Source organism: Solanum dulcamara, chromosome 10 (assembly GCF_947179165.1).
Source record: "Solanum dulcamara chromosome 10, daSolDulc1.2, whole genome shotgun sequence".
NCBI lineage: Eukaryota > Viridiplantae > Streptophyta > Magnoliopsida > Solanales > Solanaceae > Solanum > Solanum dulcamara.
Window position 1 is genome coordinate 70,430,740 of NC_077246.1, and position 72,089 is coordinate 70,502,828.

Here is a 72,089-nt window from a genome sequence, read left to right on the forward strand (position 1 = left end):
TGAACATGACCGGTTATTTATGACTTTTACCCTTTAAGCTTGCTTCGCATAGAATTTATTTATATAAAAAAAGCTTTCTACCCAAAAAAGAAACCATTTCCAGAACTCAACCCTCACAGTATATAGCTTTCTCAATATCTTTCAATTATCGCGTAATATAAGATGAGTCAATATAAATTTTGTTCTTTTATTCAATAAATTTTACAAATGACCGAATAATTCAAGAAAAAAGGTACCGCAATAAAAGATAATTACTTTATAACAAAGTTTTATTTTATACTGAATGTCTATGTCACAGAAACAAATTTGTAGATGAGAAAAGTAATAGAGTATTTAACAGATGGACCATGCTAGATGGTCAATTACTGGGTGGATAAATTAAATTCGTTGACAATGACATTATAATTAACTTAAAAGAAATTATGACAAAGTCAATATATGTTTTTGGTCTTGTAGCAAATATGTTATATTTTGATAAATTTTAACAGTATATATATGGAGAGAACGTGTAACAATATAATAAATTTAACATAATACATGAAGAATCAATGTAATGAAACAATTAACAATTTTGAAAATTGGTGAATATATGTATGCAAAAGGATTAAAAGTACAAATTAAAGATAATTGAAGATTAAATATATTTAATCAGATATGTATGGAACGGATTGTAATCATTTATAATTTATTGAATATAAATTTGTAGAATGGTTCAATTTATATTAAATTCAAGATATATTAGTCCAAATAAATATTTTGGATTAATAAAATTGGGTCGATTATTTAAGCCCAATAAATGTGGATTTAATTAAAAAACCTAAATCCATTGATTTGGGCTATAAAGATGACTCCACTTTGTTAAGCCCAATATCATCTCATCCTAGAGGCCCAAAATCATGCCACATGCCAAGGTTAGGTGGCAATCCAAGTCAAATTAAATAAGCCACTAGAATTATGCCATGTGTCAAAGTTAGGTGGCAATCCAAGTCAAATTAAATAAGCCACTAAAATCATGCTACATGTCAAAGTTAGGTGGCAATCCAGGTCAAATTAAATAAGCCACTAAAATCATGCCACATGTCAGAGTTATGTGGCAATCTAAGTCAAATTAAATAAGCCACTAAAATAATGCCACGTGTCCATGTGACATGTTCTGACCAATCAAATTAAAACTCTTCAACAAAGAAATCTGATTGGTCAGTTCAAACCAACCAATCAAATCACACCCTCATACCACTCCCTACAACTATAAATAGGGGTCCTCATTATTCTGAAAAAGGGGGTTTTGGGAAAGAACAAGAAGCAAGAAGAGAGCTCGTGGATCAAAGACCGCAAATTCTCTACAAAGCTACAAAGTTCAAGCAATCAAATTCAAGTTCAAGATTAAGAACGAAGAAGAAGATCAAGATCAAGTTACTTGTTCATCTTTACTGTTCGTCATAACCATACAAGTGTTCGTGACGAATATTTCAAATCCAAATTCGAAGACGAAGATTCAAGATCAAGCTATTCAAGCCCTTGACTCTAAATCAAAATCAAATTCAAGTTCAACGTGTTTCATATTATTTGAAGAATCAGAGGATTATTATAGAGATTGTAACCGCATTACATTTTGAAATCAAATATTACACCTTGTTACTCCAATTTTCCGGTCTTGATTATTTATTTTTCTCGGCTCGAAAATTTGTTGTTTACAAATTTTGGCACGCCCAGTGGGACCATCTCTACCTCTCATCTCTTCACATCGATCATCAAACTTCAAGAACACTTAAATGGCATCTAAGAAGTTTGACTCCAGGACTATTATTGCTAAGGCTACTGATTCCAAGTTTTCCTCTGAGGTGGAGAACATACTGGATGCTACTATGGGAAGTTTGGGACCCATCACTAGGAACAGAGCAAACTTGCTAGGACAACAAGCACTTCAAGTGCCGTCCGCATCAGTTCCTATTTTTGATCTTCCATCTTCAAAGGGGGCAAGATTCTTTCCGAATGAATTGGAAGAAGGAGAGAATATAGCTGATATTGTTGAAAAGACGTTGGCTCGACTTAGTCCTTTTAACACGAGGAATTGCACTATTCAAGATGAAGATGATGTCTTGATCACTAGATCTGCCTCAGTCACTCCACGTAACTTGTTTCAGACAGATTTCAGTTTGAGGGAAAATCCATGCTTTGCTCCATCATCCATAACAGCCATCCAAGCGATGATGACTAACACCTCAACTGTTGAAGAACAACTGGCGAGTTTGACGAAGGCAATTGAAGGTCTAACAAAATATGTGCAAGATCAGGATAATCGAATTGTCAAGTTGACGGACAGAGTTGAGAATGTCATGGAGGGGGACTCAAGTCATGCACCTGGAAAACGTCCGATGATACAAGAAAAGGGAGATTCAGTTACAAAGCAAATAAATTTGGGGGATGAGCTGCAAGTATCTCCTGAAGGAGGAATTCCCATTCATCAACTGAAGGACTTTATTATGGGAACTATCAAAGATAAGTATGACGTGTCTTCAAAGTCATCATTCACATATGCAAAGCCATACACTTCAAGAATCGATGTTTTGAAGATGCCTGCAGGTTATCAACCTCCAAAATTTCAACAATTTGATGGAAAGGGAAATCCAAAACAACACATTGCCCATTTTGTTGAAACCTGCAATAACGCTGGAACATATGGAGATTACCTGGTCAAGCAGTTTGTGCGCTCCTTACAAGGAAATGCTTTTGACTGGTATACGGATCTCGAGGCACGCTCTATTGATAGTTGGGAACAACTTGAGCATGAATTTCTTAATCGCTTCTATAGCACAAGGCGTACTGTGAGCATGGTTGAACTCACAAATACACGTCAATGGGAAGATGAACCCGTCATTGAGTTCATCAACCGATGGAGAAATGCAAGCCTCAATTGTAAGGATAGGCTTAGTGAAACTTCCGGAATAGAAATGTGTATTCAAGGAATGCGTTGGGGACTTCGTTATATCCTACAAGGTATTAAACCCAAATCGTTTGAGGAACTAGCCACACGCGCTCATGATATGGAGTTGAGCATGTCTGCAAGCGGGATTGAAGGACCAATTATTTATGGGCCTCGCAAGGGAAAAGACAAAATAGAGGTAAAGAAAGGGGGAAAATCGGCACCTAAGTTTGGAAATAAGGAGTCGATGAGTGTTAATGCCGTACCTTTGAAAGTGGCTACAAATCTAAGCAAGAATCAAAGGATGAAGACCACAACTTTTCAGAATAACGCTGGTAGAAAGCTGACTTTGAAGGAAATGCAGGCAAAAGAGTATCCTTTCTTGGACTCAGATGTTCCAGCAATTTTCGAAGAGCTTCTGGCGTTAAAACTATTTGAGCTACCTGAAATGAAGCATCCAGATGAGGCTGGGAGGACTAATGATCCAAATTACTGCAAATATCACCGTTTGATGGGCCATCCTATTGAAAAGTGTTTTATCTTTAAGGAAAAGATTATGGACTTGGCCCGTAAAGGAAAGATATTGCTTGAAGATGAGAAAGAGAGTTCAAATCAAGTCTCTGTCACTTTTGGTTCACTTGACCCCATAGTTCTTTGCAACTTTGTCGAAATACATGATAGTGGTGATGACCTAGCCACATCACCATCAAAGATGATTAAATTTGGTGACTTCAAACCAATAAATGTTAACGTATCATCGCTTGTTCCTTTGATGAATGAAGTAATATGGGAAGATAAATCTCTAGAGGAAAACCAATCTTGCGGTGCTTATACTGATGATGAAGGATGGATTTTAGTGACACGACGAAGACGTCGTAAAATGAGCTTGCAAAGAGAACCAAATAAGCAAGTGACTAGAGCAAAGATAAGAACAAAGTGGTGCCATCCACCTACCCCTAAAACTCAAAGGGTAAAGAAGAATGTGAAGAAGTCAAGAGTCGAGGGAAATTACTATCAAAAGCAACGCCCTCCGGTGACATTAGAGGAATTCTTGCCAAGTTGGTTTCGTGAAAAGATTTCTCATCATGACACCAAGGCCTCGTGTTGTAACATTGATAGAGAAGAGACGATGGTAGAAAGCTCATCACCATTATTACCTCAATCACATGAAGTCCCTATAAAGCCTCACTCTGAAGAAGTGGACACTTGTGATGCGAAGTTTACATTCACTAATGATGATCTTTTATTGGGTGAAGTGTTACATAATCGTCCTTTATATATGGTAGGTTTTGTGCGTGGACATAAAGTAAATAGGATCATGGTGGATGATGGATCTGGGGTCAATATTCTCCCTATTCGTACTGTGAAAGAACTTGGAATACCGATAAATGAACTGTCTGAAAGTCGTCTGATGATTCAAGGTTTTAACCAAGGGGGGCAGAGAGCCATTGGGGCTGTCAAATTAGATATAATGATGGGGGATATGCGTTCGAGTGCATGGATGCATGTTATTGACTCAAAGACCTCGTATAACATCTTGTTAGGAAGATCATGGATACATGAGAACAATGTAGTACCGTCCACCTACCATCAATGTTTCAAATACTTTGAAGATGGGGTTCAAAAGAAAGTAGTTGCTGACGATGAACCTTTCACCGAGACGGAGGCGCACTTTGCTGATGCAAAATTCTACTTAAAGAATCATATTTCAAAAGAAGTTAAAGTTGATAACGTGATACCTGCTGATATCACAAAAAGGGTTGATGTAGCACCTGCTAATGCGAGGGTCATTATTGAAAAGGATAAAACGCTTTCAAATATGAGTAAAGGACCTAAGATAAGTGAGGCATCTTCAAGTAAGAAAATGATTCCTGTTTCTCACTATGTCCCAAAGACAAACAAAGTCAAGATCCCACCCTCTGAGTTGCAGAGTAGTAAGTTGACATTCCCTATCAAGCAAATTGATGCGATCAAATCACCTTCAAAAATGATACAGGGATTTGTCAGACCATCGAATCATGATTCACATGAATCACTCCCTAAAAATCGTACAAATGAGGGTTTTGACCCGAATGCATATAAGTTGTTGGTGAAAGCAGGATACAATCCCAATGAAGCTTCTAAAGTAGGGAAGCTTCCAAATGAAGTTATTGAAAGGGCAAATCATGGCCTAAATCCAACTCAAAGGATGATGATAGAGAAAGGGTATGATGTCAAGCAATCGCGCGAAGGCCTGGGTTATAAACAACCGTTACCAATCCGAATCTCTATAAAAAGGATGAGCATCAACTATATTACCCCTGTGGAAGAATCTGTGATGTTCAACAAAAAGCCTTCTGTGTTTGATCGACTTAGTGGCATGACTCCTAAGGTTTCTGCATCTGATCGACTAATAGAATCAACTCCAAAAATTTCAGTATTCGATCGATTGGGACCAATGAAGAAGAAATACAAGCGCCAAGGAGATTATAGAACAGTGGAAGAACGGGTATATGCCCGGGAGCATAATTCACCCAAGAATTGGCCCAGTTTGATCCCTTCTAGAATGAGGCGAGAAATAAAACTTGTAGTTTCATGTGGAGATGTCCTGAGAGCAAAAACTCATACCATAGTTCACACTAGGGAGCGAGATGAAGATGAAGAAAGTGTGGGATCATCAAATCACATCACAATTTGTGACGAAGAAAGTACTCTACTATATGCAAAAATTGATGATGGATTTGTTAATATTCATGCATGCCATCACATATCTTTTAATGATGGTGATCCTCAAGAAGATGAGGATGCTGAAGATGCGCCACCTGAACTCGAGGAAGGGATAAAGAATACTGTTGATGCATTGAAGGAAGTAAATCTTGGAGTTGATGATGATATAAGGCCTACATATGTAAGTGCTTCGCTGGATGACGATGAAGAGAAGAAATATATTGAGCTGCTTATGGAATTTAGGGATGTATTTGCTTGGAGTTACAAAGAGATGCCAGGGTTAGACCCTAAAGTTGCAGTTCATCGTCTTGCTGTAAAACGAGGTACTCGTCCTGTTAAACAAGCACAACGTCGCTTTAGACCTGAATTGGTTCCTTTGATCGAAACTGAAGTTAACAAGCTCATTGAAGCAGGTTTTATTCGTGAAGTCAAATATCCTACATGGATTTCAAGCATTGTACCTGTAAGAAAGAAGAATGGCCAAATACGAATTTGTGTTGACTTTAGAGATCTTAATAATGCATGCCCCAAGGATGAATTTCCTCTTCCAATCCCTGAGCTTATGATTGATGCTATAACTGGATACGAGGCAATGTCCTTCATGGATGGTTCATCTGGATACAATCAAATTCGCATGGCACCAAAGGATGAAGAACTTACTGCATTTCGCTCTCCTAAAGGTATATATTGCTACAAAGTGATGCCTTTTGGTTTAAAAAATGCTGGAGCCACTTATCAACGAGCCATGCAGAATATTTTTGATGACATGCTTCATAAAAATGTTGAGTGTTATGTCGATGACTTAGTAGTAAAATCAAAGAAGAGTGATGACCACTTGAAAGATCTGAGAATGGTGTTTGAACGGCTTCGAAGATACCAACTCAAAATGAATCCTTTAAAATGTGCCTTTGGAGTTACTTTGGGAAAGTTTCTCGGTTTTATTGTTCGACATCGAGGAATCGAGATTGATCAAGATAAGGTAGATGCTATTTTGAAGATGCGTGAGCCAAAAAATATTCATGAGTTGAAAAGCTTACAAGGAAAATTAGCATATCTTAGGAGGTTTATCTCAAATCTGGCTGGGAGATGTCAACCATTCAGTCGCCTTATGAAGAAAGATGTTCCTTTTGAATGGGACCAAGCTTGTACCAATGCTTTTGAGAACATAAAGTCTTATCTAATGAAACCTCCAGTACTTGTAGCTCCTATACCTGGAAAACCATTGATTTTATACATTGCAGCACAAGAAAGGTCAGTAGGAGCACTTCTCGCACAAGAAAATGATGAAGGGAAAGAAAATGCCCTATATTACTTGAGTAGGATGATGACACAAAACGAGATCAAGTATTCACCTATTGAGAAGTTATGTCTGGCACTCGTGTTCTCAATTCAGAAGATGAAGCATTACTTTCAGGCTCATATTATACAACTTGTCTCTAAAGCGAATCCTATCAAGTTTGTCATGTCCAAGCCTGTCTTAAGTGATAGGCTAGCAAGGTGGTACCTCCAGTTTCAACAATTTGAGATTGTGTATATATCTCAGAAGGCAGTGAAAGGACAAGTGCTAGCAGATTTCTTGGCCAATCATCCAATTCCGAATGATTGGAGTTATCTGATAAATTACCTGATGAAGACGTAATGCTAGTAGAAATTCAGCCACCTTGGAAGATGTATTTTGATGGTGCTGCACATCGTGAAGGAGCCGGTGCTGGAGTGGTATTTGTCACTTCCCATGGAGAAGTTTTGCCATACTCCTTCACTCTAACACAAAACTGCTCCAATAATGTTGCTGAATATCAAGCACTCTTACTTGGGCTTGAGATGGCCATTGATATGAAACAATTGCAACTACAAGTTTTTGGGGATTCCAAGTTGGTGATCAATCAAGTCTTGGGTAATTATGAAGTAAAGAAGCCTGAGTTAATCCCATACTGCAATTACGCTCAAAAAATGATAGGATGGCTTGGAGAGGTGACTATTCAACATGTCCCAAGAAAGGAAAATAAAAAGGCTGATGCATTGGCAGCTTTAGCTTCTGCATTAGTATCTCCTGATGAAATACAAGTTGTGGTTTGCCAAAGATGGATAACTCCACCTCCAATTGAGCATGAAGAAGAATTTCAACAAGTTATCGCCACTTCGGAAGCTGAAATTGACGATTGGCGACAACCAATAATAGATTACTTGTGTTATGGAATATTGCCAGAAAACCTTCGAAGAAGAACAGAAATCCGACGACGAGCCCCTCGTTTTCTTTATTATAAAAATACACTTTACAGGCGATCGTTCGATGGAGTTCTCTTACGATGTTTGGGGGCAGATGAATCTACTCAAGCTATGCAAGAAGCGCATTCTGGAGTATGTGGAGCGCATCAGTCTGGACCAAAACTTCATTTTCACATAAAAAGGATGGGATATTACTGGCAAACCATGGTGAAAGATTGCTTGGATTACGTCCGAAGATGTAAAGCTTGTCAATTCCATGCGAATTTTATACATCAACCCCCAGAAGTATTGCACCCAACTATTGCCTCATGGCCATTTGAAGCTTGGGGTTTGGATGTTGTTGGACCATTGCCTAAGTCCTCTGGTGGACATCTGTACATCCTGGCTGCAACTGACTACTTCTCAAAATGGGCAGAAGCTGTTTCTCTTAGAGAAGTAAAGAAAGAGAATGTCGCCAACTTCATTCGAGTTAATATTATCTACCGTTTTGGTATTCCTCGATACATATTGACAGATAATGGCAAGCCATTTGATAACAAGTTAATGACGAAGATATGTGATCTTTTTGGCTTCAAGCAACGCAATTCCTCTATGTATTATGCAGCTGCTAATGGTCTCGCTGAAGCATTTAACAAGACGCTCTGCAACTTGTTGAAAAAAGTTGTTTCCAAGTCTAAGAGAGATTGGCATGAAAGAATGGAAGAGGCTCTTTGGGCATATAGGACTACGTATCGCATGCCAACACAAGCGACTCCCTACTCTCTTGTCTATGGAGTTGAAGCAGTTCTTCCACTTGAACGTCAAATACCATCATTGCGCCTCGCCATTCAAGAAGGGCTCACTGATGAAGAAAATGCTCGGTTGCGCCTTGAAGAATTGGAGGCTCTTGATGAAAAAAGACTAGAGGCCCAACAAAGTCTGCAATGCTATCAAGCTCGTCTAGCTCGATCTTTTAATAAGAAGGTTCGTCTTAGATGCTTCCAAGTGGGTGATCAAGTTCTTGTTGTAAGAAGGCCCATTATTACTTCTCGTCGGTCTGGAAGCAAGTTCTCCGCCAAATGGGATGGACCATATGTGGTACAAGAAGTATACTCAAGTGGTGCTTACAGACTGGTTGACTCAGAAGGATTGCGCATTGGCCCCATTAACGGAAAGTTCATAAAGAGATACTATCCTTGAAGAAAAGAAACTCACTCCTTAAGGTACGAGTATAAACTGCATGTTACTCCTGGCCCGCAAGAGTATAAACTGTGCACGGCACCCCATAAAAACAAATGTCCGCTAGGTTGAAAATCTCGAAAGAGGCGGCCTAGGCAAAAGTTAGGACCAAAAAAAAAAAAAACACATCATTCTCTCAGAACTACGTTATGACTTGATCCTCTTCACTGAGGTACGTAGGCACTTAGAATTACATTCTGAGTTCAGTCGCATGAGTGTCCAAAGAACCCATAGTCTCTCTTGACCCTCTCTACCGTGATCCGTGAGTTACATCCTAATTTTAGTTTCATAAGCTCAAAAGAAATAGGGCACACTATTATTTGAGCATCACAATGTTCTTGTATATTGTCATATATGACGTGTGAATTAAAGAGGGCCAATCAAGACAGAATTTGAATTGACTTCAAAGAAATATTCGTACAAATTCATAAAGCTATTAGCTGTGATTATTGTACATGTTGTAGTTTGGATTCTCTACGCTAAGATACGAATATTTTCTTCATGCGAATGTGAATCTATCAGCTTTTCTGTATGTGAAATTCATTTTTGAAGTTTGCTTAGAACTATCCTGCCAGACTTAAACTATAAATTTTGGATATGATAAGAAGTTTGGTTTCTGATAAATTGAACCTCTCCTAGATTTGGTGCTCTCATACAATGATATATCTCTTGTACTATCAAAACACAAAAGGTATCGCAACTCTGAAGAAGAGAAAGTCAAATCTCTAAGGTAAACCATGATTCAATCTGTAAAAAGAAAAAAAAAGTGTTAGCGCTTAAATTAGTTATTCAATAATCATGGTAATGAATCTCAATAATGAACTATTATATTTTTTGAGCAAAACCTATGTCTGACTCAGACGGTGTAAAGTCTTTGCCACAAATCATGTAAAGTCTTTGCCTTAGACGGTGTAAAGTCTTTAGCTTAGACTATGAAATGCCTCTGACTCAGACGGTGTAAAGTCTTTGCCACAAATCATGTAAAGTCTTTGCCTTAGACGGTGTAAAGTCTTTAGCTTGGACTATGGAATGCCTCTGACTTAGACGGTGTAAAGTCTTTGCCTTAGACGGTGTAAAGTCTTTAGCTCGGACTATGGAATGCCTTTTCTTTGCCACAAATCATGTAAAGTCTTTGCCTCAGACGGTGTAAAGTCTTTAGCTTGGACTATGGAATGCCTCTGACTCAGACGGTGTAAAGTCTTTGCCATAAATCATGTAAAGTCTTTGCCTTAGACGGTGTAAAGTCTTTAGCTCGGACTATGGAATGCCTCTGACTCAGACGGTGTAAAGTCTTTGCCACAAATCATGTAAAGTCTTTGCCTTAGACGGTGTAAAGTCTTTAGCTCAGACTATGGAATGCCTTTTCTTTGCCACAAATCATGTAAAGTCTTTGCCTTAGACGGTGTAAAGTCTTTAGCTCGGACTAAGGAATGCCTTTTCTTTGCCACAAATCATGTAAAGTCTTTGCCTCAGACGGTGTAAAGTCTTTAGCTTGGACTATGAAATGCCTTTGACTCAGACGGTGTAAAGTCTTTGCCATAAATCATGTAAAGTCTTTGCCTTAGACGGTGTAAAGTCTTTAGCTCAGACTATGGAATGCCTCTGACTCAGACGGTGTAAAGTCTTTGCCATAAATCATGTAAAGTCTTTGCCTTAGACGGTGTAAAGTCTTTAGCTCGGACTATGGAATGCCTCTGACTCAGACGTTGTAAAGTCTTTGCCACAAATCATGTAAAGTCTTTGCCTTAGACGGTGTAAAGTCTTTAGCTCAGACTATGGAATGCCTTTTCTTTGCCACAAATCATGTAAAGTCTTTGCCTTAGACGGTGTAAAGTCTTTAGCTCGGACTATGGAATGCCTTTTCTTTGCCACAAATCATGTAAAGTCTTTGCCTTAGACGGTGTAAAGTCTTTAGCTTGGACTATGGATTGCCTTTTTCTTGCCACAAATTATGTAAAGTCTTTGTCTCAGACGGTGTAAAGTCTTTGACTTGGACCAATAGAATAAAAGTTTGTTGCATATGAAGTAATATTTTCATTTAAAAAATAAAATAATAATAATATATATATATATATATATATATATATATATATATTAAAAAAAAATGTACCTCATATGTTGATGAACTCAAGAGGATGTGCAAAAAGGAGTATCAAAACTGTCAATACCAATGATGAAAATAAATAGAAGGATAGAGTCTATTTATAGACAAATAGTGATGGTAAGAGAGTCCTTCTTCCAAAGTAATTGCAATTACTTTTTGGGTAGAACTCTAGTAAAATGATATAAATTTATTCTCTCCAAATCCTAATTGGATGCGAAATTGTGAAAATTTGGGCTATCCATATTCTAAAAGAAGTGTGTCCTTTCAGAATTCTAATTGGATTTGGAAGACAGAATAAAGGGTAGGCATTTGCAAAAAAAAAAAAAAAAAAAAAAAAACGTGAAAAAAAAACGTGAAAAAATAAATAAATAAATTATCTAGAACGGTAATGAAAGTATTAAATTCTCAATTTTGGATATGTTGTAAATCGAGAAGTCTAGTTTCTAGAAAATCACACCGTTCATGATTCTTACGTATCTACAATAAGATATGAATTTTCTACGACAGACATATCAAGATGAGGAAAAGATTGTTGAAAATCAAAGAAAAGAAAGAAGAAAGTACCACGGCGCTGATCGTCAAGCCACATTGCTGCAAAACAATGAAGGTCAGACATCTATTTATAGAGGTTTATTAGCACCTATTATAATTAGATTCAAACTTGAATTAGGCTTCTACAAAATTGACTCCTAATCGGATTCCAATTAGTGGTGGAATCTTGCATGACAAGTAAACACCAAAAAAAAAAAAAAAAAAACGTGAGAAAAAAAAATCATTTTTTTTCCTTCTCTTTCCTAATCCTCATTGGATATAACTAATTTGCTACATTCCTACTCCAACAATGATGAAGGGGTGCATCAATATAGTATGAATTCACGGTACATCTCAAAATAAATGGCATGTCATTATCCTACAAGTAATACTTCAAGCCTAGTCTTCAAAAGATAAAATATCTCGACAAGACTTGAAGCAGGGGGCATTTGTAATCATTTATAATTTATTGAATATAAATTTGTAGAATGGTTCAATTTATATTAAATTCAAGATATATTAGTCCAAATAAATATTTTGGATTAATAAAATTGGGTCGATTATTTAAGCCCAATAAATGTGGATTTAATTAAAAAACCTAAATCCATTGATTTGGGCTATAAAGATGACTCCACTTTGTTAAGCCCAATATCATCTCATCCTAGAGGCCCAAAATCATGCCACATGCCAAGGTTAGGTGGCAATCCAAGTCAAATTAAATAAGCCACTAGAATTATGCCATGTGTCAAAGTTAGGTGGCAATCCAAGTCAAATTAAATAAGCCACTAAAATCATGCTACATGTCAAAGTTAGGTGGCAATCCAGGTCAAATTAAATAAGCCACTAAAATCATGCCACATGTCAGAGTTATGTGGCAATCTAAGTCAAATTAAATAAGCCACTAAAATAATGCCACGTGTCCATGTGACATGTTCTGACCAATCAAATTAAAACTCTTCAACAAAGAAATCTGATTGGTCAGTTCAAACCAACCAATCAAATCACACCCTCATACCACTCCCTACAACTATAAATAGGGGTCCTCATTATTCTGAAAAAGGGGGTTTTGGGAAAGAACAAGAAGCAAGAAGAGAGCTCGTGGATCAAAGACCGCAAATTCTCTACAAAGCTACAAAGTTCAAGCAATCAAATTCAAGTTCAAGATTAAGAACGAAGAAGAAGATCAAGATCAAGTTACTTGTTCATCTTTACTGTTCGTCATAACCATACAAGTGTTCGTGACGAATATTTCAAATCCAAATTCGAAGACGAAGATTCAAGATCAAGCTATTCAAGCCCTTGACTCTAAATCAAAATCAAATTCAAGTTCAACGTGTTTCATATTATTTGAAGAATCAGAGGATTATTATAGAGATTGTAACCGCATTACATTTTGAAATCAAATATTACACCTTGTTACTCCAATTTTCCGATCTTAATTATTTATTTTTCTCGGCTCGAAAATTTGTTGTTTACACGGATCAAAAGTACAAATTTCAAACAATTGAAAATTAAATATATTTAATCAGATATCATATAAAGGCTGAACTTAAATTTTATCAATAATCAAAGGATCAAAAATGTTATTAACCTTAGTTTTTTTTATTTTGCTTTTTGCCCTCCCTCTCCCCCCCCCATAAATTTATCAATAACCAGAGATTATTTGTTTCCTTCTTATTAGAGTACGGTATACGATACTTACTTATTAAAAAAGAGGTGGGGCTAATGATAGGGTTGTACAGGGCAAATCGATAAACCGCACCAAACCGACAAATCGAACCAAACCGGAAAAAATCCGACTAGTGGTTTGGTTTGATTTGGTTTGGTGTTTGGAAAAAAAACCCCGACCATTATAGAGTTGGTTTGATTTTAACTAAAAAAAGTTAAACCGAATCCAACCCGACCCGATTATAGATATACTACTTTTAAATTATGTTATACATAAAAATATTTATTAAAATATAATTTATAAATATTTTTTAAAATTTTTTCATAATTTTTGTTTTCTTTCTTACATTTAGATTTAGACTTGAGAAGCCCATCTAAATAATATATACAAAAAAAGCCCATCTTATAAAGTTATATTATAAAGTTAAAACTTCAAACAGTGTTCTGCCTCCATCTTATATGTTGATATTTTGTACTAGAACTCTTTTGGAAAAATTACTAGAAAAAACACTTTTCAATAAATAATTACTGATTTTAGCGATACTTTTTATTTATTACCATTTATAGCAATATATAACAATATTATGATATATCTACTATGTATTAAAAGTGAATTATGCATGCAATATAAATGTATTATAAGTGTTTTAAAATATATTATACTTGTTTGGTAAGAAATTGACACAATGTATTATAAGTGTATTAAAATATATGATAAATTAAGTATCCATGAATAAAACTTGTATTATACAAGTTTTATAAATTATTCTCGCTAATATGTATTAAAATTGTATTATAATTGTATTATAAGTGTTCAGTGAAAAAAAAATTATTGCTATAAATAGTAAATATTTTCTTAATGTTGTACATTTATGTAAATTTCCCAACTCTTTTTAAGAAGCACTGCTCTGTGCTTTTTATTAGATACTATGAAAAATCTGAGAAACCCGAAAAAATTTGAAAACCCCCCCAAAATCCGAGAAAAATTGATATCGAAAAACCCGATTTTCATTGGTTTGATTTGGTTTATAGATTTAATAACCTGACACAAATGATTTGGTTTAGTTTGTAAAAAATCTGAACCAACCCGATCTATGTACACCCCTAGCTAATGGGACATCTTGATCCCACTTTCCCCTCATCATCCTCCGATTTTAGTTTGGAAAAAGATCAACACAAAAATTTTATTCTAAATTAATTTCAGGAGTTTCTCCTTATCCGAACGAAACATCCTTAATGTGTGATATATACGGAAAGGTTCAAAAGTACAAATTTCAAATAATTGAAAATTAAATATATTTAATCAGATAAAGACTAAACTTAAATTTTATCAATGATAAAAGAATCAAAAATGTTATTAACCTTTGTTTTTTTATTTTGCTTTTGCCCTCCCCGCTCCCCTCCCATCGATAAATTTATCAATAACCAGAGATTATTTATTTTCTTCTTATTAGAGTGCGGTCTACGAAACTTATTTATTAAAAAAAAAAGTGGGGCTAATGGGACATCTTGATCCCTTTTTTCCCTCATCATCCTGAGATTTTAATTCAGAAAAATATCAACACAATAATTTTATTCTAAAGTAATTTCGGGAGTTTTTCTTTATCCGATCGAAACCCCCTTTGTGTGATAACTACGTATATATTGCTTCATATATGGATTTTACCCATGAACACAAAATTGACAACTAAGTTGTTATATTTGATTATGGCATTAATATGACATCAACCTAAAGCCATCAAATATTATTTTTGTTTCATACACCACAATTGTGCATAACATGATAATATATTGCTTCAAGAGTCAAATGATCATTGATTATAATTTTTAGCCATTTAACAAATCAAATGAACAAAATGCCGTCCATTAAATAATTAGTCTTCATATATAGAGTCTCTACTAAAATTCATTTTTTTTTTAATCCAACTGTCAAAAATGTCCTTTTTCTTTGTTTAAATTTTATGTATGGACGGTGTAAACGTATTATATAATCAAGTCACTAAAGGTAACTGCAAATTTACAAATAACTTTATTTAATAATATCATTAATTGATAATCTAGAATAAATGGTGAGTAACCGATCATACAGATTAAAGTATAATGATATCGTAAAAGTAAATTGTTATACCATCAATTGATTTATACAATTAGACCTCTTAACCATAAAAAAATATTTCGATATATACCAATCAAAAAAATATTCAAGCATACAATATCGTTCTTATTCCCTAGCATGGTTGAGATCGAATGTGAAAATAACAATAATAATTCAATTTTCTTGAAAACAAAAGATCTCATGCCTGCTAATCTTGTAAGAAGATTACTAGAAGAGAGTCGGGACTGCAATAAAATAATTTTTTCTCTTACTTCTCATCTGAATAGATAAGTCAAAAAATATTATGACATTTTTGGATTGAAAAAATGACTAAGATTTATATAGAAAAATAGTATTTTTTGTATTGTTTTGACTGGAAATATATTTATTAGTATCTGGAGATAATGACTACCTTTGACTCTTCCATTTGGTATATTTGAAAAATGTTAATTTTGTCGAAGAGATATTTAATGTTAGGCTGACATATTCCTTTTTGGAACCTATCAAATACTTATAATAGAAAGTATATGATATTAGTATATTATATTTGTTGCAAGAAACAAACAGTTGTTGAGGATAAGTAAGTTGGAAAATACTGTCTTGATTTAGTTACAAGAAGGGGAAAAACACTACTTGGAAGAATTTGAGTAGAAATTTGTCTTCACTCCTAACGGAATACAATAACAGTAATATAAAAATTTATACAAATTTTATTTTTATCTCTATGGGATATAAAAATTGTTTTCTATAAATCCTTCATTAAATAAACAAAGTTTTTCAAAAAAGAATTACAAGAACAACAAAAATAACACTAAAATATCAAAATACAAAATAAAATAGAGAAAACTCTTTATTGAATGATATCTCTATGTATAATTTACAATAAAATGACAAAATTCACCGTTCCTAAAGGGATTAATTGTAAATACTTTCAAGTAATTATATATATATATATATATAAAATTATACAAAATGTTTAGTTGGTTAAAAAAATTAGACTAGTAATTTACATAGATTTGTTATGCTTGAGATTTGAACTTGAAAGTTGAACCTCAAGGTAAATTTTGAAGCCCTCTACCACAAAATCAACATCTAATCTTACGTTTAATAGGTTCAAAATTTATACATATACAAAAAAAATACCTTATATTTTATCGAACTGATATATATATATATATTGTTTAATATTTTATCAAATTGTTCACTCGAACCCCCTCAGTACCTTTAGATCCATCCTGCTTGTAGTATGTTCATCGATTCAAAAAGAATTCAAGAATATTTTGTCTATTTTATTATCGTCATGTTAAAATTTAATAAAATAGCTCTTTATGAAAAATTATTAATTTCTACTATATGTTATATGGATATGTTTTTGTGTATAAGAAAAAAGTCAAGAAAGGGATGCAAGAGACTAGTAATTGATTGACCATTAATTTGTAGCCAAAAATATCAGCTCTTCTAGAGAAAGTACATTCATAATTAATATCTTATCCTACTTTAGTCAACAAATATATATGAAAAGAAATTAAAATTTGGATATTACTTTATTGATGCGTAATAAATACAATTCCAAATTGATCAATACATTTTAATTATCGCATTTACGATTCAGCTTTTGTCTTTTTAAAATCAAAATTCAAGAAAAAGATACTTAAGTCATCCATTAAAAAAATTATAAAAGAAATATTTCATGCAGTTTAATGCAATTTCAGAATTTATTAATTGTACTTTCTCAATTTTAAAGTAGACACACTTTTTTCCCTTTAGCATGTAATTATTAGATATACAAACAAAGTCTCATATTAATAGCTGAAAATAAAGGAAATCACTTATAAAGTGTTAGATATACTTAATGGAGTGAGAAGTTTCGGAGCAAATCGTATGAATTTGGCCTAAAAGATATCATCTCACACTATATTAAAAGTATTCTTAGATGTTTTAGTTCAATAACGGATATTAGAATCAATGATTTAATCGTAGCTTTGAAGATGCATACAAAATATTTGGATTTCGATGATCGTATAAATACTCTGATAATGTGGATAGCGCAGAGATATGTTTAATCCCGACCTGTGAATCATGATAATAAGCCATGTGAAACATAGTTCGAGAGAGAAATTGTTGGATTTGTAAACAAAGTCTCACATAAATAGCTAGAAAAAATAAAGAATTACTCACAAGATTTTAAATACTATTAAATGATACGAGACCTTGTGAGGCAAATCGTGAAGACTTCATCCAAATAGAATAATATATTCTACTTTACAGTTCTAAAATGCAAGCTTTTCTTTATTCTTATTATCTGCAAAATAAAATCTGTTATTTTGAATAAATAACACGTTCTTCCAACAAGTAATTTATTTTACAATTCATGTTTTAACAACTATATAAAAAAAATCAATCAAGTCATTCAATTTTTTTAAAAAGGTCTTTTATCTTTTTATAGTATGGCTTCACTGTTCAGAGTTAACTTATTTTCCAAGAAAAGAAACAATAAATAAAATACGTTGTTAAATGAACGGATTAAATTGAATTTGATGAATTAAAATTGATTGATTTAATAAATAAATGGATTACTAATTCATGTAAAGTTCACTTGAACTGAAATGAATTGGCTTAAATTGGTTAATAACGAGTTATGCTTGATTCTTACCAGTATTTTTTCTTATAATTTGTTTTAAATACATAATACAATTTCTATTTCTTTATCGTAACTATATATAACATAACAAAACAAAAACAAAAAATCTTTATAAAAATAATTTGATTGGGTTTTTCATGATATAATTTGATTTACATTGTCTAATTTTATATAAGTTAAATTGGACATGTAAAAAACTAAAGATAAGCTAAGTGAGGCATTAAACCACACAAACTAAACGATATATATTTTTATGAGCTAATTTTAACATTCGTGAAATAAAAAAAATAAAATCCAAATTACCAATAGCTCTTAACTGAAAGTCCTGACCGTGTTCATATAGTGTGGAATAATATAATTAAGATGTTACATTTATTAAATTGTTATGACCTACTAGACAGGTAAGTTGGGATTAAATTAAAAGAACAAGTGGTTTGATTGACTTGTTGCAACTTGTGATGAAGGAATTTTTGAACCCTCAATATAGTCATTTTTTTTCCATTCCCATTCGGTGTCGGGAGCTTGTGAAACTCTGATTAAATTCGGATCGCGCACTGCAGGTCTCATTCGGGGGTGGTGTTCCCAACATGATTTTTTTCATACCCAGACTCGAATTCGAGATCTCGAGTTAATGGTGAAACAGTCCCACCACTGCATCACAATCTATGTTGATCTCAAGATTGTTATTTTCATCGTTTCATATTAGTTTATTCATTTTTCTTTTTATATCTTATAGATAAATTTCAAAGTTACATTTTTCTTTTGAGTAAATACGTACGTAGAAATTATTTAATTTGATTTTTAATTTGAATTGATTTTTAATCAAATCGTTGACTTGCACACGGATTCTGAGACCAATTAAAGTGGTGCCAATGTAAACCAAAAAAAAGGTAACAAAATAAACACAGTTTTATTTGGCCGTCGAATTAACCAGACATACACACACAAAAAAAATGTTTTTAAGGTTTCTCTTCTTGTATTTGTAGCTTCTTATATATTTATCGATTCAGTTTTTTAATCTGTTTTCGACTTTTTCGATTTTGAATTTAGGTTGTTCCTAATATCTCCATGTTTTGTAGATTTGGTGTTGTTATTGTCTGTGTGTAGAGTCGTTCTTTATTTTTGTCTCAAAATGCTAAATGATTTTTATTTTTGAAATAGACGACAGTATTTTGCTGGCTCCTCGAACCATGCTTTTACTGTGATATGCTATGCTTTCTCCCCCATTACACAAGATTTTAGGATGTTTAAAATTTTTTTTATAGGAAAGGACAAATCTTTTTTTCTCGATGCAAATTTGACACAAGAATTAATTTCTTGAACCATCATTCTATAAAAAGATTTTAACTCAAAAAATTATTTTTTATAACATAAAAGTCAATACATTAGTGATAATTTTTTTTTTAAAATAAAGTTACTTATCATTATTTCTTAATAGAATTTTCATAACTATTGTTGTTTCATCCATTAAAGACCGTGATAAAATGATAAAAATCATTCACATAAAATAACAATTTCGAACTCGAATCTTGAAAATAAAATTACCTTTAATAAAGAGTATTTATCACATAATTCTAATTTTATTCCTTGTGATATCTGAATTTCTCATTTAACCTTTAATTATTTTAAAATTACACTTTTAATCCTCTTTCTGATAAATATTCACAAAATAAGTATTAGAATAATCGTCCACGGTTTAATTACACACATGTTATGTTAAACATTTATTGCTATTATAAATTTGGTGGTACAGTATATTTGTACAAATAATTTAAATATAACATATATTTTCCTATATAAAAGAGTCAAAACATATCTTTTAATTAACTAAAAATTAAATATATTAAATCATATATTATAATGACTAAAATCATCCATGGATTCTGCAGACCAATTTACAATGCTCACAAACACACCCTTTTAGGGTAGGCCCACTGTAAAGTGGCCGTCTTTTATTAAAGTTTTTATTTTTAATTAACCACTAAATTGACTCGACTTTTATTTAATTAATAAAATGAATTACCTTTTATTTATTTTTTAAATTGGCTTATAAAAAATTTCACGCTAAAAATATCTATTGAAAATATTGCTTGAATTAGTTAAGTGACTCTATTGATAAAATGACAATAATTGAGTAATTTTTCTATTATAAAATAAAGTTGAGTGACTTTTTGTGATAGATATTGTTAGTTAAGTGACTTGAAAAAAAATTGAGTGATTTTCTAAGATAAAATTTGTTAGTCAAATGCTCTTCTAAAAAATTAACTCTGTTCTTTTGTGAATAATTTTTAAGTTCCATTCACTTATTGTATAAATAATTTTTATTTGCTCACTGAAATTTGATTGGTTATAAACTTATAATTACTAACAATTCGAGAGGCTAAGGTTAACACTATTAAAGGTTGCGGTGAGATAGTAAGGATCATTCATATATAATAAGAGTCAGCAAAATTAAATCCTGAAAATAAATTTGCTTTTAATAGGAAGTGTTTATTATTCAAAATGCGACTTTCTAATACAAATTTAACTTAGTCGAGCCTCAAAGTAATAACGAAACACGGGAGGAAATTATATAACATATATTATATAGCATTTTTGGTTTATCATTTATTAGTAAACTGTAATTTTAGTCCTTGTGATATTTCACTAATCACATTAACCTTCATCATTTGAAAACTACATTTTACCTTTTGCTGATGAATATTCACAAAAAAAATATTTTTTAGGATTACTCTTCCCCGATGTAATTATATGTGTGTTATGTTAAATTTATAATGTTTATCTATATTTGATGGTAGTATACTTTTACAATCAGTTCAAATATATCGCGTTTCCTACATAAAAGGGGTCAAAAACACTAATTATTAATTAAAAATTAAATATGTTAAATCATATATTTCAATGACTAAAATTAAAATTTATCAATAATAAAGGTGCAAAATATGATATTCTCATGTATGCTACACCGTCTGAAGACTAATCAGTACAAGTTTTAAGTAAATAATCGTACTTTCCAAAAGTCTAAACTTTTTTATGTTGTTTGGTATTTGATACTCGTTTTGAGGTCTGACTAACTTAGATTCACGTCAAAAAAATTTATATTGAGAATAACCTGTAAAACATCTGACTAAAAATAAAAAAATACTTACCATCTCACCACAATTTTTGACGGCGAAAGTTTTAGTATTAAATTTATGTTGATGTTGAAAAATGATATTGCATTTAAAAATTTGCAACTTTTCTATAAGGCTTACGACATATGGCATGTACACCCATTGACTAATTACCAAAAAAAAAAAGAGGATTAGTAAAAAATTACCAAAATTATGGACACATATTTTTAGGAAAAAATAATAATCAAGATTCAAGAAGAATGACACGATAATTTAGGATCCATCTCCAAATATATAGTTGACTATGTAAAACGTACCTGTTGGTTAATTGCTCACATAGATTAATATAATTTAGATATTAATAATTTATTGCTCAAATTCTTTAAAATACATATACATATAGATATACAATTGACCATACATATCGTGGCGGACCCACGTGGTGTCAGAGGATCTCTTTCGGCGAAAAATTATACTATTTATACATGGTTAAAATATTTTTTTATGTATAAATAGTAGATGTCGAACCCCTTTCGGCTAGTTCGTGTGTCTACTTTTTCAGATTTTGAACTCCCTTATTAAAAATTCCGGTTCCGCCACTGCATACATACATATACAACAATTACGATTAGATATTATTTTTTAGTTGGATTAAGATATGTTATACGCATAGACAAAATTTATTTATTACGTTTTGAAATTAAAATACTGCTCATTTTTTATATAAGAAGATAAAAAATAAATAAATTAAAGTTAGGCTTTTTCTTTCGAAAAATCTTGCAAAGGTTTAGCACATCATTTCGAACCAAGTCAATCAAAATGCAAGAAGAGCCACCAACCATATTTAACGGTTTTTTCTTACTAAACGTAAAAATTTAAAAATAATAAAATTAATCTAAAAATTTAAGCGTTTTAATTTAACTCAAAACAAAATTTAAGTGTTTTTATTTGACTGAGCACAAAATTTAAGAAAAAAATAAATTTATGAATCTTGTGATTTTAAACTTGTGAACTTAAAAAACTTGTTAAATATAGAAAGAAATACTTATTTCGAAATAAATAAAAAAGAACATAGGAAATACAATTAGACAGTTGTATTACGTACTTCTAAAATCACTTGTAAATAAAAAAAATAATACAATTTTTTTTTTTGAAATATTTTAAAAGCAGAATCCAACTGGTGCAAAAACTATTTTAAATAATAAAAGGAAAGAAAAGACAATTATACCCTTACAACCAATTTGCAAGTCGTAGAATGATATATGCTGACTAGGCTTTCCTTTTTATAAACCAAATAGGAGTACAATATTTTTATTATAAATACCTTACTATCTCTTCACAAAATTTTCTCATACAATAAAACTCCAATTTTCTTCTCCCTTTAGGATTCTCTCTATATATTAAGTATATTTTAATATATAGATAGATATAAATATAGATATAATCTCTTCAAATAATATCCCATTATAAATTACTTGCCAAATATTCTATTTATAAATAAGAATAAATTTATTGTAGTTCTTCCTTTGCTGAATTAGTTCATCATGGTGAGTTTTTTTTTTCTTTTTTTCTGCTCTTTTTATTTTATTTTATTTTTATGTTGATTTTTAATGTGTCTGTTTTGTTTATTTTATTTTATGACAGGCTAATGAATATGGAACTGTTAGATATGAAGAGGTAAGTCAAGAATATTATTTTGTTAAAAAAAATTATAAGATTTTTCTGATTTATGTTCTAATTTTTTTTTAATTTAATAGGAATTTATACTGAATTCAAGAGGAATGAAATTGTTCACATGTAAATGGGTCCCAAAAGATTGTGAACCAAAAGCTTTGATTTTCCTTTGTCATGGATATGCCATGGAGTGCAGTATATCAATGAAAGGTAATATCTTTTTCTTAAGAAAAAATCTATTTATAATTGATTATATATATATATGGCTTACTGAGTCGAGAATTTATCAAAAATGGTATTTCTATCTTACTAGAATAGAGGTAAGGATTGTGTACACCTCATCTTTCTCAGAATCGAGATTGTACGGGATATGTTGTTATTGTTGTTGTATATTTGGGTCGAGGGTCTATCAGAAATAGTCCCTAAAACTGTGTACATCCTATATTTTTCAAAGTTATGGGATTATTCGAAATACGTTGTTGTATATTTGGATTACTGAAATTAATTTTTGATTTTTTTTTTGAAAATTAGATGCTGGAATTCGATTGGCGAAAGCAGGATTTGGAGTTTATGGAATTGATTATGAAGGACATGGAAAATCAGAAGGACTTCAAGGATATGTCCATAGCTTTGATGCTGTTGTTGATGATTGTTTTGATCATTATTCCAAAATCTCTGGTAAATATTTTTCATCTCTATTAATTAATTTGCTATTTTTTTTCACCCTATAAGGTATCGATTAAATCAAATTCATGTTAAAAAGTTTGATTATGAAAAGGGAAACATTCCCTATCAAATGCAATATCATTGACAAAATTCGTATCAGATACTTCTGAATAAGAATGAATTAATTTACTATTTCATTGCGATTTTCGATAGTCTAATTATACTGACAAATAATTTACTATAACATGTTAAATTACACTTATGTAAAAAAATCTTATACATAATTTTTTTTTTTTACTAAAACCCTTTGATTCAGTGAATCAAATTGACTCTTTCTAAAGGCCATGTGTTTATTTATTTTCATTCCTATTTTGTTGGGATTTATTTATTGTTATTATTTTTGATAATTTTTGGGTTTTGACTTCTTCTTTTTTAATTTGTAATAAATGCAGAAAGGAAGGAAAATAAGAAAAAGATGAGAATATTGATGGGAGAATCCATGGGAGGAGCTGTGGTTCTACTTTTACACAGAAAAAAACCTGAATTTTGGGATGGTGCTGTTTTAATTGCTCCAATGTGTAAGGTACGTTTGCTTATCGATTCGACAGAATTTAAAAACTTTGACTCGATTTTATTTTTATGATTTACTCAAAATTCAATAAGCCGCGTTTTAAAAAAAAAATCAAGAATTATAAATTCAAAATTTTAAATCTGATTCTACTGAATCAATCAACCACCACTTTAGGAAAGAAGATTCCTATAATCCATTTTTATTCCAACTTGTGTATTTTTTTTAATAATTAAAAAGTATTTTTTTTCTTCCAGTGGGGGTGGGGGTGGGGTTAGTATTTTGACCAAATTAATTAGAACGTGCAAGCAAGTTAGTTCACGGAAAAGGAAAATGTTTTACTCGAGTTTTGGTCAAATTTGATTAATTTTTAATTTAATGATTAACGTCCTTTATGCGGAAAAAAACAAATTAAAAATGGTTTGTTATTTTATCCTTTTTTTGGGGGGTGGGGCGGTGGGGTGGGGTTAATAACACTTTTTGTCTTTATTATATTATGATTTTGATATTTGTGATATTTAACTCTAACTAATCGCAATGTGTGTAAGTAGTCCATTTATATAGAAAATATGTTTATTTGAACTATTTTTAGAGTTAAATTATTATCAAATATGAAGTAATGTCACATGTTTATTATAACACATAAGTAATTAAGTAGTGAAATAGATAAAAACTAATTGAAAGTTAAATATGTTTAATTAAATTTTGTAAGGATTAAAATTAAAATCTGTCAATAATTAGTGAACCAAAACTGCTATTACCCCTTTTTTGTATTTTTTATTTTATGAGATTGAAGATTAATTTATATTTTATTGAATTTGAATGTTGCAACGTGGATGTTGTTCCAACCATTTTCACTTTACTAACTCTATGAAAACAACTTTATGTCACATAATTTGTCTAAATTAGTACAAGAAAATCGGTTATTGTTTTAAAAAATAAAATAATCGTGGTATCCGAAATAAGCTTGTGCATTCTTTTGACTAATTTCACGTGATATCTGTCACCTCCTATCAATAATATGTACTAGGTAATTCTGTTCACCAAAGTTCGAACATATAAAAAGAAATCACCTAGTGTTGATTATTTTGATTTTAATTTGACACTTTACTAACTCTATGAAAACGAACTTGATTTGCATAATAGTTGAATTATGGCACTAAGCATTCAATTTTATATTTGATTTTTGGTTTTAAATTGACATTTTACTAACTTTATTGTAACAAGCTTGATAATATCCACAATTATTGAAATTAGTTTAAAGTTTGTTTGGTTTGGTTGTAGAGTCCCTTTGTGTCTCAGCAATTGCCTCTGAAAAACAAGGAAAATTTTGTGGAAAATATCATAATGCAATTTAAGTGATCTTTTTTATTCTCTTAAATATCGAAAAATATTTCTTAAGTGACGTGTGAATTAGATACACATCAAAGGTACAAATTATGTCATAAATTAAAAAAATGTGATATTTAACATAAGAAAAGTAAAAAAACGTATTACCACCATACCCCAAAGACTGTTACCGCCATACCCCAATCCTCCGGAGATATTTTGGTTATAAAAGAAGGTGGGAAGGAAACGTGTATACTAGCAACCGTTTTAAAGTGAATTCTTTTTCTAATTATATATGAATTAGATTCACATCATTGATTTTGAACTTTATACTAGTAATTGTCTTCTTAATTTTTTTTTCTTGAAATTTGCGTGTTATGATTTTTATTGATCTTTTAATTTTTCAAACAGATTGCAGATGATATGAGGCCACATCCAATGGTAATAAGTGTTTTGACCAAACTTTGCAACTTTATCCCAACTTGGAAAATTGTTCCTACTCAAGATGTTGTTGATTCAGCATTTAGAGACCCTGAAGTTAGAAAAGAGGTAAAATTAATAGTTTTGTTTTGTAATTAAGTAAAATTCTAAGAAAACAAACAAAAAAAACTATAACTTAATGGTGAAAGTTAGACAGGTTGAGTTACGATCCATAGTTTAGCCCATCTTGATCCAACACATCTCAATACAACTGAAGTTTTGTAAGAATTGGACTATGACCTATTTATTGATAGACATTGCCATAGAGTTTCAAATTCGTGAAACTCCAGCATAATGTCATAGAGTTTCACCTCCTGAATTTGAAACTACACGACAACGACTATTTCTCAAAGACAAGTCCAAAAAGTGGCTAGTGACCGCTATTTCATCTAAACTCACCCAAATCGCCCATTTATATGAAGTAATACGACTAGTAATAATTCATATAACTGATTCTAACTTGTTTGTGACTTCAGATTAGAAACAACCCTTATTGCTACAAGGGAAAGCCCAGGCTACAAACAGGTTACCAACTAATGACAGTCAGCATGGATTTAGAACAAAGACTTGAAGAAGTCACATTGCCATTTTTCATTGTTCATGGTGAAAATGACACTGTTACTGATCCATCTGTAAGCAAACTTCTCTACGAAAAGGCATCGAGCATCGATAAGAGTTTCAAGTTGTACCCCGGGATGTGGCATTCCCTCTCCTACGGTGAATTCCCTGAGAACAGAGATATTGTGTTCTCGGATATAGTCGTGTGGCTCAAGGAGAGACTAAGCATGGGTAACTCAAGGCTAGAGAGGCAACAAAAGCAAGCAAATGATCAAATTTTACCAAAGATGAGCAGTTTTAGTTAAATGGACCTTCCTATAAGGTTTGTGGTAGTAGTATTTGATGTCTTGTAAAACAAAGAAAAGAGAACAAGAGTGTTTTAGTTACAAACTTCACAAGATGTGTTGATTCGTTAAGTGGTTAATGTGTGTATAAAATGAATTTTCTAACTTTACAAGCATGAAAATATTTTATTGGATATGCAGTTTAAGTAGAAAGTCAATCTGAAATTTGTGTTCTAAAGACATGTCATGACATTTCTGAGACTATAACATTAAGAGGATCATGGAATGAGTAGAGATAAAGGGAGTTCGTTTTCCTTTAATTCTAGAAGACTACTTTTGTCAAGAATGTAAAGCATAATAACTTCATAAAGAATTAGGGAGATGATATATATCTATTCTTAGGGGAGACGAAAAGATCCATGTAGTACCTTGATAATCATGTTCGGATCCTACACGCACCTCGATTAATTCCATAAAGATAAATATTATCTCCCATTAATACAAATATTAAATAACTTTGTCTCGCAAGACTTAGAATAATAAAGCATGATGTCAAGTTCATAAACAACCCTAAAATGGGTTGGTTTTGGAAAAAAAAATCCGCTCAACATTCTTTTAAAAAATAGCTCCCACTTCTGGAAATTCACCAGACAAACTCAATTGGCCACAAGTTCTACCTTATAGGCAAAAGTTTGGAACTTATGCCTATTGGGCAATATAGTCAAGCTTATGTTGTCCATCGGACATAAATTCTAGGGACACCATTTCTAATGAGCAACAAAAGTTCATCCCAACAAATATTTTCAAGTTCAGGTAAATTTTTCAATGAATTGTTAAGCGGGGACAAAAATTCAAGGTCAAGACACTTGTAGCTCACACGTTATTTACTGAAAAACCAATGCACCAAAAGAAACAAAAATACAAGTACATAGAGCACTCCTGAGTTTATGAAATTAACTACGAAAAACTCCAGGCCTCACCCTTAAAAGACTATGAAAATCCAATTCCCAGTAGAAGAGTCCTTCACAAATTTAAAGCAAGTATTCAATCTCTGCATTATGACTACATTTCTTAGACAAATTGGAAATACATAATTCAGTTAACGGCAATTTGCTACAAAAATCAGTTGAAAAGACTAGGCTACGCTACAGCATAATTACAACAGAGAAGCTGCGCGATAATTTCACTCGGTATCTTTTCTCCAAATACTTCTATAGTGAGCACAGCTTGGAGTACATGCTGATCTCTTTTCTTGCATCAACAAAAGCTCAAATCAAGACATCCATAGGTCTCTGCAGCATGCACTCTTATGCCACATGAGTGTCCCTTGGCTTGGATACGACTAAAATCATCACCTAGTCACCAAAAAAAAAATCAATTTTGAGTGGTTTGATCAATTACCAAAAAAGAATAAAACATGACAGAGTTCCATAACACATACAAGTCTTTGTGTTTCTAGGCAAATGGCATGTTGATGTGCCAAATAGAGAAACAAGACATTGTGTGCAATCACAGAGATGTGCTAGAGTATCCGTTAAACAAAGGGCATATTGATGTACTACTTGATTGACAACACAATTGAATTGATTGATGACATAGGCAAAACTTGATCAGGTTTCCAAGCCATAAATTATGTAAAGGAAGCTTCTAAAAACTAGAAACTCCCTCCTTTTTTCCTTTTTGATATATGTGGTGTTCAGAGCAAGCTTGTGTACACCTCAACCAATCTACTGAATAGCTTGTTAGTTCACAAATGCAGTGTGCCAAGACAATCATGGCTACCAAGGTAAGAGAGATGAGCTCACACCAAGTGTTGTAATTGAGATTTAAAAACTAAATTCTCTCCAAACCTGCTTTTCCTTTAGTAGACAATCGATTATATTAACTATGAGTAACAACCCTTGAAGGTGCAGCTTAAGGGTCGAAGAGTTGGAATAACAACTTGGGGAACAAGGTCCAAATTCTAGTATATTGGTGAATTCTTCTCATCTGTCTGAAAAAGTTAATTAACACATGCTGATAGAAGGTAAAAAGTACTTGGTGGATTAGTCAAAGCACATGAAAACTTACTTGGACACATTGGTTATCCCAAAAAATATCAACTATGACTGACATGCAAAAGCTATATATGTAAAGACGCGAATCTACCTTCATCTAAACATGTTCTCAAATAATTTTGTTTCTTATTTCTTCAAGCTTTTTCAGAATCTCGCCTGGTGTCCTATCCAACTCATCTGCAATTTTGCGCTGCATATCCATGGGCAAGGTTGGGAATTGTTCACACAAGTCTCCATCTATTACATCCTGCAAAATGGTCCCAACATCTCACTGTTATCTTCAAACATGAACAAAGGATTACATAATCTAGTTGTAATGAAAAGAGCACAGACTGTCAACAATACCCTGTAATCTAATTGTAATTGGTCAAAACTGAAACTTGTAGCAGTTTCACTAGAACTGCGTAATTCAACAATAAAAAATGCAAACTAGCAACAAAAATCAGCCTGGTAGACATAGAGAAAGCACGTGACAACAACAGTTTCAAAAAAGTGAAATCAAGAAAAACAGGAACATTCACAAGGCCACTAAATTGCTCATCGTCAAAAAATATAAGGCATATCCATGCATGACAAAGTTAGACTTATTAGGATATAGCCTGGAGGATGCAACCACTTACAATCCATGTAGCACAAGCACATTTGTCATTCCTAAACTGCTCAAGGATTTGATAATCCAACCTTTTGTTTTCTGGAGTAATTAGCGATTTTAATATGTGAAACATTTTAATTGTGACCAAGGGAAGATCAAGTCACCTTCTGACCAACCAAGTTTTGTAAAGTATCTAAAGACAAATTAGCTTCAGCACCAAAGTTAGCTTACCATGTAAAATCATTTGTATTCATTTACTACACTAGTGCATCTCAGCTACCTATCAGGATGTCAAACTAAGTAGATAATAGCACTTTTAACATTGATTAAAGAAATAGCTGATTGAGCAAGTACAAGCCTACCTTAACAGGGAAGTAGGCAGATCTGTAGGCCATGTGATCCCTGCCACATAACGGTGGGAACTCCTGCCTCAAATGCATCTCCAAATGAGAGAAGAAGTCAACATCATCCCTCGAGGTAAATGGAAGCATTGCCCCAACACTCCCCATCACAGTCCCGTAGATTATACATTCGCCCCCTCCTGGAATAAGTGATGCCTTCTGCAAGCAAGAGACCACATCACCAACATGAAACTGTACTATTTCCTCAACCTTATTTGGGGCTCCATTCAACTTCCCCTGCTCCCATTTTATTTTTCCACCAGTAGGATCTTCTTCAATCTCATCTGAAACGTCCTGAGATAATCGCACAAAGTAGATATTCCCAAACTTATCAGCTCCTGCCACAGTGTCAAAATCTACATGTTGTGCTGCAGTTAGCCATCTCGGAACCGTGTCATCAGCAAATATGTACAGTTGATTTTCGTCACGCCTATACTTACAGTAATGAAATGACTGCAAGAAGTGAATAATTGGAGCAGATTAATAGAAACCAAAACTTCATAAATATGGCATCAAAGAAGATTATTTTTAAAGAAATACGAAGAAATGTTCCTTTAGAAATTATCTAACCTAACCATCAGTCCACTTTCTATGGATTTGTCAGGCCAATTCAGTCACTCTAGTGGTAAATTAGTATTATCCGAAGAAAAATCATAGGTAATTGTAATTAGCAAGTTAGCGAACAAAATATAATCATGCACACCAAGATTGATTTTTCAATTACAAGACGGGAGAAATTAAAAAAAATTCAAATAGTAATTCTATGCTGCATGATTTAAAAAAAACTTCGCTCACTTAGCAAAAGGATATTAATTTCAGAGTTATTTGAATCTATCAACTTCATTAGTTTTATGAGGTTATTCAATTTAATGCAGAGCTATATATCATTTCATACTTCGTAACACTTCTTCCAACCATTTCTATTGCCTCAATTTTGAATAATACTCAAAACAAAAAATTCCACTTGCAAAATCTCACTATAACTCAATTCCCGACGCATGGTCATTAGATTTTTTCCCCATCTAGTCATTAAATTCAAAGCTGTCCTTACACTAGAAGGCGGAAAACAACTTCTCTGTCACAATTGACATCAAATAAGTAGTATTCAGACAGAATTTAAATTACTATATTAATTCCTCTTACGTATAAGTAGAATATTTTATAATAGCCATACCTCTTGCATGTCACCAACATAAATCCGATCACGATAGGTATGGATAGCTGTGATTGAGTTGGGGAATAGCTTGTTCTCACATTTTCGGAGCAGTCTTTTCTTCCCCAAATCATACAACCTAAGGACAGACCCAATACCAGCCAGCAGTCTTCCTTGGAACTGACATAGTGCAAGAGGCACACCATCTACCTGTGTCTTGTGCAAAAGCTCTAGGACCTTCCCATCCTCTTTAAATTTGTAAATATGAATGTATGCTGCTTCAAACGATTTTTTGGGCCAAAACTGGAGGCCCTTGGCAGTACCAACAGCTAACAGAGCTCCATGCTCCTTGTCATGGAAGTTAACAGTGCATATGCTAAACGCAGCCTCATTATCCTGAAGCTCTAGCAGACAAGTGGTTTGTGTTGTCCTTGGATCAAGGACTCTGATGCAGGAAACCCATCTTCCTGACTCCGACTTAGGATAACCATACTGTTCATCAGATAGTGGATCACTACCATCCTCATCTTCACCATTCTCCATTTGTTCTGCATTTCCATTTTCAACATTCCCAGCTGCCTCAAAGCACTCTTTTTTGGCAGCTTCACGCTCTTCTGCAGTATATGCTCCCTGGTCACTCTCAATCATTATGACCATCTTCCGTTTGGGTTGAAGAACAAACCTTCTTGGTGTATACCTCAAGGGTATAGCTGTTTCATTGAAAGTCTCGCCCAATCTCTCTATCGTGAAGACCCTCAACGCATCCCCCGCAACTGCTACCACACCTTCTGCACATTGATCGGATGAAAACGAGGCTGCAAATTCAAGACTCTCGTACGATAAAGGTGTCAAAAGAAAATGCCCTTGGTGTATGTAACCTAGCCATGGTCTACTTGATAGGCAGAGCATAGCACGCCGTCCTCTCACAGCAATGGAGAAGAGCTTAGGGGCTCTAAGCCCCAAGAAACGTGAACGTGCATCTGAAAGCTGCCCAGTTATCATATCTACCACAGTCCTGAATAAAACTCCATTTTGTAAACCAGCATTAAGAAAAAGGCTGGCAGGGTGATCTGCACCATCCTCTCCACCAACAGAGGCCTGAACTTCAAGAAATAGGAGAGACTCGGGTGGTGAAGATACACTTTGCAGGCTCAAAACCTGCATACAGTCATCAGGGTCCAACGACAAGATACGAATAGTGTTATCATATGATCCAACTGCAAGGAAACGGGACCTTTGTCTTCCCTCAGGAACAGGGGCAATGTCCAGACAAGCTACATCACCTGACATCTCATGCTTCTCAACTTCCATCAACTGGCCAGTCATATCAACTTCAAAATATATAAGCTCCCCTCCACTTAGTGCAATTACCACTTGAAGTCTATTAGAACCAACCTTGACAATGGTTCTTTTTCCAGGAGTTCTCCATTCATTAATACGGCCATCTTCTCTAATATGCCTTATTCCACTGGGATGAACTTGCATCAACGAATCATCACCAATCAATGAAACAGAAAGAGATGGAGTAGTATCAAGAAACCCACTGTCACTAACTTCTTCAACTGTCTCACCAATAGAAAGCACAAGAGTTGCATTTGCAAAAGAGACAACAATGTAGGCATCAAACTCATCATTAACATTCTTTTTCACAGTCCAGACGGCACTTGGAACCCCAGGAAGCTGTGACACAGCCATTTCACTAACAGCTAAACCAGGCCTAAGTATGCGCAACGAAGACCGAGGACCCCTCCCACAAAGTGAAAATATTTGTGGAGTTTCTTCCTCAAAAAGATTTATGATTTTCATATCCATGATTGGCATCAAGCTCTCAATCTGATCAATCCTAACAAGATTCTTTAGCTTCCTTGGCTGGAAAAATACAGGCTGAAAACCTTCTTCAGTTTCCATTAAAGTCGATGATGAAGCTTCAACATCTGGATCATCTCCTATAGCCTGAAACTGATACAAGGCATGATTCCCAAACTCTGACGAAGCAAAGAGGAACCCTGACTTCAATACACACAGAGAAGAAGTGACCGGAATTGTATCAAAATACTTGATCTTTAACTCCTTAACCCTATCATTGTCGTGGTCCAACGTCACCTTAAAGATATCTCCATATTCAGTTTGCAAAAGAAAGAAAAACATTGTCTTCTGCTTATGCATAGCAGCCGAAACAATCAAAACTCCACGTTCTGCTGGCAAATCTACCCTCCTGGGAATAACAGCCCTAACATCAGGGTGTCCCTGATTCTTATATATCACAAAATTCTCCGCACAAACAAGCACACCACTCGGACCATCCCCACCTCCGGGAACAGTCACAAGTAAATTAGCACCATTATCAACTTGTTCAGACCACTTCCTCGATACATGATTAAGCCCTAAATCTAATTCATAAAATGTCAAATGCTTTTGAGCCTCATTCGCAGCTTGACCGGTCGGATCCTGATCTGCCTCCGAATAATCCAATTCAATAGCAGCAAATATCGGGTTATCAAATCCACAATCAACCCCACATATCGAAAACGTAATCGTATGGCTCTTATGAGCTTCTAAAGGCGACGAAATCGTTAACCTAGCTGCAGTATCCCTATTCAAAACATACACAAGCTTCTGCTTCTCACAAGCACCAACCATCACAGCCCTACCTTTCGGATCAATAGCCAAATATTGACCCGGAACTATCCTCCTACAACCCGATTTCCCAAAAGTCTCCTGATGTACTTTATCAAAGCAGTTCTTCTCTTTATTATACTCCAATATCACTATCCTACCCGAATCCGACCCGACTACAATATAATCCTTTTGAGCACCGGTTAACCGAAATTGTGCTAAGGAACGTATAGCGCCGAAGATTTCAACAGATAATAGAGTTTGAAGCTTACCATTATCATCGGGACGAAGGAGGTCAAGTACTTTTCCACGGGCGACGACGATTTCTTGTACTTTTCCGCCCGAAAAGCTGCCGTTGATAGCACAGATTATGCCGGTGGGTTGCTGGAGAGTGAGACTGTAGAGATACATACTGCTAAAACCCTAGTTTGTGAGATTTAGGGTTTTGAGGAAGAAAGAAGAAGAAAGGAGAAGTGTTGATTCAGAAATGTGAATTTTGCATAAACCCTAGACGGGGTTGAAAAAAATGGAGCTCCGAATTTTATTTTGGACCGGGTGGACCCAAGAGGCGGTTCGTGAGAGATGGAACCCGTCGGTCCATGAGAGGCGAAAATTTACATATTTGACTGCTCGATCAAAAATATTTATATTCGTTAATTGTTAGCTAATATAAAATTTATTTTGCTCGGTTAGAGTAAATAATATTTTAAATTGTCATATAAATGCACATAAGAGAAATTATAGTGCTTTAATTTTGCAATAAAACTTTAATAAAATCATTAGTCTTTGTAGAATTAAGTTAATCAGTGAAAACTTTCAAAAATAATGATAAAATTTCATAAATTTAATCTGTGTGGCTCAGTGATTGAACATGGGATCTCCTACAGGGGGATTTCGAACTTTATGCATGCTTTCTAGATCGACAAATTTATTTTACGGGATTTATCTGGTGCAGTTTAATTTTGTTGTGTTTTATGAAATATTACATTGCAATAAAATAAAATTTACTTTGTGCGTATTAATTTTTAAGTTTTTTTGGCAAATTATTTTTTGGTGAAGTTTTACGATTGGGAGTTCCTTATCGTATAGCAGTTTAAGCTAGTGTTTGGCCACAAATTTTCAAGTTTTTTTGGCAAATTATTTTTGGGTGAAATTTCACGATCGCGTTGCCCATAGATTGTGGGAGAAATATTTGATTTTTTTTTAAAAAAAAACAATTTATACCCACAAGTTATAAAAATTATTAAAATTACTCATAAGTTTGTATTATCATTTATAATAAACATGTTACATTAAAAATAACCTAATTATAACATAACTGATGACAATTAACAAAAACAAAAACAACAATATGGGCAAGAGCAGTATAATAATTACACACAGTGCAATAATTGCACACTCAAATTTGTCATTGATTCAAGATAAATTATAATCCATTAAAATCAAGTTGTTATGTTTAATGGAGTTTGTTGTAGATAGATATTAATTGAGATTAATAGATGATGAGTGTTTTTTAAAAATATAAAACTTTGAAGTAATTTTAAAACTTTTAAAAAATTTCAAATACTAGGATTTGGCCCAAATTCTATTTTTTTCTAAAACTTGGCTTGAAATATTTGTCAAATATATTTGCCAAGTAATAATAAATTATATGACCAAATACTAATTCCTAAAAAAAATCAATTTTTTCTCAAATATATTTATAATCAAACGACACCTAAAATTTATCGTGTTGCATCTTAATATTAGAGTAGTGAATTTCAAGTCTGCAAATTATCTTGTTCATATTAGGTTAGTGTATTGTTTGGCCTATTATTTTAATGAGCTATTATGATATAGAAAAATTGATGGTTATGCAGGAGATTAGCGTTTTCTTGTATAAATTATTGTGCTTTAATTTTGCAATTACATCTTAATAAAATCATTGATCTTTGTAGAAGTTAATCAATGAGAACTTTCAAAACTATCGGTAAAACAAACTTTATAAATTTTACCCGCATGACAGCTGAATTGATTGAGCAAGAAATCTCTAAAATGGAAAGTCTTAAATTTGAAACCTCCTGCATGCTTTTTCGATTAACGAATTTATCGCATAAAGCTTATCTAATACAATTTACTCATCCTGTATAATTTGTGAGCTATTATATTAAAGCTGGATTTACTCCATGCGCACCCAAGAGGTGCCGCAGGTCCCATTGTCACAAAAAAAAAAAAACTTCATAAATTACTAATCGACTATTATGTCATAGTCCAAATTCATATATATACTCAAATAAAAGCTATTGAGATCAGATTAATGGTTGTCTAATTATCTATATTTTCTTTTCTTTTTATTACTCAACATAAGACCAGGCTTTTAGAGACAATGATCCATTAATAATACAAGATTCATTATTGTGGATTTGTTGAGTAAGTCAACAAGTGAACCACTTCATTAAGCCATTAACAACTCCAAGCCTCCGACTCATACTAACCGGTGGCGTTTACGGGTCGGTTTGGACCAGTTATTAGTTAAAATTAAAATTAAATCAATTTAATCAATTTTTAAATTATTAAAATCAAACCAAATCAAATAAAATATACATCCATTGGTTTGGTTGTTATCCATTTTGGTTTGATTTGGTCTGGTTCGATTATTTGGATATTAACCATACACAAAAATAAAAGAACGATTAATTCAAAAGAGAAAAAAAATAACAATTCATTCAAAAAGAAATAAATTATCCTCGTGCCGTTTTTGATCTTATAATTCGTATACCAGAACTTCAATTATGTTTAACTTCCTAATATATTGTTAGCTAATCCAATGTACCAAACAATATAAACTTACTGAATAATGCATAAGCGAATGATATTATTGCACAAATAAAAGACGCATCATACTTTAATTTTTTTAAATTAATGTGCTGCATTTTTGCAAAAAAAGTATTCATAAAAAATAATATATTATGTATATATAATTATGAAAAAAATTGTATATAATTTATCGGTTCGGTTCAGTTATTTCATCATTTTTTAAAATAAAATCAAAACCAAAACAAATATTATCGGTTTTTTAAAATGTAAAACCAAACCAAACAAAAAAATCTATTTATTTGATCTATTTGGTTTGATTTTTTCGATTTAGATCGATTTTTACTCAAACCGTGAACACCCCTACTAACCAGTACTTGTAACTTTTCATATTTTAAACATACTCATACTCGTTATTTACATCAAATTAATGAGTTTATCACTTAATCATAATTAGTTATCACTCAAACCAAAATAAATAAATAAATTAGTTATCATAAAGTACAATATGATTTGATATAAATATTGGCGTGGGTTGATTTTTCGCCCCCTAATTACGAGTCCCTTCTTTACTAGCAACTAAAACCTTTTTCAACGCTAATACAAAATTCCTCTGGCATTTATAACAAGTACAGTGCGCTGTTTTTTTTATGATAATGTACTAGTACTGCCAAAATGACTAATTAAAAACATTAACAGAGTAGGTTTAACAAAACTAATGTCTTTAAACTTTTTTTTAATGATTTTGTGTTTTGCAACTAAACCATTCTATCAGCTCCACTTAATGGGAAATAAACCAAACTATTTATACCCAATTAGCCTAAACACTTTTTTCTCATCAACACAATTTGCTTATTCTCATCAATCATTATAGCAACAAGCAAAACAAATATGGTCAAATTTACCCAACTCTGTTCTAAAACATTCAAAGCCACCTTTTGCATTTTGCTATTAGCTCTCTCATTTGACTATGCTAATTCAGCAAGAATTCTTGATGAAGTGAGTTCAGATGAACCCGTTGTGGCTCCTGTGGTGGCCCCGGTATCCACATTGCCAAGTGGCCACTTTCCGGCCATAGTCACCCCTCCTAATTCGGACGTAACACCTGTAGTTGATGATTCTTCTGTTCCCGCAGCCAGTATGGCTCCTTCAGTTGATTCTCCTGAGCCCGCCCCTATTGTTCCAATAGCTCCTTCAGCAGATTTACCAGCTGAACCTGAGCCTGATGTAGCCCCTGCTGCTCCAGTGGCAACAAACACTGGAGCAGCAACACCTGTTACCAATGTGGCACCAGGAGCTACCACCTCTGGTGCCACGGTGGCAAATCCTATTTTGGACCACTCCAAATTCTCGTTCTTCATGCATGACATCCTTGGTGGTACACACCCTTCAGGGAGAGTAGTCACTGGGATTGTAGCCAGTACTGACGTCAACAATTTACCTTTCACCAAAGCCAACAACCGTGTCTTCCCAATAGACGGTGGAGTTCCCCTTAACAACATCAACAACATTGTCAATAACAATAACTACCCTTTCCTAGCAGGGCTAAATGGACAACAACAATCCAACACCGTCCTCCAAAACACAGGCAACAATGACATTGTCAATAGCGGTGACAGCCAACCTTTTGTCACAGCAGGACAACTTCCTAGTGGCCTTACCCTTCAACAACTCATGTTCGGATCCATAACTGTCGTGGACAACGAAATAACTCAAGGACATGAACTGGGATCATCAATACTTGGTAAAGCACAAGGATTTTACCTAACAAGCTCGTCCGATGGGACGAGCCATACACTAGCTTTAACAACTCTATTCCATGGAGAACATGAACATGAAGTTGATGACACCATTAGTTTTTTCGGAATTCACAGGACCGCCACGCCAATTTCACACATTGCCATCATTGGAGGTACTGGAAAATATGAAAATTCAAAAGGGTATGCAACAATTGAGACTATGCCTTATGTTGATCAACATACAACTGATGGTGTTGAAACAATTACACATTTTACTGTGTACATTACCCCTTAAAACTTAAGTGTTTTTATTTAATTTTTCACTATGTTTGGTTTTATGTTTTTGTAATTCTTCACTTTATTGTAATGGCATGGTTAAATATTCTGATTAATGTTATATTATATATATATATATATATATATATATATATGAAAGATTTTTTGTTTTTTGTGTGTCACAAATATACCTTAATTATTATTTTAACTCACAACCAAAAAGAAGGATGTATAACAGTTATAGATCATTTTGAATTCATAGTGATAGTTATGGATTCTGCATAATTCATTAACCTTGGTTTAAACTTATATTTGTACTAAAAAAACATGTAATATGTATAAATAATTTATTCAGAACTTAATAAGAAAAAAGAATTCTGGTTCAAAACGCTAATAAACTAAGCTACATTTGGATATAGAATTAATTGAAACTTGAAAAAAAATGAAAAATAATTTTCGGAAGTTGAAATTATGTTTGAACAAACATGAAAACAAAAGTTATGTTTTGCGAGTGGAACCAGTTTTTGGAACTATGAAATAATAGTTCAAAAACTGATCAAATTCCATGAACAATAATGTTTTCAATTTTCTTCCTTTTTGAAAAAAAAAAAAACTTTCAAAATTTATCGCAAATGATAGTTTAAATTCTAGATCTGGAACATTTGAATGAAAGCTATGCTGGATTTTTTTTATGTTTTCATATTATATGACCCTTGTTGATTTGATACACCCCCTTAAGTATAAGATCAATGGCATAGACATATATAGCTCAGAGTGGCAAGTCGGGCACCCTTCGTCAAAAATTATATTATATATATATATATATATATATATATATATATATATATATATATAAAATTGTACAAAGTATATAAGTCAAAATTTATTTTTCATACATATATATTAAATCTTGAACACTCTTGATAAAATTTCTGATTTTTCCACTATATCGGATATACCCTTTCTATTATTGGACATCTGCTATCAACCATTAATATAAGTATCGGATAAATATGTTCACCAAAACTTAAACATAAAGAAATCACGTAGTAATTTTGCTTTGCTAAAATTGAAATCTGAAATTTCACAATTCTAAACCAACGTCATTTACCACTGAACCGCAATTTTAGATGCAACGTTTTTGGACCTATAGCCCATCATCAAACGAATTTCAAATTGGGCACCACTAGACCTAGGAAACTAACTAAAAATTGGACAATTAGTTGAATTGTGACAACACTATTTACAAACAACGTTGGTTTGTGATAAGTAATCACATACTTCCAAACAATACATGCACAAGTTTAGAAAAATGACTAATGAACCCATGTATATTTGATCAATCAGACACACGTCGAAATCTAATTGGCTTGTAATATAGGTGAGTAGATAATTTAGTGCAATAGGAGAATGAAACATAGGTCACTACTAAAAAAACTAAAATTAACTACAAACTTCGTCATTTGTCCATTATTATTTTGCTCGTAATTAACTAATAAAACTTTGTCACTAATTCATCGCTGAATAAAATTAGCAACGAATTTTATTGTTTAGCTATAAAATTTATCTATCGCTAAATCCAATTTTTTTTTGTAGTGATGTTCATTTTTGGATAGATAATAGTCACATGCAAAATCTACTCCAATCCTCTCTCCACCATATATCATTTATCTCTCACGTGGGTCTCCCTACCCCACTCTTCTAATTTTCTAAAGTCATTTTTATTTATTCACTCACTCACTTACTACATGTCCAAGATAAAAAAAAAAATAAGGAAAAGAATCGACGAAATGAATGTTCTATAATATTTTGCAATATTGATCTAGGTAGCTTGTGTTGGTGATCATCAAGATAAGATATAGTAAATCTATATCATGAGTACTGATGATTCTTCTTCATACATACACATGGTAAATTAAAATATGTATGGTCCACTCATTATTTGTTTTGTGATATGTATGTATATATAGTTCAAAGAACTTGTGCTATTTATAGCACTATCATATCACATCAATCAGATATATCTTCTTTTGTCTTTTTTTGAATTTTCATTTATTCAGTGTCTGGTACTGCTTTGGGACCTCAACTAACATATAGTGGACGTAAAGATTTTTATTCTATGATCATCACTCGAGTTTTGACCGTTGAACTCATTACATTATCTGAGTTTTGAGTTCATGGTTCAATATTTTCAGCAATTCCAATATTTCAAATGAACCATATTTATACTACTACTACTATTAGATTCGCCCTTACCAACTAATTTGGATATGCACCGTGTAAGGTCCATTAGCGCTCACTAGCCACTAGATTTTTCTTCATTCTTAAGGTTAGAATTTGAGATCTGATTAAGGAGGAAAGGGTTGGATCTTATCCATTCCACCACCCAATCTTGATGAACATTGCAAATTAAAATGACTGTTTTATTTTCTATGCTTAATATATTGCTTACTAACTTGTTAACCCTAATTTAGGTGCAGCACCTAATAAAAAAGTGCTTGATTTACAAAATGACAAAAGAAGAGTGCATGGAGTCACTATCTAAGCATGCAAACATCAGACCTGTAATCACTGGTACTGATTAGTTTTACTCTTTTAATTAATCTTTTTTCTCCTGTACTCTAGAGCTATTAGTGTTTAAGTTCTATACACTAACTATACATAATATTTTACACAATCAGATTAAAATAGAGTAAATAACTATGATATATTCAGTAATTAGCTTATGCATGCATGCGAATTTCAGTTTGAAGGTTTTAAAACACATACACATATTATAATCGCGCCGACCCTGCTGACTTTAGATTCACATGAGTCATATTCCAATATGTAAGAAGGGTCTAATTATCGGGAGTCGGAATTTTCACTAAAATATAAAAATTTAAAAGAATTAATCATTACTATATAAAGTTACATTAAAAAAAAAGTTGGCCTTTATATATACCATATAATTTTTATGGGAATCCGGATGAATTCCTTGTGCCCTAGTTCCGCCCCTTGTGTACTAGTATAAAATAGTAGCTACGATGTACTACTAAGAATTTATATTTTTTTATTAGAAAATCGTACAAATTCAAATTTAGAACTTAATAATTTCAAAAGACTAGAATCTAGAATTCATAAACTTTAGTGGAATTATAGCCTATTTTACGATGCACGTGAACTTATGTTCTTTCCGCTAAACTATATATTTTATATACATAATTAAACTTTAAATTCTGAATTCATCTCTGATCATATACCATCCGTTTATATGTTTCAGTGTGGAAGGAGTTAGAGAAAGAGAACAAAGAGTTCTTCGAGGAATACAAAGAATCACAAAATAAAGATCGTATGACAGAGGAAGAAATGAGTGCTATGACACAAAATAATATTAGATTCCAAAGAACCAGGTTCTTCCAAGGCATCAGACGAAAAAAAATAATAATAATAATAATAATAATAATAACAACATCAACAACATATATTATAATAAATAATGTACGTGATAGCGATCTAACCTTTGAGTTTTGATAATTGATAAATGTGTAAAAAAAAATTACGCTATTATTATTATTAGTGTATTTTAAGCTGGTCCAATATATATTGCGGTTTACTAATATTATTTATTTTGAATAATTACTTGTAATTATCTTTTAAATGCGAGACAAGACAGACTCGAAACGTATATAGTATTACCAATATAGTATCGTACTATGCTGTATATCCTTTTCTGGCTATACTAAATATACTTGTTGGTTCTGCTCCAAACATCCCATTTTAGTAAATTTATTAATCTAAGTTTTATTTTATTTTTATGAATTCTTAAATTTTGTGTCAAGTAAAACTAACTAAATAAATTGAAACAAAGTACGGGTGGCAAAAAGGGTGGGGTGGGCAGTTGTGACTTCAACCCGTCTCCCCCCACATAACCTGATCCGCCCTGCTCTGCATACCCTGCATAAACCGATCTCCACATAATTTATTATTTCATCATTATTATTTTTTTTAAGAAAAATATTTTTAAATTTTCATAACTATCTTAGTACTAAGATTTTTTTTAAGGATGATGTGTTTTACTATGAATTTTTTTACCTTTTTTTCAGAGTTGAACTCCGAAAAATACGTTTGATCATAATATTTTAAAATTCTAGAAATTTTAAGAATTTGAAAAATAACAAAAAGGTGTGTTTTAAATTTTTTTGATTCCACATTATTTACAAAAAATAAAAAACAACTACGATTTATATTCATGATCAAACGCTATAATTTTCTATTTTCAAATATTATTTTCACCTTAAAAATAAAAGCTAATTTTTTTTATTAAAAAATTCATAACGAAACATTACTAGACTATCTCACAAAAATTGTTTCAAGAACTTGATTTAGTCTACGTTTGTCACAACTTATAATCGTGCAAGAAAAAAAGTTCAAAAATACCCAAACAAAATCAAGAAAAAGCACAGATACTTAAACCTAATTAAGAAACAAGAAAACCACAATCAAATAATTATCTCTATAATATCCACCAATTAAAATCCTAGTCAATCCTCAGAAACACCCAAATGGAACAATTTACATTCTTCTTAGAAGAAAAATTCTTTATTTCAATTGTATGTCACTGCACATTGTATGATTATGTATTAGTTGACCTATAAGATTTCAATTGTATTATTATTATGTTTTTATTTTTTTTGTTTAAACCCCCATAAATTCGCAATCCATTTCGTTATCACATTATTTAAAAAATAATATTTTTAAACTCGCCTTAAATCTACCCCGCCCTATTGTCATCTCTACGGAGAAGTACGTTTTTTGAAAGTCTGCCCCCGATAGCGACGTAAGCTAAGTAATCTCCACTTTATTAGGCTTCATTTATTGCTATAAAACATTGAATATTCATAAATCAAGCACGCTACAAGACAGATATACAGCCAAATACATACATGATACATCATCATCAATAACGGCCAGGAGCAGGTACCTCTTTGACGACGCGCCTAGTTTATATCAATGAATTTTAATGTTTATGTTTTAATGGTGATTTATGATTTTTTTTCTAAGGCTAAAAGTAAACACCTCTTCATTAACGTGTCTACTTATTATGTTGAGGAAATTTTTTGAACTTCGATGTCTATGTTTTAAAATTGATTTATACATACTTTTCCGCTCATAGTTTAGTCCCATATCAATATTTGCCAAATAAATTGGACTTTAACATGGATAAAATGTTGATAATGTCATTAAGCATTTATCAAAAAAGAAAATGTGTCAATTATTTGAAATTGATTAAAAAGAACTATGTGTCACATAATTTGAAGACATAAAAGTACATAAATCACTTTTAATATGATTTGTTGGCACTCCTTACGTCCATTTTTACTTGAACATTATACTACTATTTATGAATGTCCAATAATATTTGTCCAGTTTATAAAATCAATGAATAATTTACGATGATATGTCTATTTTATTCTTGCTATTAAATACTATTCATTTTTCAATGTTTAGATGATTTGTATTTAATAAGGGTGATTTGGTAAAATTACTTCTATCATTTACTACTTCTTAATCCATGTGCCAAGTCAATTGTTGGACAACTATTATTGGACCAACTCTTATACTTCCAATCTCGAGACGTGTCTAAAATTTATATTTTACATATTCAAATTCATAATTCTACTGCTTTCATTAAATTTACTAGGTTTAGGATCAATTATTTATACATATTTAATAAAAAAATTAACTCAATATATATACAAAGCCTAATTAATTAAGCCAAAATCTATCCAATCCATTGGATACGGCTTGATTCAATCCTATATATGACCATACAACAACCATTTAATTTCTTTTAAGGTTTTGGTGATTTGGCCTTGTCAACACCAACTTGTGACACATACATACAAATAAATTTACTCAAGTGGGATGTTTGGAGCAAAACCGACAAGTATATATGGTACACCCCGAAAAGGACAGTAGAGTGTAAAGAAACATATTTCAAATCTAATAGCCTCAAAAGTTAACTTATGAGAAAGAAAAATTGTTCAAATCCATATAAAAATAGTACTCATCTCATTAATTATTGATGTGAGACTTTTTTCACTATTCAATATCCCACCTCATGCTCAAGGTTGAACATGTGAAGCTTGAGCAATTTAATTAATTTGAGGGCCCAATATGCTCTTATACCATGTAAAAAAATGAATTTTTTGGCTAATTCAGCCTAAAAGCTAGGTTATGAGGCGAGAATTGCCCAAATTCATATAAAAAAACTACACATCTCATTAACTATCAATGTAAAACTTTATTTCACTGTTCCTCACATACTAGTACGACTACTATATATGCCCACATTTTCCAATGAAGTAGGAACGACATTGGTAGGTGTGAGCCTGTCTATTACACTTAAAAGATAATTACAAGTAATTATTCATGATAAGTAATATTATTATTATTAATATTAATAAATTGCAATATATTGGACCAAAATTAAAATACACTAATAAGATAAAAATGCTTTACACATTTTATGAGAACTCAAAGGTTAGATCGCTATCGCGTACGTAAATTGTTATAATATATGCTATTATTATTATTCCTTGTCTGATTCCTTGGAAGGACCTGGTTCTTTTGAATCTAATATCATTTTCTGTATCATAGCACTCGTCTCTTCCTCTGTCATACGATCTTTGTTATTTTGTGATTCTTTATATGACTCGAAAAACTCTTTGTTCTCTTTCTCCAACTCTTTCCACACTGCAAAATAGTATAAACCGTATTAGAGGTGGATTTAGGATTTCTATAGCATGGGTATATTATTAATATGGAAATTGATTCTTGTTTTTCTAGGTAAATAACTCAGTATTCGACCAAGCAGATAATATTATATCAATTCTAGAAAATATGTAGCAAAAAAACATGGGTTCACGTGCACCATAAAATAAGGTATAAATTAAATCCGCCCCTTTAGTATCACGATGAAATTCAAAATTTAGAGTTTATGAATTCTAGTCCTTTGTAATTATCAGATTCTAAATTTATAATTTGTACCTATTAAATGAATTTTCTAAAAACGTATACGAGTTTTGAGTAGTCCTTCAACTAGTTCGTATTTTTACTTCTTCAAATTTTAAATTTCTGAGTGAAAATTCGGTCTCTGTCATGGCGGACCATGATGATGAGGTCAGTCGTGAATATTGGAGATGATTCATGTGTTTTAAGACCTTCAAACTGAATTGCGCATGCATGCATAAGGTAATTAATGAGTATCATAGTAATTATTTAACTAGTTATAATAGTATGCTATTTGCTCTATTTTAGTCAGATCGTGTAAAAATATTATACATCGTTAGTATATAGAACTTAAATTTTAGTATACTATAACAAAAGAGATATTTAGTGTGGCAATATATTTTCCTTTTAACGGAAATATTTATTGTCGAAAAAATATTTAGCAGTAATTGAGTTAATTTATGTCATTACATTCAAAGTTGCTAAAGTCTTTAGCGACATACATATAGAGTAGTGTTAATTATAAATATCTAAATTTACTATTGCCGCTAAATATAATATAGAGACAATTATATTATTGTCACTAAATCGTTTATTTTATTTTGTTGTAGTGATATCTATAACGAGGAGAAAAAAATTTAAAAGAGTAAAACTAACCAGTAGCAGTGATTACAGGTTTGATGTTTGCATGCTTAGATAGTGCCTCCATGCACTCTTCTTTTGTCATTTGGAAAATCAGGCACTTCTCTATCAGGTGATGCACCTAAAATTATGGTTAATAGGTTAGTAAGAGTATTTTGTAGTTTTCATCAAGAATTATAGCGGAATGGATAATATCTCTTCACCCTTAACAAAAAATCTCATATTCATAAGCCCTAATAATTAAGAGTGAGAAAAATCCTACTAGTTAGGGATCACGTGAATGGGTCTTACACGACACGCATCCAGGCATGGACAAATCTAACCGTGAACTCAAAACTCCGACAAGGTGATGATTGAATTCAGACGTGATCGGAACCCAAAATCTTGAAGACAGCTATGTAATTAGTTGGTGTCCTAAAGCAGATACTTTTTACACTGAATAAATGAGAATTCGAAAAAAGGAAGATATATTGATTCATATGATATAATACATAGTGTTATAAATAACACAAGTTCTTTGAACTATACATAATAAGTGGATCATAGATATTTTAGTTTACCAAGTGGATGTATGATGCAGATGAATGATCAGTACTCATGATATAGATTTACTATATCCAATCTTGATGATCACCAACACAAAGCTAGCTAGCTAGATCAATATTATTGCAAGCTATTACTCCATCTGATAAGAGAGAACACTCGTTTCGTCCATTCTTTCTCCTAGGTAGTGAGTGAATAAATACAAATAAACTTTATAATAGTGTAGAAAATTAGATGAAGCAACTACTATAGAGTGGGACACGAAGTCCCACGTGAGAGATAAATGATAACTGGTGGAGAGGGGATTAGAGTAGATTTTGTATGTGACTATTTCTGCCTCCTCCATGTGATAAGTGGGACCATTAGTGCCATTAAATTATTATCATCAGCATCAATAAACCAAAAATAGACATTATATTATAATCTATGTGTCGTTCTCTTATTGTATTAAATTATCTACTCACATATTACAAACCAATTGAATGAAGACACGTATGTCTGATTGATCAAATATTTTGGTTTCATTATTAATACATTTGCTTAAATCATATTTCTAAACTTGTAAACTTCTACATGCATGATGTTGTTTGGAAATATGTGATTACTTATCACCGGAAAAGAACCATATATATATGACCCACAACAATTGCAACCTTATTTCACTACTTAAAAAAAAAAAATTAGCTACAAACTTCATCGTTAATTCGTTGAGCTAGCAGAATGTGCTAAATAGAATTATTGACAATTTTTATTATTTAGCTATGAAATTTATTCATTGTTAAATTTAATTTTTTTTAGTGGATATAAATAGTGTAATTAGTTTGTTACAACTATTCAACTTTATGGGTCATCGGAAAATTTTCGAAGGTCAATAGAATATTCAATATTTTAAAATTCATTCGATCAATGATGGATAGATTTTTGTCTGATCCATGATGTACGTGAGTTTAATCTACACATTGCTTGTTGTGTTGTTTTAACCATTAGATCATAGCCCTTTTGGCTAGTAGATTAGCCAATAAAAGTGTAGTAGACTATATTTTCCAGTGAAGGTCGAGGAAAATATGAAATTACTTCTAACTCTGATTGCCAACTCAGGACTATATTATCTCCTTCGTTTTAAAATATTTATCATGTTTTACTTTATTAAAGTCAATTTAATTAATTATCAGAGCTAAATTAAATTAAATTGATTCAATATTTTAAAATTAACTGGGAAAAAAAGAAGCATATCTTTCAACACATTCTCAAATTAAGTGATTGTGTGTTGTAATGCTTTCACTAGTCTAGAAAGATCTAGTCTTGTGGGGGTACATTAGTCATTTCAAAGAATCTTACTGGATCTGCTTATTCACTTTTGATAAAGTGAGTTAGCGCCAGATTCCTTTTGAGCATCTTATGGATCATTGATTGTTTAGCAAATAATCATATGGCTCAAAGCATGCCCTATAAAGATAAGGATTTTGCTTTCTAATGTTAGCTCAATGGCGGAATCAGAATTTTTTATTATGAAGTTTAGAATATAAAAAATAAATATACGAAGAAGATAAAAGAGTTTAATATCTATTATATAAATATATATTAAAATAATTTTAATCATATATGAACAGTATAAATTTTCGCCTGTAATTGCTCAGATCATATATATTTAATAAAAATTCACTAAATTATCAATAAACCTTTGTACTACTTTATACGTGTAGGGATTCATAAATTTCAAATCTTTTGTCGACCTCTGGAGGTTGGTGTTCTTTCACATCTACTGTTGTTATGTAGGGTGTTATAATATGCGGAGTTCATAGAAATTCAAAGCAATGTAGGGGGTAATCTACGGAGTTCACAGAAATTCAATAGCTTTTAGCACGCACACAAACCCCATACATATAATTATTACCACTTGTTTACTCTCTTATACTATCTTCTTTTTCAAGTTTAGTTTTAATGTTGTTTCTTAGTTTTCTTTGCTTCGATTATTATATTGCTTGTTGCATGCTACTTTTTCTCTTCTATTGTTTCTTTTAGTATGATTTCTTGTACTACGGTATGTACTTTACATACTTGAATTTTGATACGTTACTTGAATTGAGAGTCTGTCGGAAATAGTCTTTATACCTTCACAAGTAGATAAGAATAAAACTACGTGTACACATGTGCATATGAATACCATTTTTTGCTTTCATCATGAGCAATACAAAGATAGGTGATGAGAAGATTGGGTAAGAGGATATAGGGAATAAATTATATGTGGTTCTTGCATGATTAATTTGTACGATATATCCCTTAGAAATTTAACATTTCAGTATCAGCCATATATATTAGTCTTCAAAAGCATTATGAAGTACAAGAATAAAACACATAATCACAAACCCTAGCTTATATTCCACATTTTCTGCCAAGTCAGCCACAAAGAGATCACCATTGCAATATGACAATAATTTATTTAGTTTATACACATGTCACATGTGGATTGGCAAAAATAGTGATAAGGGAAATTAGTTCTTGTGTGCTTGAATTTCTCAAAAAGATATAAGTTATACCACTCGATAAATAGAGACGGAATCAAAATGTTTATTGTGAAAAATGAAATATATATAATGAAGTAAACATGTATAACAAAAAATCAAGATAATCTAATATACAATATATACATAATTCTAACAAAATATTTTTCTTTCTACCGAACACACTCTATATTATTAATGTAATTACTAATTCTACTTAACATGAATTAATTGAAGTTTGAAGAAAATAAAAGAGTACGTACTTCAAGTTGAAATTAAAAAACAAACAAAAAAAGATATTTATTTATTTGTGTTTGAACATGAATTTTACTCAATTTTTTTGTTTTGGAAATTTTGTAAAACGTAAACTATTATTTCACCTAAAAATTCCTCAAAACAGTTTTCCAAATTTTCTATATTCTCCATTTCAAATTTGAAGTTAAAATAACGGTAACGTAAAACAACTCCATATTTGAATTTCTTTATCAAATATTTGAAATAATATCTATGGCCTATCTTCAATGGCATATAGTTAAACTTTTTTATGACAGTCATTTTATATTATAAATCACTATAACAATCATGTTTTCGGTGAAATTGTTCTTTCATCATGTTATGTTATATTATATGTCCTCTATAATAATATTTTGTTATAGTAGAAAAAAAATATCAAAAGAAATGACTTCGTTACACAGAGATTTTATTGTATATCAAAATTCATTGAGTTTGAATATGATATTCCGTGAAAACACATTATATGTGTTATATTATATGTTCTCTATAACAACAATTTGATATATTAGACAAATTTTTTTAGAAGAAATAACTTTGTTATAAAGAGATTTAACTATATATCAAAGTTCATTGAATCTGAATATGATATTATGTGAAAACACATTATATGTTTTCTATAACAACATTTTGCTATTAGACAAAAAAAATATCTAAAGAAATAATTTCGTTATGAAAAGATTTTCCACTCAAAAGTGAAGTAATAAAAGGAATACTTTTCAAAAATAGAATTGTGGCTGCTGGGATTCGAGCCCAGGTCTCCACGGCCACAACGTGGAATTCTCACCACTAAACTACAGCCACTTGATGTTCTAGTTAGCAATTATGCACTATTCCTTTCCTTTTTTACTTATCACGTTTTCCCTTTCGAGAGTCAAACTATTTGGATTTTGACCAACATTTTAAGATGTATTTTTTTATCATACTAATATGAGAATAATTTCCACTTACAATAATTTTCGTATAGTTTTCAAATTCAAAATATTGAACTACTCTACTTCAATCTAGCTACGATGATTAGTTAAATTAACTCTCCTAAAGCAAAATGTGACAAGTAAAAGGGAACGGAGGGAGTATAATTCAAACGACTTCTCTTAAAAGTGTAGGTACCAAAATATTTTTTTTTGTTTTGAAGGTTGTGAATCTAATGGTTACGTTTAAGTATTTAAGCTCTCATATTAGGGTTGGCTCCTTGTAGTCCTTTCTTTAACACCACTCGTGGATATATAGAAACTGGACTGTCTCACGACGTTTTCAACTCAAATGATCACTTACCACTTGAATCGGCAAACAATAAAATTCTTGGGACTTTCTTCAGCCCAAAAATGTGATGAGTTGACATCGAAGTGCCAAACGACCCCATCGACAAACGCTCTTGAGAGTCATCGGCCTAGTATTCCTTGTGTAAAGGTTATTTGGATTAAAATGTGATGAATAATTGATTAGGTTCCTCCTCTATTATTTTGATTTCTCTTTCACGTGTTCATCGAGGTCCAATAATTTGTTCATTACTAAGCCACATCATAACTCATATTATTTGAACTCTTCAAAAATATTAACAAATGTCGAATATGCATCGAATCCTAAAAATAATGCATATTTTTGGTGGATTCAACATGAACACGACGACATTTCTTACTAGATCATGCCAAATGGGATGACTAAGGCCTGACAGTTGCAGTAGCCCAAAAGTAATTGATATAGGACCTGATTGAATTTATTATTAAGAAAATTTCATATATATATAATAAACAAATTAGTTTATAATAAATATAGTCATGTTTTATATATATAAAAAATAGCCAAAATCATAGAAATATACAGTGACTATACAATATAGCTTGCCAAAAGTAATGGAAAGTATACACTGACTAAACAATATAGATTACTTATATATGAGTTATACATTGAATATACATTATATACATAAAATATACATGAATATACATTGAATGTCCATTTTTTTGATAATTAAAATGACCGAATGACCATCTACCCCTTTATTTTTATTAGCTTAATACAAATTAATTTCTGGCCTTTATGAGGTAATGTCTAAATAGGTTCATTCGGCTTTAACATTATGTGATCCATTCTGTAGTGTAAAATAGAAATTCCATGTTTATTTTCCTCCTTTGGGAAAAATGATATCATAAATTACTCATGAAAACTATTTCAGTTTATTTAGTATTAACGAAGTTACTCAAATTAAATCAATTGTATCCATAATAAAAAGTTATTATAATCAGAAAACTAAAGGGATAATTATATAAATATTTACTCAAGTTTGACTTTATGGTTTATATCATAAAAGACAAATTAGTCGAATTACAACTTTTTATATTAGTAATAATCAGGTTAAGAGAATTGTTATAAGAAAATTTAAAAGGAAGGTTAAGCATAGTATCATGAACGACAAAGGAAATTAACGTTATGAACTTAAATTTGAGCAGAAGTTTATATATGTGCTTTTTATTGATATTGATCAAGAATCAATTATTTTTAGTCTTTTTTAATTATTTCTAGTCAGAGAAATTAAACGAATTTCGAGTTCTAGAAGCCATTTATACGCTTAGCCTTAAGCAAAAGAAATCTTGTTAGCCCTACCCTTGGATTGAAAGGAAGAACTATCCCTTTAATTAATTAAGTATTGGAGATTGACGATGTAGTTACACATTGTATTGGAATGGGTAGATGAAATTGAAGCTCACATCTTGCTTTTTGTGTGATAAGTATATGTCACAAAACCTTAAAGGGAAGTTTCATAAAGTGGTGATCAGATCAACTATATCATATAGGACGAAATGTAGACAATCAAGAACTCGCACGTCCAAAAAGTGAGTGTTGCGGAAATATAGATATTGAGATGTATGTGTGTGCATACTAACAGAGATTTGATCAGAAATATGGAAGCTATTTGGGACAAGGTGAGAGTTACCTCTGTGGTGGATAAGATGAGGCAGAAAAGAGTAAAATGGTTCAAACATGTGAAGAAAAGATGCATAGATACCCCATCAATGAGGTGTGATATATTGGCTATAATAAATATAAGGAGAAGTAGAGGTTGCCCGAAGAAGTCTTGGGGGAAGATGGTTAATTAGACAGGACATAACCCTAGATGAGAATTATATTAAGGTAGAACATTAGTAGGAACTCGAGCATGATCTAGTTCTCTTATCATTATCAGTTGTTTCCATTGCTTTAGTTATTATATTGCTTGTTGTTGTTATTTGTTCTCTTCTTAGTTATTTTCAACATGACTTCTTCGATATTGTATTTGTTTTGACATACTTGTTTTTTGATATGCTTATTCGATATGAAGATCTATTAGAAATAACATCTCCATCTTCACAAGGTAGAAATTAAGTTGCATACATACACACCACTCTTCATAGACTTCTCTCGTAGAATTGCACTAAGTACGTTATTATTATAATATTAATTAATTTAATTTGAATAGCTTTATGGATACAAAACATAAATAACTTTTTAGTGATACATTAATGACCATATGCCTTTAAAAGAAAATTACTGTAGCAAATCATTTTGAAAATGAAACACATAAGCTAAATCAACCAAAGTAAACTATCAAGTCCACAAAAGACAGTCAAAATTTGCTTGCAACTTGCATTCAATGTTGAACCAAATCAGTAAGATATAATATAAAGTACATCTACGAGTGGATACATTAACGACCATACCTAAACGATTCGATTCTATGTAAATGATATCTATTGATTTAAAGTACAAACCATTATATTTTATGATTTAAAACAAAACATAATTCAATATTAGAAGGCACTTAGCAAAGATTTAAAATTTATGGGTCCAAGATTTTAATTTTTTATAAAGTTATTGAGTTCTAAATTAATGATTTCTATCTATTTAATGATTTTTAAAATAAAAATATATATTTTGGACTAAAGGTACGTAGTAAGTTCAGCCGAATCCGGCATCCAGGGGCATCTCCGCTCCTATCATTGAATAATGCTTTCTTCCATTTCTTGATCAAAAGTTTTGTGTTTGAGCCTTGAGTATGAAATCTTCGTTGTTAGGAAGTTCTTTATACCTTATATATAACTTCAAGATGAGAATCGAATTTAATCGAGTTATAAAGCGAAAGTCGAATATCAGGTGAAAAAACAAAACAAAAACTCAACAGAGACAAAAACACACTAGGTGGTTTCTTTTTATTTGTTCTAATTTTGGTAAAAATAATTACTTTATATCTGTTGATGGTGTCAGGTCTCTAGTAAAAGAATATAGGTGCGCACAAATGGACCCGAACACCGCCATTATAATATATATTTTTTGTTCAATAACACAAAACTATATAATATGAAATAATTGTCACACCTAACTTTGAACCAAAGAGACCCCCTTTGTGAATATCTGAGCTTTCAAATCTGTGTCACTGTCCACCCCACCTTCCACCCCCCACACTCCAACCCTAAATTGTTGATCCAAATCAACCATATTCCAATTTCCACAAAAATCCCCAATTGCCATGTCTCTCTTTCTCAAACAAATCCTCCTCTTTTCTCTTCCCCTAATTTTCCTCTTTTGTCTCCTCCTCCCACTTCACCATTTCCATAGCCATACCCATACCCAAACTCATTTTCCTCACAACCCCACTTTCTCAAACCCCTATTCACCACCACCAAGAATAGCTTACTTCATCACTGGTACTAAAAATGATGGACCAAGAATCTTTAGGCTACTTCAAGCTGTGTACCATCCAAGAAACTGCTATTTACTTCATCTTGATCAATTTGCTTCACCAAAACAGAGACTTCAGCTTGCTTTGCAAGTGAGTTCTGTTGATGTGCTTGTTGCAGCTGAAAATGTGAATGTTATTGAGAAAGCTGATGCTGTTAATGAAGAAGGGTCTTCTCCTTTGGGTTTGGTGCTTCATGGTGCTGCTGTTTTGTTGAAGTGGAAGAAGGATTGGGATTGGTTTGTGAATCTTGATGCCTCTGATTATCCCATCATTCCCCAAGATGGTGAGTTACTTTTCTTGTTTTGTTGCTTAAGATTGATTTTGTTAAGATTTTGATAGATTGGGTGCAGTCTATTTTATATAGTTCAAACTTAAAGTAGTGATTTTTATTTGTGTGTGTGTGGGGGAGGGGGGGGGGGAGGGGGGGGGGTCTAATGTTTGGTTTGGAGATTTTTGAGCTGAATTGGAACTTGCTAAAGTTCAATCCAGTTATTTATTGGCTTGACTAGGCAGGACACTGAGTTAGCAAATTTCATGAACATTTTAGGAGTAGTTGTTGTTTAAATCTTGATAGGTTGGGTGCAGGCTATTTTATATAGCTCAAGCTGAAAGTAGTGATTTTTATTGCAGCTGCTGAGAAACAATTATAAGCTAACAGTTCCAAAGGGGGTTGGGGTGGAGTGGGGAAGGCCTTTCTACTGTTTGATTTTGTGATTTTGAGCTGAGTTGGAACTTGCTAAAGTTTCAAATCAGTTATTTGTTGTAGGCTTGATTAGGCAGAGCCAGTGGTGGAGCCAGGATTTTCAATAAGCCCGTCGACCCTACGTACCTCCTCCCCTGGACAGAGCATAGGTTAGCAAATTTAATGAGCATTTTGAAGTTAATATAAAGATGGTCAAGCTTGTTGAATCCATCTAGTGTTATTGTCTTTCAAGGGAATAACATCAATCAATCAACTAAAGCCTCGATCCAAATTTAATTGGGTTTGGCGATGTGAATTCTGTTTACTCATTTGCTCTATATTCAGAGTTATTTCAATTCACTACTAAAAAATTATGTCTTTTAAGGCGAATTGGAGGTTCTCTAAATCTCACACTACTTCCAACACGGGCGTACAAATCTCTGACAGTCTGACCAGTATAAAAAGACTAATGTAAGCATCGGAACTAATGTAAGTGTGGCCTAGTGATTAATGGAATGAGATTAAAACCTAGGAAACCAAGGTTCAATTCCATTTTAGGCAAAATAAAATAAAATAGGTGATTTTGAGATTAAGTGCCTGTTTGGCTTAACTTATTTTAAGCAGCTTATAAGTTGAAACAACTTATTAGCTAAAAAAAAAGTTGAGGTAGCCCAACTTATTTTTTTTAGATTATAAGTTGTTTTCAGCTTATAAGTTGCTTTAGATAAGCTAAGCCAAACAGATCCAATTATTTTTTTGGGCTTATTTTAAGCACAAAATGGCTTTAAATTGGCCAACCAAACACTCAAAAAAGCTGAAAATAACTTATAAGCAACTTATAAGCCAATCCAAACGGGCTCTAAAACCATGTAAGATCAAGCTTCGGTTCCAGCTTAGACAAAAAAACTCTTACCTGCCTAACTCTTGTGGTGCACAGACTTAATAATAGTCGAGGTGCACATAAGCTGGCTAGAACGCCACCTTTATCAAAGATAAACAAAAAGACCAAGGATGCCATTAAGTATATAATACATTTCTTGCATGCAGTGACTACTCTCAAACTCTTTAGTTGTACTTCAAGGGAGTGAAGCAAAGAGAAAAGGCATAGACAACATTAAGTGTATAACTATTTCTAACTGATGAAGCATAGTTGTTTCGAGGTTCTGGATTCCATGTAAGGTTAAGTTGCATTTATTGATCTCAAGGGAGTAAATGCAAAAAGAAAAGTATACCTTATGTATTTATCAAAAAAGAAGGGAAAAAATCTATCCTATTATGGTATAATCCATTTGGTACTACACGGTCAGTGATGATTCATATAGCCAACTTTGACTTGCTTGGGGTTGCCGCATGGTTGTTGGTGTTGTTGTTGTTTGTAAGACATAATCCATTTCTGTCTCGTGGGGATTGATCTAAGGCTAATAATTTGCTCCTATATACTGTATTCAGCATTTTTGCTTATGGAAGGGTGAAACTTACTTTCTAGCAATAGCCACAACTAAGGATGCAGTAAGTTGCTAAGACTCTAGCTTGGCCCCAAATCATCCATTTTCCATGCTAAAGTTAGTTACGATAATGTATACCTGCACCAAATAAGAAAAGTAGAGTACTGATTCTTAAGAATGGAAGAGTCCTCTACTGGTCTCATCACTAAGCAAGGTGTCTCAAGTGTTAAAATGCCATAATCTCTTCTTTAATTTTGTTATATATTTTACCTATAAAAAATGTCATAAATCTCTTCCTAGTAGAGTCATTAGTCCATCTAAGTATTATCAATTACATAGAGAGTATCCTTTTAAGGTCATTAATGCTTCCTTGTCATTTCGCATAGATTAATCAAACTTTAGTTCCAAACTTGTTTTATAACTCCTTACGATATTCACGCACACACACACAAAAAAACGAAAATGTATGCATAGTGCATATTATTCTGGTTTCACCCCATCTCATGAGATGTGGATTGGAACTTGTGCCCCTGAAGTTATCTCTCAGAAGCGTGCCATTTGCCTTGGGACTCGTTCTTTTGCTTGCCTTACCCAAAATTCTTGTTAAACTTAAAATCGAGGTTTCTTTTGTTGCTCTGAACTTCAAAATATTTACTTCACAATTGGCTCGAGCTCATGTATAACACCAATATGATGTCTAAATACCCCGAAATTTATTGAAGACTAATCTCATAAGTGTCTGAATTTTGATCACTTACAAATCAAATCTTGTTAGGCTTTGTAGATTTTTGTCATCTATATTTGTTTGAGAACAAAAATGAGAAACTGATAAAAATATGAGGAACTGGAGCAACAATTACATTTCTAAATATTGAGTAGGTTCAATTATGAAAAGTTGGGTGTTATGAGTTGCATCTATCCCTAAGTAACTCAAAAAATTGTTAGGACTTGAATAAACTTGCTTAAAAAGTTAGGCGTTGGACTTTGTAGCATCTCATTTGTGACATAACATAGACTGCCACGTCAAGCAAGTTTGAACAGTTCAGGTTTAGTTTACTAAGAGCACATGAGAAAAAAAAAGTTAATCATTCAGAGCATGACCTAAAGGCTGGAGATAGTGTCCACGTAATGTTCTTACAAATTTTTTTAATTTCTTTTTTGGAAGTTAAAAAATGTTTTTTGCAGTTTTGTTTGATTTCATGAATTTCCCTTGTCCTCTTAACTCATCCAGAAAGGCTCACTATGCTCTCTGCTCTTCCTAGATGCAACATATATTTGAGCTACTGATGCACTGAGTGTAACATTTGTTGCAGATTTTCTCCACATCCTGTCTTTTATTCCGAGGAATTTGAATTTCATAGAATATAATAAGAACATCAGCCCAGAGGAGTAAGTAACATCATTCCTTCTGTTCCTTCAAATTAGATGTTGTTTTACAATTGTGTAAAGTTGCTTATGTTTGACTTTTTGTTTCAGATATCAAAAGGCTCTGGAAGTTATCGTTGACTCTAGACTCTACATTCTCTTAAAAGGAAAAATGTTTGTGGGTGACAGAAAACGGGCACTTCCTAGTGCTTTTAAATTTTTTATGGGTAAGTTTCTTGCCAGATGGATTCTTGTTTCCTTCATTTTTCACGTCTTCAGTCAGGCTAAAGTGTTTTTTGACAATTTGTTTGAGTGCTCCAGAATTCGTTTATGGATTCTGAGATAGGTTTCGTTTATCTGATTCCATTTTCTTAACCAAAGCTTGCTTGATTTGTCAGGTTCTCAACATGTAATTCTAAACAGGAAGTTTGTTGAGTACTCGATCCAGGGATGGGAAAATTTGCCAAGATTGCTCCTTCTATACTTCTCGAACACTAGATCTTCTCATAAAGGATATTTTCAGACTCTTGCTTGCAATACTAAGGAGTTTTCAGATGCTATCATTAACTCCAACTTGCGATTCATTAACTCGGACAACACTGCTCGAGATCCTTCAAACTTCAGAGCTCCAAATTCTGATAGAATACTTAAAAGGGAGGTTGCATTTGTTGGAAACATATCAGCGGATTCTCCCTTATTGGACATGATTGATGCACACATTCTTCACCGTGGTCACGGTATGGTCTCACCAGGAGGGTGGTGTTTAGGTAGCTCAAATTGGTTCAGTGATCCTTGCGGAGAATGGGGCGATCCCAGTGTCCTAAGACCGGGGCCAGCTGCAAAAGAACTTGAAAAGTTCCTCATGAAATCGATCAAAGACATGTCAATCAAGTCGAGCAGATGTGACCGTCAATGATCACTTATGGTTCCTACTAACTTCCACTCTTCTTTCTTTCTTTCCTCATACCGGTATCAAAGGATTCTGTGATTTTGTCAAGTTTCTACGTATTGGATATTGCTGCAGAATGGCAGTTATTGGAAATCAGTGCTTCTGCCTTAGCCTTGGAGAACAGAAATGTTGAGGTGCACGCAAGCTGTCTCAAACACCAAGAGTCATCGATAAAAGAAAAACTAGGGGATTCTTCTCAGGTATGTAATGTAGTTGGTACCCGATGGAATAGTCCAGGGGCGTACAAGCCTGTTATAGAAAAAATGTGTGCTAGTGTGGTGCAGGTAATGGATTTTCACCCAGAAGTGTGGTGAATATTGCGAATCGAACGATTCTTGTATCCATGTGCTAAAATTGCTGCTACTGTTAAAGTTAAATATCATGCATGTTAGAAGAAGCTCATCAAATTTGAAAAAACTCATATTCATAAACTAACCAAAAAAACATTAAGAAGGGGAAAAAAAAAACCTCATACTCATTCTGTGTCTTTTTTCTTGGCTATTTCTTGCAAACTATATTCAAAAGTATTGCAAGTTTGACCAAAACAGAACATACTTGCATCACTTGTCTTTAGCATTATTTGTTTCTTATTTATTTGATAAAATTTCAAGAGATTTTATTCACATTTTCAATGATGTATGACTTGTTGCCTTGTCTTAAACTAACAATTTGTGACTAAAGTATAAATCTTTTCTTTACCGTATTATCTCTCATTAATTTAACCCATATGTCTACAACAACAACATATCCACTGCAAAGTGGGTAGTGAATCTGGGGAAGTTATGATGTGCGTAAACTTTATTCCTATTTTTGTGAATTAGAAAAGTTCTTTTCATAGACCTTTGACTCAAAAGAAAAGTTTTTGAAACAAAATTGCAAGAAGTAACGAAGTAATCCGCAATAAAAAATAAAGGATTATGAGTACGACCAAACAAGCTCTTAACGCCTTGTTTGGATGGTTGTTACCCATTGTATTTTATTGTATTGTATTGTATCGCATTGTTAGTTTAAATGTAATGTTTGTCTTGATTGTTACTTAAGTTTAATGGTATCGTATTGTTTAAATTTATCGTTAGATTACAGCGAAAAGACCCATTTTGTGTAACGATCGATTTGGTGTGACTACGTCGTTACCTTAATATTTTCTTCTCATTTTATCTTTACTCTATCTTATCATTTATCCTACCTTTTCATAGTAGTTTTATCATGTATTCTAGTTTTCTTGTAGGTTTATTATCAAATTATGGATGCGTGACATTATGTATTGACGGAGAATGATACAATCTATTCAAATGTTATATTTATTAAAATAATACAACACAACACAGTACGATAAAGTACATTATAAAATAATATGCAACAACTATCCAAACAAAGGGTAAGTCTTTGACCAATTACTAATAAAAAGACGAAAAAGGGCATTGATTACTTTTGAGGGAACAATGCCTTTGCATTTGCGCTGGACACAACACAACAAAGCACACAATACATTAATCAAATCATGTGCATATACCACTTGTTAACCCCACCCCCAATGAAAAAAGAAAAGAAAATGACTTTATCAAACTTTCTTCTTTTTATTACTTTTTTTTAATTCATTCTTTAGATATATACTTACTATGGAATAAAAAAAAAAGAATTTCATTAGACAATAATGATTATAAGGTGATTAAATTAATATATTGAGTATAATTTCATAAATAAAAATTGTAAAATATCGTGTGTATCTTGTGAATATAGCTAGGTCATTTCTGAAAAATTATCGAAATAACTACAAGGTAATTAAGAATTATTAATTTCTCATGATTTTGCGATTCCAAATATGCTTTCTTTAGGTGTTGATTATCCCATAAGTAATATATTTCGTTTGTTCGGTAATATTTGTGTTCGTTTAAAAATTTGAATGGTAATTTTATAAGTATCGAGCTATTTCTCAAGAACAAAAACATATATAACATTCAAGAATCATGAATGATATCAAAGACAGATCCAAATTTTAAGTTTTGTGAATGATCTTTACAACAACATATCCAGTGAAATTTCACAAGTAGGGTCTAGAGATGATAGTATTTATGCAGACTTTACCATTATTTTATGGAGATAAAAGAAACTGTTTTCAAAAAACTCTCCGCTCAGAAGTTACAGTCGAAAGTAAGAGAGAAAAATAATATATATCATAAGGTTCTTAATATTGAGTCGAATATTTTTAAAGTTATAAGTTCTTACATATTATTAATTACAATTTTAATAGATTTTTGCTCATAAATTTGTTTTCTGCATTAAAAATACTGAATTCAAACGAATTGATATTTTAGCAATCCAATAAAATTACATTAAAAGTTAATTTCAATCATTCTAAAATCAAAATATCCTCTACCTCTCTTTTATTCAATGAAATTTGCACCTACAAGTCTTCAATTAGAATATTTTAAACCTAACATTACCAATAAAGACCATGACAAACAATAAATACCTTTCTATTCTTAATCAAATAATTCAAATTTAAATAAAAAATAAAATCACCTTTAATAATTAAGTTATATTTTTTTAAAAAAATAATCCAAACATGGAACTTTTTTTTTTTTTATAAAAAAACTCGAACTTCAAAAATGTGAAAATTGTACAGAGACAGCCACTTTTTGCTTCTACATTAAAAAAAAAAAAACTTGAAAAACTCCGACGACCGTTGTCCCTTTTATACGTCGTCGTTTTCATCCATTATATATAAGCAAATCGCACAACAAATGGGATTTTTTCTGCTCCGAGTCAACTCTCTCTCCGCCATTTTTGACCAGACTCAAGCTTTGAGTTTTCTCTAAGCTCATTTCTGCTCATCCCACTAAATTCAAGTTTCAATTCGTGCTTTTACACTCCCAATTTTCAGTTGAATTTTCAATTTTTTTTGGATCTGAATTCGAATTTCTCATTTTGTGTTTTTTTCTTCAAAACCCTAAATTGCGATGCTGATTTAGGGTTAAGGTTTAAGGTTTAAGGTTTAAGGGTTTTATGATGGTATTCAAGGGGATTGTGTTGCTGATTTAGGGGTATAGGGTAAAAAAAGGGTTTTTGATTTTACAGGTTAGTTGAAAATGATGGTACAAAGGGGGTTATTTGGGTGGTCCCCACCTCATATACAGCCGTTAACGCCGGTATCGGAAGTATCGGAGCCGCCGGAATCTCCTTCTCCTTATACGGATACAGGAGGTGATGCTATGCAGGTTGAGTTGGAGGAGGAGATGGATGCTGATACGGAGGAGATGGAACCTCCGCCAACAGCTGCGCCGTTTTCGATGTTGTTTGCTTGTGCGGACCGGCTTGATTGGGTGCTTATGATTTTAGGATCAGTTGCTGCAGCTGCACATGGGACTGCTTTGGTGGTTTACTTGCATTACTTTGCTAAGATTATTCAGTTGCTTAGCCATGGTTCTGAACCCGCTGATGACCTATTCAACCGGTTCACTGAGGTAGTCCCCACAGTTGAATTTTATATTCGCAATAGCTTATTTTTGTTATTTGAGGTACTTAGAGCTGAATTGTGCATTGACTGTAGTTATTCTTCTCTATACTGTTTAGAGATTTGTGTGTTCAGATAGTGGTAGCAAACCTCAAATTATGGAGAAATGAAATGGGTTAAAAAATTGAAGCAAATGACATTGAATAGTTGTAGTTGTTGCAGTAGCAATCTCTTAATCTGAATTGCTTGTGGTGTGTTGCCTTTTGGTTGGGCTGTTGTCCTAGTGATTGTTGTTTTAATGAATAATGCTAAAAGACATACTTTTTTGCACAAGACTGGAAATGTTTTTCACTGAGTTATAGAGGAGGGGTTCTAGCTCAAAAACAATGACATCAATTGAATAATAGAATGTTGTTGCGTTTACATAGGATCAGGGATGCTGACTAGCTATTGTATTTGCTTCCCCCCTCTGTTGTCAGTGTGTTAATCAGCCATCAATAATTAATCATTGAGATGTATATTATAGCTAGTAAGAGGTGATCTGATTTGGAAAGCTGATGTTTGACGGACTCCGACTTCTTTCACTGAATTGAATTAGTGCTTTTCAATCACAGGTGGTGGTTTATTAGGTGAATTAGTAGTTTCAGTCTGTTATTGTTGTAGTTGGTTGTGCTTTGTGACTTGGTAAGAGCACTCAGCTGAGGTATCTTATCAGTTTCCCTTCTGTGTTTGTAAGAGTTTCATAGTATTAGTTGGTGGCTTGGTGCTAAATACTCGCCCTTGGCCTTTCAAGCAATTGAAATCAGCAGGGTTTTCAAGTTAGGCTATTGATCCCACTTTAAAAGCAATTGTGTAACTGTAAATCTTCCATCAGATGCCTGTGAATGGATATAAACTTCCATACGGTCCCCAGACCTGGCTGGTAAAGAGTGACCTTATTTAGCATAAACCACTCTTTTGTCCATTCCCACATTTCCTAGAATTTACTTTTTTATGTTGCAGAAGGCAACAAAAACATTTGCCTCTGGATTTTTTCTTGAGAGTTTGACGAAAACGAGCCAATTCTAGGTTGGAAGTGTTTCACATCATTTTATGTGCATTAATCTAAAAGGCATTGTGTTTCTGTTGCATTTCAAATTTCTAAATACAGAAAGAAGGATGGACAATCATTGGATCTTACAAAAAGTTGAATGTGAGGCATGAAGTTCCTAGTATTATTCCTGGGCTGAGCTTTGGTGTGCCATTCATTTTCAAAAAGTTGGTGTGCTGTAGAGTTTCAGTTAATCTTTTGGAAATGGATGAATTTGAGCTTTCTCATGTGATTTCGTTATTAGCAACTGCAAAAGTCAACTAAGTGACCAAATTTGCATCTCTCAAAAGAATCGTCTTGTAGGATTTCCTTATTGAGTACTGTTTGCATTCTTTCTGTCTTAATTGTGTTCAAATGCCAATAACCAACTGGACTATCCAACGCCTGCAGTTGTGCTCTGTGAGTTGGTCTTCTGGGGTTCTGCCTTTGTTTACTAGAACTATCTCGCGTCTAACATAATGTAATGTGGGGCCTTTGGGTTCTCAGTAAGGTTGTGCCACAATATTCTGTGCAAACTGTTCACAGATGATATTGGCATTATAATGTGTATCTCTTGGTTCAGCCTAGATAAATGTCCACAGTATGTCGTTGGACATTATTGTTAGGGGAGAGTTAAGGATGAAAAAATCTAGCTATATATGGGTGGAACAGTGGAGTAAGCTTAACTGCTTTTCTACTTGCATCAAAAGGTATCAAAGACTGATCAACAATATACACTATAAAGCCAGTCGAGCAAAGGAAAAACAAATGGTTATCTAGCCATCCAGAAAGGGAATGAGGAGAACTAATTCGACACAGAAAAGGAGTAGTTTTACCCTTTTCTAGTCAGCCATGTCTTTCTATTCTCTTTGTCCGGTCTCTTCCATACTATCTCCATGGTAACTCCTTGATTGTCTTTGGCATAGCCTATTTAAGCTGTATAGACCAAGGAACATATCCCATAGTTTCCTGGCTGCCTGAATATGAGGTTAAAACCTCATTTGACTTTCCTCTTAAATTGGTCTTTATCTGCAATTAAATGTAATCAATCATGATAAATTTTATTGAATTTTACCTAGTAAAATAAATTTATTTATAAAGTCTAATTGTATTAAGATGTTGTTTTAATATCATATGATAATAAAACAAATACTACTTGACTGGATATAATTTTAATATAGGTTAAGGTTAAAAAACTTTTTGGAAACATATCTTTCAAAACTTAAAAACTATTTGGAAACATATCTTTTAAAACTTAAAAACTATCACATGTCTTAGGTTATGTACAATTCATCCAGAAGAACATCCAATAGTAGATACAGTAATCTGGTTATGTTAGTCAGTAGTCGCTATTACATGTACTGCTTATTAAGCTGTGATAACTACTTTATGAATCTTACAACCCTTTAGATTCCTAAGCATCTTTATCAACAGATATGGACTACTTGATTTTGAGGATTCTAACTTGAAATGTTCAATTGCATTAGCATAAATGTTTCAAAGAACATAACTTCATCTTTTATTTTTCTTTCTTTTCTTTTCATTACAAAGGCATTGCTTTGTTAGTTCGCTATAATGTACTCAGCAGAGACTCATTCTTTCTCTTCCCCTTTTTCCTCCCGCTATTCTTTTTTCTTTACTTCCCCTTATATTCCTAGGGTTGGGGGTGTATTAGAGTGACTCAACACCCTTGATAGGAAGGTGTGGAGGTCAAGTATGAAGGTAGCCAGTCAGTGGGTTGACGGGCATATTTCTTTTCCGTACCAAGAGTATTAGTATTATTTTTTTAAGTTGCTTATTCTTAGATCCTTAGTATTATCTGATTGTTTCTTTTGCTTCGTTTATCTTTTTATCTTGCTGCTGTGACTATCTGTTTTCACTGCTGCTTTTTCATCTCTCCTTGAGCCGAGGGTCTATTGGAAACAACCTCCCTACCATCACATCTCTAGGAAGGGGTGAGGTCTGCATATACGGGTTTTGTTGTTGTTGGCTTATAGTTTTATAAAGAAAATATGACTAAAGCTGTATGTTCAGATTTTTGGTTAGAACTTAGGTCCTTAGTACCATTGTCAATACATCTGCTCAATCTTACATTGGACTTTTTGTACCTGTTGCCTACTTGTGATATGAATGCACGAGTTGATATGATTTGGAATACACATGAGCAGAAGAGATTTTAAAATGGTTCAACCATATTGGTTTCGTGATTGATTGCACTTTTCAGTTAACAAGTCAGTCTATTGATGGCACTTTTCACCCAGAAAGATGGACTAAAAAAAATAGAGGCAGTCTGTGCCTTCATCACCAAACTCTGTAGTAGTTGTTTGGATCTGACTTGATAACGAGCATTAAATGTCATTTCAGTAACTGATGTGTCCCATCAAAGCCGTGTTTAATAATTGCACTGATCGTAGAAATCAATTGGATTATTTGGGACATAAAATGGGAATCCCCAATAAGATAATGAGTTTAATCAAAAGACAGATATATCATTATGTAAGATTTTACATCTCGTGTTACTTATCCACACAACTTCATTTAACAAATGTTCTCGGGCATCTTCCGTGGTATGATACCTGTACATAGTTCTCAAAATGCTATCAATTGACGTGAGAGTAATCTAAGATTGGTCTCTATTGTGATAAATACAAATGCTACCTATTGCATTTTGTTTATAAGAATTTAGAAACATATTTCATTGATAGCACAACAAGCAAGTGTAAACAAAATTTATACTATGTTTTTTTGGCTCAACTACAATCATCCATCTATCAAGTAAGTCCAGAAGGAACATTATATGCACACCTTACAGACTTACATTGCTGTGTGCGGAGGATACAAGTAGCATTAGGACTAAAGCAGAAACATACAATCTGATGTGTATTCACAACTCACAAGCATTAAACAGGATGAAAGGCTTTTATCTTTGCTGGCCCATAGCCCTGATTGTCTTGTACTTGTCTTCTTCCACCTTCCAGTTTGGTGAATTTAAAAGGTCCATTGATACAACCACCGCTGGATGCCGTTCTTGTCTTTGGACTTCTAAATTCTTGTGCTGTAATTATTGACATGTAGCGGTAAGATACTGTGTAATGTTTGTCATGTGAACTAATCACTTCAATTTTTGGTCTATTGTTGTACTTATTGATGTGTAGCAGGAAGATACTGTGTAATGTTTGTCATGTGAATTAATCACTTCAATTTTCGGTTGTTTTAATTTCATTTGTAGCAGCTTCATTGTTTTGTGTGAAAGAACTTTCTAAAATGAATCAGGAGGTGGATAAGCTGGTAAAGCAATTAACTAAGGCATGGTTAGTATTTTTTTTTAACCGTGGTGTCGGGTCCAGCTAGCGCGCATCTCAACTAATATCACAGGGTACCTGCCACCTCCCTCCCACTAACAACAGGTACCAGGTAACTTTGTCCACCAAGGCTAGACTAGATGACAAGAAATCACCTAGTGTTTTTGTCTGTTGGGATTTGAATTTAAGGCTTCATGGTGCTCAATCCACTTCATTGACCACTAGGCCACACCCTTGGGTGCTTAAGGCATGGTTAGTATAGGAAAACACATACCCATAAATGGGTCATTTGTGGATAGAGGTCTGATTAGGCTAGGAGTTGTCAGTAGTAAAATAAATGCATGGATAAACAGAAATCAAGTACTTAGTTCATTAATATGTAGACCTTTTTTTTTGAGGGGTTTAACTTCTGTGAGCTTCCTGTTTTATTTGACATAATGATCTCGTTATCTGTAATGTGGACCCTCTGATTGGCATGAAATGAGAGGTCTTGCACCCTTTTCTTTAATCAGTCAATCACATCTGGAAACCCTAATTAGGATGACTCACTGATCAAAACTAAGTTGACCGTCCTTTGTTTGCAACTACCACCTATCCAAAATTCGTTTATGTGCTTTCTGTTTGTGTCTTAAATCTTTCTCCAGTCTCTATGTCCATCTCTATTTGTACATCTTTATGCAAGGATGTTCTGGAAAATAAATGGTGCCTTTGTATGTGACCATCTTCATCTCTGTCTTGTCAAAAAGAAAAAAGTAACATGTGCATCTCTGTCTATAAATGCCCATGTGCATTTACTTGGGAAAGGAGGAAGTTTGGTAAATCGGGAAATATTGTTTTTGCTGAAGTAGATGTTTTCAGAGACAAGTTGGACCATGTGGTGGTGAAGTACTGCTCTTACTGAACTGTATAAAACCAAATAAGACACCATGGATAACAACATCAACTAGGGAGATACTCTCTGTCCAAAAGAATGGCGTGGTTTGAAGTAGGTCGACAAAGCCAAGGGTGTGTCCTAATGGTCAATGAAGCTGGAGCAAAACTATGAGTCTCTAAGTTTAAATTTTTGCGGAGGAAAAAAAATACTAGGTAATTTCTTCTCATATGCCTAAGCTTTGGTGGGTTGTGGGAGGTAACATACAACAACAACAACAACATATTAGTGAAATCTCACAAGTGAGGTCTAGGGAGGGTAGAATGTACGCATACCTTACCACTACCTCGTGGAAGTAGAGAGGTAGATTGTTTTCGAAAGACCCTCGGCTCAAGTGAAGAAGAAGGAGATAGTGAAGAAAATATAGTAAGTAACAAGGAAATAGTGCAAACTCTACCCCAAGGGAGCAAAAACAACAACAAAATAGTTCGATAATCGAAATCCAATAAATAACATGCTAGGATAGATTATTGAAAATTAGAATAAACAATGCTAAAATCAAAAACAAGAACTACAATAATACAACTAGTGCAATGGCAAACACCAACCCTCCTAAGCAATACAACACTACACTACCTACTAACCTGCTATCCTAATATGTCCTCTGCACCTTCCTATCTAAGGTCATGTCCTTGAAAACCTGAAGTTGCATCATATCTTGTCTTATCATCTCTCCCCAATACTTCATTTGCCTACCTCTGCCTCTCCTCATACCCTCTATAATTAACCTCCCGCATCTCTTCACTGGTGCGTCTATGCATCTCCTCTTCACATGTCCAAATTATCTTAATCATGCTCCTCTCATCTTATCCACCACGGAGGCCATTCCTACCTTATCTTGAATATCCGTATTTCTAATCTTATCGCTTCTAGTATGGCCACATCCACCTCAACATCCTCATCTCAACAACATGCATCATTTGGACATGGGGTGTTTTGACTGGTCAACACTCCGTTCCATACAATAATGTCGGCCTAACCACCACTCTGTAGAATTTACCTTTGAGTTTTGGCTTCACTTCCACACCTACCTCATGCATCACAGCACCGAGTTTGCACTCCACATACTCTATTTTAGTCTTGCTCAACCGGAACCATTTAGTCTCCAAAGTTTGTCTCCACACCTCTAACTTAGCATTAACTCTATTACGCGTCTCATTACTATGACATCCGTAAATAGTCGAGGTGCGCACAAGATAGCCCAAGCACCACCATCATAAAAAAGGTACAAGGGTCAACTCTCTAATTCTCAGAACAAAGCGACATAAACATCTTGTACATGTTCATTGACCCCAACTTGGTGTATATCGGTGAAACTTTTTGACTTATTAAAAAGAATCTATTATTTTGTATGGATCACTCATGATTGACTTTTCTAAAAGATAAAATACATTTGGAAACTACAAAAAAGAAGTACGAGAAATCACTATTTTTATTTTTAAAATAGGTAATGTTATTTTTATCGACTAACATGAGGATCTTTTGCGTTAATGGTTTTCCATTTAACATTTTAGCAATCTGTATGCTTACAAGTTTTTTTGCATTCCTTAGAGATCTGTAGTTAAATCAATCTTGCCCATTAGATTTTATGGCATGTAATTGGTGCCCAATTTTTGAAGGTCTTCAAATGATGGTCTTAATGTTGTAAAAAAAGAAACAGAAAAAGAAGGAGAGGTATGTTTCTTTAGTGTAGTTGGTTCCTGTTGATCTAGTCATGTAAGAGCTCTATTCGTTGGCATTTGTTACCTGACCATCAAATGGAAAATGAGAAATGAAGACTGAGAGAGTAGTGTATCTAATACTCTTCTTGTTGTACTTGCAAGCCACACTTGATGATGATAGTTATTTTGAAATTTTTTCACTTGGTATTTGTTCTAATTGTTTGTGATATTTAACGTAGTATTTTTTAACAGTCAAGTTACCTAACAAAGATTACATTTTTCACAGCTTGCCTTGACCATTCTATATATTGCGGGGGGTGTTTTTGTTGCTGGTTGGATTGGTAAGCTAAAATTGCTCAAGTTTTATTATTGTCCATTTAAAGTTTCTCTTATCATTTGTTTTAATTAATCTCTCTCTGATAGAGGTATCATGTTGGATTCTTACCGGAGAAAGGCAGACTGCGGTGATCAGATCAAGATATGTTCAAGTATTACTGAATCAAGATATGAGTTTTTTTGATACCTATGGAAACAATGGAGACATTGTGAGCCAAGTTTTGAGTGATGTGCTACTTATTCAATCTGCTCTTAGTGAAAAAGTATGTTCAGCCTTCTTTATCTTCTTCGCTTGACTTCGAAAATGGCTTCTCACCTTATCTTAACTGTGCTACGACAGGTTGGGAACTATATTCATAACATGGCTACTTTTTTCAGTGGCCTTGTTATTGGATTTGTCAATTGCTGGCAAATTGCCCTTATAACTTTAGCGACTGGCCCTTTCATTGTCGCTGCTGGGGGAATATCAAATATATTTCTTCACAGACTTGCAGAGAACATTCAGGATGCATATGCTGAAGCAGCAAGTATAGCTGAACAGGTCTGGTTTTCTCCATTATTGATCTGATTATTCTCCCATCGTGAAACTCTTGCTCTTTGTAGTGAAATTTAAAAATTTATTAATGTGTGGACTTTTAGCAATCAATGATGATTTGTGATTCTTTAAACTCAATTAATGTAGCTATGTAGATGAATGGCATTGTTTTACATAATTTTCGGTGGATCAGGTGCTAACAGTTGCAGCATTCCACAACCAAAAAAAAAAAAAGAAAGAGGAAAAAAGAGATGAAAGGAAAAGCAGAAAAGAACTGAGAATTTCCGTGCTTCCCTTTTAACACTGTAGACGATAAATAACAATCTGTTCCGGAAGGACTGTGATGCCTTTTTTGCATTCTTTTTTCTTTGATAAAGAATAGGGAGCTTTTCGACACGAATATGCACTATTTTAAGGAAATTTGGGAGGAACAAAATTAATCATCAATAATCTTTTTTTGTGAGGCAATCATCAATAATTCTCTTGAAGACAAATAGAGGAAAGTGTTCTTCCTTCTCTTAAACTTGGCTTACATAAAATGATGGTAATACCCAGGTATTTATAGGAGTTCTTCTAACATGTACTTAGTCTAGTACATGTGTCATAATTCAATTATTGACCTTTTTCCTTTCCAAATTCAGGTTCAAAATTTTACCTGCATTCTTACATTAATTTCCTAACATTCTAGTTATCTTCTAGCACCCCCTTTAAACTCGATTTATCACTCCAAGAGATGCTGTGGAAGATATTAATCTTTATTGGAGATGACAACAACTTGGTGACCTCAATTTCCTTCTTGATTCTTTCTCTACCTCGTCCCGTCTGCAGCTTCTTTGATGCAAGCACACTTATCATCTCTTTCCTTTAAGAAAACAATGCTTGCAAAGCTTGTTCAATGATACTTGTTTTGTTTTCTTCAGGATTTCCTTTTCTGCTTGCAAAACCCCTCTAAGTTCTGTTATGGTCTCTTAGAATCAATATCCCTGGACTTTTTAGTAGTGACAATAATATAACTAAATCTTGAAGTCAGAGATTGTCGGTGTTCTGCAATGAACCCCTTCATTATTCGAGTCATCTCCATATATTCTCTTCATCATCATCCTTATTTTGTCTTGAATTTCACAGAAAGAAACCTTCTCAAATATCTCATCATCAATTCTTGCTAGATGCAAGTGGGGATTTTCTTATCAATCATTCTCATGGGCCATGGCAGTGACGTCATCTGATACCTCTACTCGAGATCCATCATCGTATAGCTACTCCATAAGCATCTACTTTGTCATGGTTGATCCTCTTGTCCGGGTCCTTACCATCAAAATAATCATTCAAAAGTTTAACTTTTGAAATCTTGGTAGTTCTATTTATCTGGTACTTCTCTAGCTTAGCATCCTCATACCTATAATATAGCTAATTTGGTCCACATTCATTTCAATTTGAGGTTTTAGTTTTCAATTCTTAAATTTTATTTTTATTTTTCCACATGTTTCTCAAGACATATGGCTCTGATGCCAAATGTTGAGAAATTTGAGGAGCACGTTCAAGTCACTGACTTTCTCTAGAAAACAAGTGGAGGGAAGTAGTCTTCCTTACTTCTTCAACTCGGCTAGTTGGCTTTGATAAAATGGTTATAATACGGTATCTAGGTACTTATTGGACATCTTCTAACATTTACCTAGTCTAATACATGTATCAAAACTGAATACTAGAATTTTCCCCTCCCAAGTACATGTACAATATCCTACACACATAAATTAATTCCGTAATACATAAAAAAGGGGGCAGCCCGGTGCACAAAGTAATTCCGTAATACATGAACTGAATATATTCATGTACAAGATGAAGAGTCAAAGAAGTTTATTAGCAGTAGGCGCACACACCAGTAGAGAGTCTCCCTGTGGGAAGTAATTAAAAATGGCTTTCAATTAAGTTGATTTCTGTTATATCTCCCATTGTCCATCATCTTCATAAAACAGCAAACCCATGATTCTGTCATTGATAAAAATTTACTCTTCAACCATGCTATGCCTCATAGATGAAGCTGAAAATATAGATAAATTGAGTTGCCAGTGCCAGATAATGTACTTATACATGGTAAAATAACACATTTCATGCTGTTCAAGGCATGATGAGGTATTGGTCTCTGTATGGATCAGCTAGAGTTACGGATATTTGGATTTGAATTTAAATGCCTATGGGGAGTTTCCTTCAACTTCCCTTTCATATGATGCAGGCAGTTTCTTATATTAGGACATTGTATGCATT

At 32.9% G+C, this 72,089-nt stretch overlaps 6 protein-coding genes and 1 non-coding gene across 7 annotated transcripts in view; 4 read left to right on the top strand and 3 right to left on the bottom strand.

Annotated features, from left to right (window-relative positions):
* The first annotated feature begins 22,571 nt into the window (after window positions 1–22,571).
* On the top strand, window positions 22,572–26,978 carry LOC129871522 (caffeoylshikimate esterase-like). Its single transcript, XM_055946452.1, has 7 exons — window positions 22,572–22,772; window positions 22,870–22,902; window positions 22,983–23,109; window positions 23,431–23,577; window positions 24,018–24,148; window positions 25,874–26,011; window positions 26,419–26,978. Exons 1-7 carry the CDS (start codon window positions 22,770–22,772, stop codon window positions 26,803–26,805), a joined length of 966 nt encoding a protein of 321 aa, XP_055802427.1. The 5' UTR covers window positions 22,572–22,769; the 3' UTR covers window positions 26,806–26,978.
* A 711-nt stretch (window positions 26,979–27,689) lies between these two features.
* On the bottom strand, window positions 27,690–34,195 carry LOC129870004 (spliceosome-associated protein 130 A). Its single transcript, XM_055944566.1, has 4 exons — window positions 31,009–34,195; window positions 29,796–30,287; window positions 28,933–29,088; window positions 27,690–28,139 (listed from the first exon to the last, which is right to left on the bottom strand). Exons 1-3 carry the CDS (start codon window positions 34,012–34,014, stop codon window positions 28,951–28,953), a joined length of 3,636 nt encoding a protein of 1,211 aa, XP_055800541.1. The 5' UTR covers window positions 34,015–34,195; the 3' UTR covers window positions 27,690–28,139; window positions 28,933–28,950.
* A 3,062-nt stretch (window positions 34,196–37,257) lies between these two features.
* LOC129871201 (dirigent protein 24-like) lies at window positions 37,258–38,556 on the top strand. The gene has a single exon (XM_055946083.1). The coding sequence runs from the start codon at window positions 37,288–37,290 to the stop codon at window positions 38,428–38,430; it is 1,143 nt and encodes a 380-aa protein (XP_055802058.1). The 5' UTR covers window positions 37,258–37,287; the 3' UTR covers window positions 38,431–38,556.
* A 6,284-nt stretch (window positions 38,557–44,840) lies between these two features.
* Window positions 44,841–46,761, bottom strand: LOC129870901 (uncharacterized). Its single transcript, XM_055945778.1, has 3 exons — window positions 46,607–46,761; window positions 46,062–46,167; window positions 44,841–45,149 (listed from the first exon to the last, which is right to left on the bottom strand). Exons 1-3 carry the CDS (start codon window positions 46,643–46,645, stop codon window positions 44,986–44,988), a joined length of 309 nt encoding a protein of 102 aa, XP_055801753.1. The 5' UTR covers window positions 46,646–46,761; the 3' UTR covers window positions 44,841–44,985.
* A 3,352-nt stretch (window positions 46,762–50,113) lies between these two features.
* TRNAH-GUG (transfer RNA histidin (anticodon GUG)) lies at window positions 50,114–50,185 on the bottom strand. The gene has a single exon. It is a non-coding gene; the product is annotated as a tRNA-His (tRNA).
* A 3,604-nt stretch (window positions 50,186–53,789) lies between these two features.
* Window positions 53,790–59,619, top strand: LOC129871236 (beta-glucuronosyltransferase GlcAT14B-like). Its single transcript, XM_055946136.1, has 4 exons — window positions 53,790–54,381; window positions 57,539–57,614; window positions 57,702–57,817; window positions 57,989–59,619. Exons 1-4 carry the CDS (start codon window positions 53,886–53,888, stop codon window positions 58,504–58,506), a joined length of 1,206 nt encoding a protein of 401 aa, XP_055802111.1. The 5' UTR covers window positions 53,790–53,885; the 3' UTR covers window positions 58,507–59,619.
* A 1,567-nt stretch (window positions 59,620–61,186) lies between these two features.
* The window catches only part of LOC129871767 (ABC transporter B family member 6-like), a 15,716-nt gene continuing 4,813 nt past the window's right edge, over window positions 61,187–72,089 (top strand). Inside the window, exons 1-5 of the mRNA XM_055946752.1 lie at window positions 61,187–62,003; window positions 69,243–69,297; window positions 69,380–69,555; window positions 69,633–69,833; window positions 72,058–72,089. The exon at window positions 72,058–72,089 is cut by the window's right edge and continues 228 nt beyond it. Coding sequence (XP_055802727.1) covers window positions 61,629–62,003; window positions 69,243–69,297; window positions 69,380–69,555; window positions 69,633–69,833; window positions 72,058–72,089 — 839 coding nt within the window. The 5' untranslated portion in view covers window positions 61,187–61,628. The remainder of the gene's footprint in view (window positions 62,004–69,242; window positions 69,298–69,379; window positions 69,556–69,632; window positions 69,834–72,057) is intronic.

Excerpts from the sequence above, each read along its gene's own strand:
- LOC129870901 (XM_055945778.1), bottom strand. The coding sequence starts at position 46,645 with ATGAGTACTGATCATTCATCTGCATCATACATCCACTTG. Across the intron at positions 46,168-46,606 it reads CTGCATCATACATCCACTTG|GTGCATCACCTGATAGAGAA; the intron begins GTAAACTAAAAT and ends CCATAATTTTAG. Across the intron at positions 45,150-46,061 it reads ACCTGTAATCACTGCTACTG|TGTGGAAAGAGTTGGAGAAA; the intron begins GTTAGTTTTACT and ends ACTATTTTGCAG.
- LOC129871201 (XM_055946083.1), top strand. The coding sequence starts at position 37,288 with ATGGTCAAATTTACCCAACTCTGTTCTAAAACATTCAAAGCCACCTTT.
- LOC129871236 (XM_055946136.1), top strand. The coding sequence starts at position 53,886 with ATGTCTCTCTTTCTCAAACAAATCCTCCTCTTTTCTCTTCCCCTAATT. Across the intron at positions 54,382-57,538 it reads TCCCATCATTCCCCAAGATG|ATTTTCTCCACATCCTGTCT; the intron begins GTGAGTTACTTT and ends CATTTGTTGCAG. Across the intron at positions 57,818-57,988 it reads TGCTTTTAAATTTTTTATGG|GTTCTCAACATGTAATTCTA; the intron begins GTAAGTTTCTTG and ends TTGATTTGTCAG.
- LOC129870004 (XM_055944566.1), bottom strand. The coding sequence starts at position 34,014 with ATGTATCTCTACAGTCTCACTCTCCAGCAACCCACCGGCATAATCTGT. Across the intron at positions 30,288-31,008 it reads ATGTTGGTGACATGCAAGAG|TCATTTCATTACTGTAAGTA; the intron begins GTATGGCTATTA and ends CACTTCTTGCAG. Across the intron at positions 29,089-29,795 it reads CTGCCTACTTCCCTGTTAAG|GATGTAATAGATGGAGACTT; the intron begins GTAGGCTTGTAC and ends ACCATTTTGCAG.
- LOC129871522 (XM_055946452.1), top strand. Across the intron at positions 22,903-22,982 it reads GAACTGTTAGATATGAAGAG|GAATTTATACTGAATTCAAG; the intron begins GTAAGTCAAGAA and ends TTAATTTAATAG. Across the intron at positions 26,012-26,418 it reads ACCCTGAAGTTAGAAAAGAG|ATTAGAAACAACCCTTATTG; the intron begins GTAAAATTAATA and ends TTGTGACTTCAG.